The 72089-nt window shown below is 37.1% G+C and overlaps 3 protein-coding genes and 1 pseudogene across 19 annotated transcripts; 3 read left to right on the top strand and 1 right to left on the bottom strand.

Moving 5' to 3' along the window:
* Nucleotides 1-8359: 8359 nt before the first annotated feature.
* Nucleotides 8360-11394, top strand: LOC143303211 (uncharacterized). Of its 3 annotated transcripts, XM_076621931.1 has the most exons (6): nucleotides 8360-8442; nucleotides 8713-8858; nucleotides 9498-9620; nucleotides 10137-10219; nucleotides 10454-10543; nucleotides 10644-11394. In XM_076621931.1, the coding sequence occupies exons 1-4, from the start codon at nucleotides 8429-8431 to the stop codon at nucleotides 10160-10162; spliced, it is 309 nt and encodes a 102-aa protein (XP_076478046.1). In that variant the 5' UTR covers nucleotides 8360-8428; the 3' UTR covers nucleotides 10163-10219; nucleotides 10454-10543; nucleotides 10644-11394. The 3 variants fall into 3 exon arrangements, 2 of the variants coding, with proteins under 2 accessions (XP_076478046.1, XP_076478045.1); XM_076621930.1 differs by lacking the exon at nucleotides 8360-8442 and having other exon boundaries at nucleotides 8510-8858; XR_013059296.1 differs by lacking the exons at nucleotides 8360-8442; nucleotides 8713-8858; nucleotides 10454-10543; nucleotides 10644-11394 and adding an exon at nucleotides 9163-9320 and having other exon boundaries at nucleotides 10137-10154.
* A 24554-nt stretch (nucleotides 11395-35948) lies between these two features.
* LOC117165067 (uncharacterized) lies at nucleotides 35949-55349 on the top strand. 5 transcript variants are annotated; one of them, XM_076622424.1, is made up of 8 exons: nucleotides 35949-36094; nucleotides 36346-36443; nucleotides 36701-36854; nucleotides 37736-37881; nucleotides 38008-38233; nucleotides 38305-38529; nucleotides 38610-38717; nucleotides 40819-41824. In XM_076622424.1, exons 3-5 carry the CDS (start codon nucleotides 36755-36757, stop codon nucleotides 38065-38067), a joined length of 306 nt encoding a protein of 101 aa, XP_076478539.1. In that variant the 5' UTR covers nucleotides 35949-36094; nucleotides 36346-36443; nucleotides 36701-36754; the 3' UTR covers nucleotides 38068-38233; nucleotides 38305-38529; nucleotides 38610-38717; nucleotides 40819-41824. The 5 variants fall into 5 exon arrangements, with proteins under 5 accessions (XP_076478539.1, XP_076478538.1, XP_076478537.1 ...); XM_076622423.1 differs by having other exon boundaries at nucleotides 38849-41824; XM_076622422.1 differs by having other exon boundaries at nucleotides 38610-41265; nucleotides 41394-41824.
* Nucleotides 55350-58210: 2861 nt separating this feature from the next.
* Nucleotides 58211-67061, bottom strand: LOC117165054 (katanin p60 ATPase-containing subunit A-like 2). 10 transcript variants are annotated; one of them, XM_076622413.1, is made up of 13 exons: nucleotides 66935-67061; nucleotides 66535-66605; nucleotides 65921-66118; nucleotides 65524-65812; nucleotides 65179-65347; nucleotides 65008-65120; nucleotides 64595-64794; nucleotides 59879-64444; nucleotides 59735-59781; nucleotides 59414-59604; nucleotides 59208-59319; nucleotides 58808-59043; nucleotides 58211-58543 (listed from the first exon to the last, which is right to left on the bottom strand). In XM_076622413.1, the coding sequence occupies exons 3-8, from the start codon at nucleotides 66001-66003 to the stop codon at nucleotides 64171-64173; spliced, it is 1128 nt and encodes a 375-aa protein (XP_076478528.1). In that variant the 5' UTR covers nucleotides 66004-66118; nucleotides 66535-66605; nucleotides 66935-67061; the 3' UTR covers nucleotides 58211-58543; nucleotides 58808-59043; nucleotides 59208-59319; nucleotides 59414-59604; nucleotides 59735-59781; nucleotides 59879-64170. The 10 variants fall into 10 exon arrangements, with proteins under 10 accessions (XP_076478528.1, XP_076478530.1, XP_076478526.1 ...); XM_076622415.1 differs by having other exon boundaries at nucleotides 58911-59043; XM_076622411.1 differs by having other exon boundaries at nucleotides 58211-59043.
* LOC143303291 (survival motor neuron protein-like) lies at nucleotides 59572-62858 on the top strand (annotated as a pseudogene). Its single transcript, XR_013059440.1, has 6 exons — nucleotides 59572-59674; nucleotides 61249-61431; nucleotides 61557-61671; nucleotides 62071-62368; nucleotides 62489-62559; nucleotides 62628-62858. The product of XR_013059440.1 is annotated as a survival motor neuron protein-like (transcript).
* Nucleotides 67062-72089: the final 5028 nt, after the last annotated feature.

The following is a 72089-nucleotide window of genomic DNA, read 5'->3' as shown; positions in this document are numbered from 1 at the left end:
TTAAAAATGGTATATCTGACGTACGATGCATTTGCTCATGTTAAACTATTTAAATAAGTATAAAAATCACGCGAAAAAAAATCTACTGAAAATAATGTTGAACTAGTTAATAATAATAAATCATATAGTGAAACACAAACCTTAAATCAAGATTTTAAGTTCAAAAAAAAAAAAGAAGAAAGAAGTTGATAAAATGACAGCAACATGTAGCAGCAGGCGAGAGAAAATAAGCCAAATTTCTAAAAGAAGAAACGATGCTCAAGAACTCGGAATTTCTCGAGTGGATATGCTAAACAACGAATTTAATGAACAGTTGAAAGAACGTGAAACAGCAATAGAAGACTTACATCAAATGTTAAAGCATCAATCGGAAATTCATAAAGTTACCTTAAATGAAGCAAGTTTGAAAATAGGAGAACTGCAGAGTGCAGTGTATCAATGTGCACTAAAAATGCAAGCGACGTGACGATTACTTTTAGAACACCACAAGCACCACGAAAACACAATCAAGACCAAACAAGATCAAGTTCAAAAGTGAAGTTACGTGAGCTTATTACTGCTAACGACCAAAAATTGAATTACGATCCCGAGCATCAACTCGCTGATCTTCAAGTAGAATGTTCCGACAAAGACAGGACGACACAAGAGTTCGAGAAGCACATAGAGGACATGAAGGAGGAAGTGCAAAAATTAGAATTGCAACTCGACGAGTTACAAAAAAAAGAAAAACACACACGCACGTAAAAAGAGTTCAATCTTTTGGAATACAAATTGAAGAACTAACAATAAAATTAGAAGAAATAACACAGAAGAAATAAGTCACAAATATGAAATTGCCTGATGGCTGATGTTGATCGTTGACGTTTATAATGAAAGAATTTCGTCAACGGCGCCATCTGGATCCTTGTTGAAAAATTAAAATAGCCGCAACAGCACCATTAAGCTCATTACCCAGAGTAGCTCTTGTTGCTGAGTCGTGGAGGAATTCTTATCATCAACGACATAAACTATACCAGTTCCGGTAACGTTCTTCAGATGGTCCAGGCACTCGAACTCGCAACATCGCTCTCCAACACGGTATTTCTTGCATGTCTGTAGTAAAAAGAAATCGATCAATTGTACAGATCAATCGTCACTCGACTGCTCGAGAATTCAGATCATCCAGAGAATAGAATAGAGACGTGGAAAAATGTAGTGCGATCATCGCAGTGGGAGGAAATAGGGGGATAGGGACCAAATGAATGAACGAGATGTTAAGGACAACTGACGATAAGTTCTTCTTTTGTCGAGAATTGCATGTTTGTGAATGGTTTGTGGGTGGTTAGGTGGAGAGAATTGAAGAGTTTGGAGGTGACTGGGAGAGTGTTTTGGGCAAGGTAGATTGCAGAATGGTTGCGGTAGCATTGTGTTAATTATGGGTTTGTACATGTAATCTTTGTATGTATCACTACATACAACCTAACGTATATTTTTAATAATACATCAGAGTTTTAGTTATTTCATAGCTATGAATTTTATACTCTATAATCTTGACGTTTTATTTCACAGAAGCGTTTGAATATCCATAAAAATTAAATGAACCAATGTATTCATTATCTTATAGAGAAGATATATTATTTTTAATTATGTTCCAATTATTTATCATGATCCTGATTTCCTTATTCTGAAAATTTGAAAGAAAGTTTTGTAGTTTGATACTTTCAGCGACAAAGGGTCAATATTGCTTTAGTATATTTCGTCACATATACATGTATATCTATATGTCGGAGATGAAAGGACACCGGAACCTTTGGATAGCCCCGCAACATTGCAATCTAAAGTCTACTATAACTGTAACTAAACTATTGTAGTTATTCAATCCGATTGTAATTGTTCGAGATTAGTGACGGTGAGCTTTGGCTCGAGGTGACAGTCTGTCGCCCAACGTAGCCGCGGTCAAGGGATGAACGCTTTGCCTAACAAAGGTATGGAGTAATTCTATAGCTCTCCTTAAAAGAAATATTCGTGGCGACACGCGACAGTAAACATTCCAACGGTTTCTGTCCCGTGGCTCGCCACACGCAGACCCTATTCTTCGAGTAAGATGATTGCCAGATGTCGATGCGTTTCCGCAGTACATGTTCGGCTAGCCCGAGGGCCCGTTATAAATCTTAAGGTTTAGTTAACTAAAGTCCTTCAAACAGACAAACAGTCTTTGTCCCAACTACGGGAAGATAGGGGAGACATATTTTTCAACGAGCGGCGTCTCCCACTAGCAACTTTCCCTCGAGGGCGGCTAACATCTTTTTCTAACCACCGATATGGAGATTGACCAATTAGCAGCAACGCCAATTTCCCTTACTTTCTGAACGAAGGCTTTTCTCGACGAATCCGATGATCTCGTGTCCTTAGACACACCCCATTCTAGTTTTCCTCTGTGGCATCATCGGGACGGGAAAGGCATTCTCGCTCGCGATCTCATTGATGAAAGGAGTAACTCTTTACGACCAGTGAATATTACGCGTCCGACTTAGATTTTGTGAGTACGTTCATCTATCATCCCGTCGACCGCGGATTCGTTATTGAACCTAGGATCATTGTCATTAGTTTCTCGAGTACCTAACTACCACGGTTACTTGTCCGGTTCTATAATAATCGTATTTGCACTAGTCAATGTCTTCTCTATTGCATAACGACAACGTGTAACCCAAACGCAGATTCGTTTCACGCCCCTAACCCTAATTCTAATGTAAACCCTACATATATGATATGTAATTTATAAACAGAATTCATTGTAATGATATAGATAGATTTCTTAGATAGTTAAAGAAGGTAGTTGTTCGCAATCATGCACTTGACAACATATTCAAAAGTCATTGAAATCGGAAAAGACGTTACGGTTCTATAGTTTCACCCAATCAATATTCATTAATCATAAACGAAGTAGCTATAAATCTTGACAATTCCCAGTTAAACTTAAAATAATTATTGCAGTTTTAAAAATAATGAAAATTTATTATTTGCATAAGCGATCTAATGATCATTCTTGCGTTCTTCATTGTAAATTAAAATAAATAAATTATACACTTTACTTTGTACCGCTTAGGACTGAATTATAACTTTACCGAAACAGTGCAAAGCATTCTTTAAAATTCTCTAAAATTCATTTGCATTCATTTCATTTATATACATATATTTATACATATGTTGAGTTGATAGTAAAAAGTACTTCAATGGAAATTATTTAATAATAATAATTATCTACTGTACCCTGTTCTTTAAGGATTAAGTATGTAGTAGATCCTGTGCTCACAGTTAGAAAATAAACTATCTATCTTGTCTTGTGCGTTCGGTTCCTCATTGTGTCTTTTGATGCCGTTGATGACACATATCACTTCATAGTGAAAAAAGCAACATTCAATCACGGACCAGCAACATACTCGAAATCTTATAAGGAAATTCAAGAAATTCAAAATAAAATAGAGTCGAACTCAATCCTAAAATCAAATGGAGTTATTATTACTCGACTGAACTATTTTCAATCAACTCTCATTGAGAATTATAGGTAAATTCTTTTGGCGTGGTACTGTAACAAGCAAAATTTAACATAATTTTGAGACGAAACGCGAAAGTAAATCGATAAAAAGGAGGGAGGGTTATATTTCCCCTTTCCTTCTTGAAAATAGGCCGAAATCACATTGAAGCGGATCAAATAGTACATATATACAATTACATAGTCAAATAAATACTAACAAAAGGGAAGCCAGCACCAATACCTTGGGCCTTGATATATGTTGACAAAGACACACTTCTGATTAACTTCCAGAAGATTTTAGCCATCACTCGTTAGTCCTTAAAAATTTATTAACAGAAGCATATTGCTACTACTATGTACAGCGTGTTAAAAAATTTATTTGTCAAAAAAGTGGAACGCTAAATTTCCTGAATGTTGAAATGGTTACCACTTCTAAGAAAATTCTACATCTGGTCTTTTTAATTTTCTCAAGCACTGAAGCCATTGACAGCGCGTAGACAAAAGACTGCGACGAAGTCAGGCCATAAACAGTAGACAGGCGATTGGCTTCGGGGTTTTCAGTTATTGGGTAACACAGCTAGCGTGCGGATCTGGACCAGCTCAAATTGTATTCTTACTTATAATTACACTTCTATTTAAATATATTTTCTGTCTTACAATTTATCCACGTGTTTTCTCTGTTTACACATCGAATAACCTCAACACTGAACATGATTAACAAGGCCAAATTTTTTGCTGTTGCAAAAATCTGTTCTCTTAGGAACAGGTATTTAAAGTGTCCTGAATTTTTAAACTGATTTTGTTCATATTTTAAAGTCAGATATGTAGTATCGTGGACAGATTGCCTAAGAAATATCGGTTTTTTTTTATTTACCGTACCGTATAATCTACCGTACAAAGTTCTTGCATTATATGAACCATATAAAAACATAGACCTTCTTTACGTATTATTCTTCTTACTGCTTCTTGTGAAATTCCTACTCGATAAGCTATTGTTCGCAAATACACCAATAGATTTATACGTACACTGCACAAACGACACTTGCTCTTTCTTACGTCAATGTACACAATGAGCGTCGAGTGGAAATCCACCTAACCCCAATAGACGATCTGAAACTTCTACTTCACGCTGTGATCTTCCATCAGGTCTTGAACAAAGAACAATTCCCAGCACGCTTTCTAAACTTTATTACTTATTATTATGTTCATAATATTATTAATTTTGTATTAATACAATAATAATATCGTATCATTATTATATTATTTCTTTATTTTTCTGCTTGTATTGTCTTTTATTCGTAATATATTATCGCAATATAATAACCAAATTAGTTTAAGGGATAATGGAACCTTAAAGATTTTTTTCAAATGAACGGGTCATTTGCAAACCATGATTTTTTTTAGACATTTGTTCTTCGTGATAAGTACTATATGACGCGGTAAAAAAATTTGATTTTGAATATCATGTTCAAAATCAGTTTTGCGAATCATTTTTTCAACAGATCTCCGCAGATTTAAAGATGTAGCATCACCCCCCCCCCCCAAAGCAATTACAAATAATTTTTTTAATACCTTGTACATTATATTCTGCCTATATGTAAATATATGTGACTGTGAATTGCAAATACGGACGTACGTGTTTATTTCCTAGTTTTTATTTGAAAGGAACATCACATATGTTGGTCGTTCCACTCGGTCCGCGAACTCTGTGAGTTCATAAAAATCTATTCCAACCCAATGTTCCATATGCGAGCGAAGCGGCTTCTCTAACTTTCGGCCAAAGAAACATTTCTAAAAATTTCTTGTTCGCTCGCATATGAAACTGGTATTAGGTTGGACTACCCTTTTTACGAGCGAGTAGAGCGAGCAACGAGAACAGTGTTTCTCTACTATATGTAAATGAATACTATACATTGTTTTTTATAAATATTTTTTATTGATAATTTCTTAGGGAATAACAGGCGATCGCTAAAATCTTCTAGAAATTGCTCAGGAAAATGTCCTTGACAACATATATCGAAGCGAACATCATTAGCAAAAACTCTGACGGATCATATATTTTTTAACAAGAACTTTAAGATAAAATATGCAAGAGAGCATTATTTAAAGAATTGAAAGAAGGATAAGTATGAGAGAGAAAGCAGGTTGTGACTTTTATTGATATAACTGTTTTACTATACTAGCAATAAGAGGAAAATTGAACAAAACAAAAGCTAATTAATTACATATATATGTCGGGTTCACATTATGATTAGGGTTAGGGGCGTGAAACAAATCTTTATTTGGATTAGACATTATTGTTATGCAATAGAGGAGATATGTACTAGTGTAAATATGATTATTACAGAATATGGCAAGTAACTGTGGTAATCAGATACTCGAGAAGCTAATGACAATGATCCTAGGTTCAATAACGAATCCGCGATTAACGGGATAACAGAATGCGCCTTCTTCCAAGGTCCACGTTGTACCCAACTTCCTTGTTTACGGTTCAAGTATTACTGAACTAACTCTTTGTTAAAACATAGAATATCCACCGAGCGTAAGGACGCTATGTAACTAGCTAATGTGACCTCACGAGGGAATAAGTCTCCGTCGCGTTGGGGTGTGTCTAAGGACACGAGATCATCGGATTCGTGGAGAGATGCCTTCGTTCGGAAAGTGAGGGAAACTGACGTTGCTGTTAATTGGTCAATTTCCATGTTGGTGGTTAGAGGAGGATGCTAGCCGCCCTTGAGGGAAAATTGCTAGCGGGAAGCGTCGTTCGTGAGAAAAATAGATTTCCCCTATCTTCTTGTAGTTGGTACAATGACTGTTTGTCGGTTTGAAGGACTTTAGTTAATTAAATCTTAAGATTTATAAGGGGTCCTCAGGCTAGCTGAACATGTACTGTGGAGATGCGTCGACGTCTGTTAATCATCTTACCCGAAGAATAGAACTTGTGTGTGGCGAGCCATGGCACAGAAATCGTTGGAATGTTTACTGTCGCGTGCCGCTACAACTATTTCTTTTAAGGAGAGCTATAGAATCACTCCATACCTCTGTTAGGTAAAAACGTTCATCCCTTGACCGCGGCTACGTTCGGCGACTGGTTGTCGCCTCGAGCCCAAGCTCACTATCATAAATCTGGAACAAATACAATCGGATTGAGTGGCGGCAATCGCTTAATTACGGCTATGGTAGAATCTAGATTAAAGTGTTAAGGGACTTTCCCAAATATATATATATATATATATATGCTCAGATTTCAGAGCTTAGTTTTAGGAGTAATGTAATATCGTAAGGTAGTTCGAATTAGAAATCAGTTGAAAATAGATAAAACCGAGTACGTCGTCTTTCTGTGGTTCGTTTACATTTAAGAGTGCCTGCGTGACTAAAGGCACGTAGTTGGTAGTTCTTACATAGGTATGAGGGAAACAATAGACAACGTTAGAAGAAGGACGGTTTCGCTATCCAAGGCGGGACGACCGAAAGATCAGAGTGTGCGAGTCGAAAAGTGTGCGTGTTGCGAGAATCAGAGCTAATTGAGTCGTCGAAGAGTAGAGTCGTGAGAATTGATAGAGTTGTTAGAGAGAGAGAGAGTGTGTGTGTTAGATTCGTTGTGACGAGTGTGGTTAAATAACTGTAAAGTTATTTGATATAGATACGAGTATTGCATTTAGTTTCCGTTAAATAAATATCGTTCTCTGTCCAATTTATATCCTTATATTCAGTTTAATATTAATAAATTGTAAGTAATCGAAAAAAAAATTTCTATCCTTATTTTTCGATATTACGGTATATATGTATGTCGGAGATGAAAGAACACCGGAGCCTTTGGAATTTTGGATAATCCCGCAACATTGTAACCTAGAGTCTACTATAGCTGTAATTGAACAATTGTAGTTATTCAATCCGATTGTAATTGTTCGAGAGTTGTGATAATAAGCTTGGGCTCGAGGCGACAGTCAGTCGGGATGAACGCTTTGTCTAACAAAGGCATGGAATAATTCTATAGCTCCCCTTAAAAAGGAAATAGTTGTAACACTCGACAGTAAACATTCCAACGGTCTCTGTCCCGTAGCTCGCCACACGCAGACCCTATTCTTCGAGTAAGATGATTGCCAGATGTCGATGCGTCTCCGCAGTACATGTACAGCTAGCCCGAGGGCCCGTTATAAATCTTAAGATTTAGTCAACTAAAGTCCTTCAAACAGACAAACAGTCTTTGTCCCAACTAGGGGAAAATAGGGGAGACCTATTTTTCAACGAGCGGCGTCTCCCACTAGCAACTTTCCCTCGAGGGCGGCTAGCATCTTTTTCTAACCACCGATATGGAGGTTGACCAATTAGCAGCAACGCCAATTTCCCTTACTTTCTGAACGAAGGCTTTTCTCGACGAATCCGATGATCTCGTGTCCTTAGACACACCCCAATATAGTTTTCCTCTGTGGCATCATCGGGACGGGAAAGTCACTCTCGCTCGCGATCTCATCGATGAAAAGAGTAACATCTTCGCGATCAGTGGTTATTTCACGTTTTAACCAGACTTAGACTTTGTGAGTACGTTCATCTATCATCTCGTCGACCGCGGATTCGTTATTGAACCTAGGATCATTGTCATTAGTTTCTCGAGTACCTAACTACCACGGTTACTTGTCCGGTTCTATAATAATCGTATTTGCACTAGTCAATGTCTTCTCTATTGCATAACGACAACGTGTAACCCAAAGGATGATTTGTTTCACGCCCCTAACCCTAATTCTAATGTAAACCCGACATATATATATATATAGAAAGAAAATTTTTATATTTATATGTATTATTATTATTTTTTTTTATTGTTAAAACCTTGTTTTATTTTAGGTTTTATGTACGTGTTATCGGTAAAAATAAATATCATGAATGCTACTTGAGTTATAATTATATAGATATATGCATACGTACTGGTATGTAGTATGATTGAGATTTGTTTTATTGTTATAAATATATAAATATATATTATCGATAGGAATAAATATTACAAGTGTACCTTGTCTTCGAGTATATATATATGTGCGTGCAATGGTAAATACGACGACTCAATTTTATGAGTCACTTGCATTATCAATGAAAGTGAATGTCATAAATATCGCCTATTTTACAACATACGTGTATATATATATTGGGGAACATAAGTGAAAATTATATGCATAGTTATGAATGTTGTTTGTTTACAGGTGGATAGCATCAGTACTTGGTTTCGTGGGTGGCGTACCAATACTTTACAGTTCCTCTGTGCGGATTGCTATTCGTGTTCTTCCGTCCGTCGTTCAGAGAATGGTTGATGAGTTCGCCATCAGTTCTGTACACACATATAAAAATAGTTAATATATATATATATATCATTTATATAATTTTCTTTTGGATCTGTTCCCTTGTATGAATACCGTATCTTTGTATATAATATAATATATATAATATGTTATAATTATGTTAGTTGTTATTTATTCCTTAACTCTCTCCCTTTTTCTTGTGTTTTTTTTTCTTTTTTTTTTATTAGTACCTAACATTGCTATTATGATGCCGTATTATATTGCATTAGCTGTTATTTGTATGTGCGCGCGACAAATTTTTCAACATGGTCGCTCGCGTGTCTCTTTGGTATGGCGTTGGTTTAATGTCAACAGTGACGTGTTGTTGAAATAACTAATTAATTGTTAATCACTATAATTTTATTTGGTAGTGTTCTGTAATATTGTTTTGTGTATTGCATTACCAGTTATTTCGTGTGGCATAACTTTATTCCTTTGCACTGAGTTCAATCATGTCTTGTCGCCAATATTCAGTTAGTCCATCTTGGTTAATTTCTAACCCATTTATGTGTTTATTGACCTTTCCTTATTTTCCCTATTAATTTATTATTGCATGTACTTGCTATTTGTTAATATTTTATGTAATGGAACAGTTCCTTATTAGTGATTAAAATTTATTTGTTAGATTAACATTGTCTGTAATTCTTTAGATTCTACTTATTTGATGCTGCGTCACTTACCTGGATCATTCCCACAACGTCGTCCAATTCTTCGATATGCCTTGGATACTTACTACGGTTGCCTTCAATCGTCTTATATCTGTGGCTATAAAGGTACTGTTTAATTCATTTAATTTAATATGTGTATAGTGCATTGTGTGTGCGACCGCTATTGTGCATTACAAAATCCACTTCTACATGTTAGATATAATAATATAACAATACTACGTAGATTAATACATAATAAAATATCCTTTTACTCCGGTTATATTTATTACTAACTCTCAATTAATCTATGTTAATTATTTTCTAACCACTTTCTATATTTATCAGCTATTTTATTTCTTCTTGTTAATCTGCGAAATCCATGCATGTACACTTCCTTGTATGGTGATTGATTGTTCACGAGGTAAGTTGCATTTTCACTGTTTTTGTTATTCGTTGAACTAACACGTTTTACATTTAAAAAGTAATTGGAGCACTCGTAATAAACTTCTTTACTTTTTCCAAGTTTCCGCTATCTGTGTCATTCGACGAACAGTGCCACGCCTCCACAGCACCGTTATAACATTTAGCGATGCTGCTCTTTGCATTACGGCAATTGGAGTTAATTCGTTCGTTTATTTTCAGCTGGTGCATGGTGTTCCGCAAGCTAGGAGCCATAACCTATTTTGCACGTAGACCTTCTTGTATAATGATTACTTGTTTACAAGGTAACTTTCACTTTCCCTCTTTTAATTATTTACTGAATCGACACGTTGTATATTCAAACAATAATTGGAGTACACATAATAATTTTCCTTTTTTCTTTTTAAGTTTTCGCTATCTGTATTGTTCGACGAACGGTGTCACACCTCCTTTTGATTTATCCATAATATAGTTATAACATTTAGTAACCTTGTATTTTGCACTGAGACAATTGAAACTAATTTATTCACTTATTTCAGGTAGCTGTCATACATTGCATTCCACGAACAACAATCCATAACTTATACCTGCACATACACTTTCTTGTGTGCTGATCACTTGTTCACAAGGTAACTTTCACTTTCGCTAGTTAATTGTTCATTGAGTTAACACGTTTTATATTTAAGCAATAATTGAAACACGTATAATAATTTTCCTTTTTCCTTTTAGGTGTTCGATATCTGCATTATTCGACGAACAGCACTATAACATATACTACCGCACTACGTTGTCCAATGAAATCGCTTTATTCATTGCTTATTTCGATTATGCGCCAGTTTCAACTTGTTTAAATGCACCGTTCGCGGAATCCCTTTTACTTCAATCTTGACGTTTTGGTTCTGCAAGATTTCTAGCACTTTGTGTGGTCCAGTATATTGATCGGAGAATTTTCCTTTACTGGGTTCTTTTAGTAGATATATCGAATCTCCTATTTTAAAATCTTGAGGGTTGATTCGTCGATCGTAATATTCTTTTGGTCTTAGTTTGAATTTTATCAAATTTTCTCTTGCCATTCGTTGTACAGTGTTAATTTTATTGAACAGATCTTCGAGATATTCTGCGCATGTTGGTTCCATGTTCTCTTCGATTGTTACTTCACCGACAGGTTCTCTGGCTAGATGTCCAAAACTAATTTGTGCGGGGAGAATTTCGTTCCTTTCCTTCATTTTAGTTTTTATTTTGCGCCAAGACGCAAGTTTACTGACATCGATCCAATTATCCAATTGCTTGCTAATAGCATTCAAAATACAAATTTTTGAAAGTGCCGCAGCCATATTAACCCAAAAATATTTTGTATATAGTATAGTTTGATACCATTTATATTTTCTTGGGGCAATTATAAGATCGACACTACCTACTATGTTACCTACGTCAAATATTAGATGTAGTAACCAATAAAGTATTTTTAATCCAATTATAATCCAATGGCTAGCGTATTTATTCAAGTTTTTATATATATCTTCGACTGGTGATTCCTTATTTTCTCCCTTTTGATTTCTTTGAGCTCGTTGAACTTGCGTTTCTTCAGCTCGAAAATGTTTAGAATCCTTTTCCTTAGTTACCCTTTTTTCTTCTTCATTTACTTTATTCACAACACCTTTATTTTTCTCTACCTTTTCAGGATGAATAGTTTCACTGGAAGTGCTTATTTTAATTAAATTATTATTTATTTGTATGGAACGTTTAAGAATATTTTCGGTAGATTTAGAATTATTCTTTGAATTTTTATTACAAACCTTTTTGCTTATAGATTCTGTTTTGGATTTAGGGATAGCTATATTTTTATTTTCTATAGTGTGATCTTCCTTGCAATTTAATGATTTGGCTTTGAGTTCGATAAAGTTTCCTTCTGATGGTTTTATAGAAGTTTTTGAGTGAGATACACTCGCTATCTCTTTTCCTATTATGGTTGAAACATTCACGAATTTCGTGGAGTCTTGCTTTTGTATCTTTGCCAAGTCGAACGTGGAGAGGCAATTCGCACTTTCCGGCGGGTCCAATATCTCTGTGATATTAGGCAGTGGATAAGCGTTGCCTGTCGTCTAGTCGTTCAATTTCCTAGTTTCTGCTTCGTCTGAAGGTTCTTTGGCACTAATATTATTTATCTTGTTTGCTAATTCAGAAAATTTCTCACCCATGATCCTATCTATGGCACCGTGCGTCCTCTTATTATTTAACGTGACATTATCCCTCATCACAGCAACGGAGTGGTGTTTGCTTTGAAAAGTTGGTTGGTTGAAATGATCAGCATCTCTCTTTTGATTTAGATCTCTATCGAGGTATTTATTTGTGCGTTTTTCTTCCCAAGTTATTGCTCTTGTTTCTCTCCTGACATTTTCTTTTATTCCCGGGTTGTTTAGGTGTTTCCGCGACGACGGTACAAATCTCCAGTCCTGGCGGTTGTTTCGGTTATAATTATTCGAAGGTGTCGGATGTTGATATCGAAATCTATCGTTCGCTTGTTTTAATTCTCGCGTTGCTTTCACGGCTTGGCGGTACGCATCGTCCAAGGATTGGTATCCTGCTATTTTTACTCGTAAATACACCTCGTTTGGGAGCCCCTTAACGAAAGCTTCCCTCGTGTCTCGATCTATCCTATCTTGAAATACGGTGCCGTACTCGTACCTTTCCCCGTTCATTATTGCCAGTCTGAGATCTTTGACGCGCTCTATGTAGTCCAAAATATCTTCTCCCGGTCGTTGAAATATTGTAGCTAATTGCCCTTTATATTCGTTAACCGTTTTTCCCGGATCGAACATATCTTTTAATTTATTCCCGAAATCGTTTAAACTTATTATTTCTGTGTCTTCTATGGCGAGAAACGCGTGCCCGCGAAGCTTATTTGTTAATAATTTTACTAACTGAGATTCTTGATGCCTAGGAACCATGTTTCGCGTGCGCTCGCATGCTCTTAAAAATCGAAATACCGAGGGTCGATGTCCGTCGAACACTGGTACTGTCTCTATTGCATCTTTTAACTTAATTGATTGGGGATTAACTTCTATCGGTATTGTCGCTTGTGAAATTATCGGCGATGATACGGGTGTCTTGATTTCCTTTTTTATTTTCAGTGAACGCACATCGTCTTGTAATTTATTCATTGTTGTACTCATGTCGCGAAAATTCGCATCCCATGCTTTAAGTTTTTCCGATAACATCAAGATCATGTCTTTGTCCAACGATTTTAATTTAGTCGCCATTGTTTCTCAAGTATATATTTTATTGACAAACGTGACAACCTTAGTCCTCTGTGGAGCGTATCGAACCGTTTAAACCAACTTTAATCCTCCGTGAAGCGTATCCCACCGCTCTTACCAAAATATTTACTATATATATATATTAAATGTTACGTATTAGTTTATCGACATCGATCAAATTTTAAATTTAGAGTTTACTGAAAATTTTTTTTTGTTGTTGAGTTTGAATTTAGTCTGAAGGAAATTAATTTGAAATGATATTATTATGTATGTAATACTAGTTTAGATTTCTAATTAATTACGGTAGTTGCTGCCACCAGAAATAGTCTAAGGACTATTTCAAAATATTTTATTTCTATTAATTTCCGTTTAATAGGTAGCGTTAACTGATGCTGAATGCAACTGGTAAACGAATTTCACTTTTCGGCTAACCTGCGATGTGCAGGAATACTGGCACGGGAGAGGATTTAAGCTGGGATTAATAATTATTTGTCCTCGTTGAACGGATTTTATTTGAATGTGGAATCGCCTAGATTATTACCTTTATATATATATTTTATTAACCGGATATATGTATTTTTAGCGTTACTGGATCGGATAGGAATGTGAGATTTTTCGTCGTTTATATATATATATAAATTTATTTTTACGTTCGACTTCTTCTTCTTTTTTAGTTTCACTGTAACAGGTTGCCGTTAGAACCGAAACTCAATTCATTTCCTACGATGGATTTTGTTACCACGATCTTCTTGCCTTTAGAGTTTAATAATCGAGGATGATTCTAACGATCCTCTCTGTGTGGGACTCGTGTGATTTCGCAAGCCTTGCCCAAAGACGAGTAGTATTTTACCAACAGTGGGAGAAGGAATGCGAAGATCGACGGGTGTTTTGATAATCGGAAACACCGTTTGCACAAGCCAACACAGCGAACGATCCTTTGGTTAAATTTCCGAAGGGAAATTGTTCTCCTATTTCTCTCTTACGATCGCATGCGACGGTGGCAAGAATATCGGTTATTAGCAATGCCGGTATCTCTCTTAATTTTCGATTGACCCCGACGATGTATTTAATAGTCCTCTCTGTGCGGGATTTGTGTGATTTCGCAAGCCTTGTCCAAAGACGGGCAATATTCTGCCAACAATGGGAGGAGGAATGCGAAGATCAGTGGGTGGTTCAGTAGCTGAAAACACCGATCGCACAAGCCGACACAGCGGACAACTCCTTTTTATTTAAAGGTTAAACGATGATTCTATCTTCGAAACCGTTCGCGAAAATAAAACGGGATCGATGATAGGAAGTTCTAATTCGATTCTCGAGGGCAACGAAATTATCAGAGAAGAAGGAAATTCTCAGAATTAATTCTCTTACCTTGAGGAGTCTGGCGCCATTTACCTCAGCTGTTCCGTTGGTCGTCGAAGTTTTTACTGGGTTTATTACTTGAACTCGAATACAATTTACTATCAACGTTTACTTTATTTTTCTATTTCGATACGGACAGAACAATTTACTGACTGGATTAATACCGTAATTACAATGCGCGTTCAAAGATAAAATTTTCTTTTTACTTAGTCGCGGCTCTCCTTTCTTGACGGAAAACTATAGACTCCGAAGCGCAAAATACTATACAAAATTTCTAAAGTTGAGCGCAATAACGAACGTAATAACGAAATAATTAACAAAAGTGAACAAAATAATTATAAACCGTAATAACGAAGATCGCAATAACAATGAACAAAGAATAATGTAATAAGAATATTCACCAGGGTGTTAATGATGATCGATAGTTGGTGAGTATAATAACGATAATGTTAAATGAGTGAGCAACGTAATAAGAATATTCACCGGAATAATAAATGATAATTGAGCGTAACAATGTTCACCAGAATAATAATGTTAATCGCTAAATGATAGTTATCGAGTCTTTTCTGCTCTACGTTGCTTGCTTATTTATAATGCCATCCCCCACGGGGTGGTAGTTTGCTGGGGGTACTTTAATGATTGTTTTTGCGATTTTGATGTTTCCCCTTTCTTGTTGTTTCCCTAGGTTTCGGTGATCGACGTTCGAACAATGTTTGCGGAGGCATTTCCATCGGAAGTTCCTTATTATTTTTCTTTTAAACGGCTTTTGTTTTTATGTATGATAAATATATATATATATATATATATATATATATTTTAAATATGATATCTATTTTATGTTTGTTAAATATATGTATTTTAATTCTATATTTCCTCCTTTTTAATTGATTATATATATATATGTCGGAGATGAAAGGAAAGCCGAAGCCCTTCCTTGGAAATTTTGGGAACATCCTCTAGTACCTTAGCCTAGATTTTATTATAGTTGTAATTGCTTAAGATTTGTAATAAGCGAGATTGGGTTCGAGGTGACAATCGGTCGCTGAACGTAGCCACGGTCACGGGATGGATGTTTTATCTAACGGAGGTCTGGAGTGGTTGTATGTGTTTTCCGAGAAATGTGGTTGTGGCGGCATGCGGCCTCGAGAGCGGGCCGAGCCACGTGTGATGTTGCCTCGGAGGTGCCGATGCAATGGGACATACATTGTATTTAGTAATCAAAACTCCAGGCGGAAACTGCCTAGCAACGGCGTTTGGAACTTTCTCGATGCTTCCAACGAGTGTGCCTAGCAACGGCGTTTGGAACCTTCTCGATGCTTCCAAACGGGTATAGAAAACAAAATGCAATCGTACAGGGAGAAAAATCTCCACGAGGCTGGCATTCTTGCGATTGCCTTGGAGAGTGATACATCGAGCGTTTTCGAGGATCGCATTTGCGTCTAAGTTAGTTTCGCTTAGTAAGGAGTTATCCCGGTGACCGTGGATTCGTTTGAACTCAAACATTGCTAATAGTATTATTTAATTTAATTATTCGTAGATCGTATTATTCATTAGGCTTAGTGTTTGTTAGACTTATTATTAGTTGTACTTATTATTTGTTAAGCTTAGTGATAGACCTGTATATACGTGTAAATAAAATCTCGGCTTTGTGAAACGATGGCTAGTCCACATGAAGAGTCGTCGCGCGCCCAAAATTCGAATCCTGATCCGACATATATATATATTTTTACATTTGTAGTTGCGCACATATTTTATTAAAGAAAAGTGTTAACAATATGTTTTCATGATTTATTTCTCGCGCCTGACTTCCATTAATCCTTAATATTCCTGTCGCCGTGACGCGTGTAAATCTAACATGGCTGCTCATAAATGTCATCAGCAAAGTTATAGTAACGGGTCTTTAAATTTTGTTTAATATCGAAGTAATTGTCTGCCGCTCGTTTTCCTTATTCTACCGCAATTAAACATTTACTTACTAATACTGCTTTAAAGTATTGTTCGTGTGAATATACGCATATATATATATTTTATGTTGTGTGTTTGTAATTCTTCGATTGCGTTATTTATTGTTTTGAGTAGTTTATTTTATAGAGTATTCGATAATATAAAACATACGCGCACACATGCATATATATATATATATATATACGTATTCATATGCATATTTTCTTGGCGGTGTAGTATTCATACGAAATGAAGTGTCGATTATTTATTTATCCTTTACCGGAATGTAGGCTAGTTTTAAGTATGTATCTTAGATTATCGGTTTGATAGAATTCGCACACATATATATATTTCTGACAACGTAACCTTCATTTCTCTAATAATACGATATTGTATGTTTTATGTATTCGTTAAACTATTAGTTTTCGACATCATGTATACTTATATTTTATAATTTGATAATTTTGTATTTATTGCATAGTGTTGGACGCACTGCCTCTAATATTCACTAGGTTATTACACGTTCGGCGTATGTTTTATACTTATATGTAACTCTCCAAATTGATTGATTGAAATATATTTATATATATATATATTCCTGGCGTTTCAATTATTTCACCCTTTTGTAGTTATTCTTATTTTCTGTTTTATTTAGAATTGTTTGTATTATGTATTTTATTTATTGGTTGGATCTGTTAATCGCCCTCGTTTGTTAATCCTTCCTTTCGTTTCGTGATGCCGCGTGTTCGTTTGTGCATTCAAATCCTTACTCGCGTGTTTTGTATAGAATGGTTTCTTGTTCTTGTTACGTCGCGTGCGGAGCGCGGGACGTGACACCCCCGCCCTTGGAGTTCAAATTTCCATAGGAAATTTGACTGATGGTATCTCTGAGTTTGCTCAAGGCGAACGCAGGTGTCGTTGGTACTTGAATGACTACCGGTGCTATCGATATCCCTTGAGGTTGTGCTGTTTGATCATCGATATTTCGTCTTCTTTTGAGGTATAGTAGCGGGTGGGTGACTGGGCCGTATATTGCTCCACATCCGTAAGTTTCACGTAGCTGGTATCCGTGTACGGCTATATCTATTATTGTCTTGATTAATTTAAATATTGTGAGTATTCCAGATATTGCTGCACTGACAGTTCCAAATTCCATAAAACCTGTCCATAAACCTGATACGGCATTTTTCGCTATTGTCGTTAATGTGTTTTTGTCCATCATTCCCAGGATGTTTATTGTTCCAGGGACGATTGTTTTTCCCGTTGCTCTTCTGGCCAATGTGTTCAAGATTGCAGATTTTTCTGCCGGGAACATGACGTGGTCCAGTAGTGCATCGAAGTCTTTTGGGTATATATTCTGCTCGTGGCCAATGACGATGGTGCTGAGTATCGCCACGTTTGGCGCACGTCCGGGTGGAGTTCCTTTACTTGTACTGGAATGCATTTGACTATATGGACCGCTTCTCCTACGATCAAAGCCATGTGTTTTTGGTTGTGGTGTATGCAAATTCATCGGGCGGTAAGTTTGCCAAGCTTAAAGTGTTCTCTATTAGTTTCTTCTGTGTGGTATATCATGGTATAATGTTGTCGTTTGTCGTTTCGCTTTCGAGTTTATCAGAAATAAGAATAACCTTTTATCATCATTAATATATGTATATGTCGGAGATGAAAGAACACCGGAGCCTTTGGAATTTTGGATAATCCCGCAACATTGTAACCTAGAGTCTACTATAGCTGTAATTGAACAATTGTAGTTATTCAACCCGATTGTAATTGTTCGAGAGTCGTGATAATGAGCTTGGGCTCGAGGCGACAGTCAGTCGCCGAACGTAGCCGCGGTTACGGGATGAACGCTTAGTCTAACAAAGGTATGGAGTAATTCTATAGCTCTCCTTAAAAGAAATATTCGTGGCGACACGCGACAGTAAACATTCCAACGGTTTCTGTCCCGTGGCTCGCCACACGCAGACCGTATTCTTCGAGTAAAATGATTGCCAGATGTCGATGCGTCTCCGCAGTACATGTTCGGCTAGCTCGAGGGCCCGTTATAAATCTTAAGGTTTAGTTAACTAAAGTCCTTCAAACAGACAAACAGTCTTTGTCCCAACTACGGGAAGATAGGGGAGACATATTTTTCAACGAGCGGCGTCTTCCACTAGCAACTTTCCCTCGAGGGCGGCTAGCATCTTTTTCTAACCACCGATATGGAGATTGACCAATTAGCAACGCCAATTTCCCTTACTTTCTGAACGAAGGCTTTTCTCGACGAATCCGATGATCTCGTGTCCTTAGACACACCCCATTATAGTTTTCCTCTGTGGCATGATCGGGACGGGAAAGACATTCTTTCTCGCGATCTCATTGATGAAAGGAGTAACTCTTTACGACCAGTGAATATTACGCGTCCGACTTAGATTTTGTGAGTACGTTCATCTATCATCCCGTCGACCGCGGATTCGTTATTGAACCTAGGATCATTGTCATTAGTTTCTCGAGCACCTAACTACCGCGGTTACTTGTCCGGTTCTATAATAATCGTATGTGCACTAGTCAATGTCTTCTCCATTGCATAACGACAACGTGTAACCCAAACGAAGATTCGTTTCACGCCCCTAACCCTAATTCTAATGTAAACCCGACATCAGAAGTGGGATCAGTGCCGGTTATAACAGTGCAAGAGCTTACGACCATCGTGCGCGAGTCAATTCCGTCGCTAGTGCAAAAATCGAGTGTGGAACCTAACAATTTTTCGACTCCGCTGCCTGGTGCGCAGCTACCAATCTGATTATGGAGAAAGATCCTTTACAAAGCAGTGCCCTGAATATAATATCAATGCCGAGTGTCGAATTGACTTCTACTTAGTGGAGGCGCTAACTGGTACATCAAGCAATCCGGGTGAGTCGTTTCCATTTTACCCCGATTTCGGAGCCGAGTGTTCGCTAATTAAAGAATCCGTAGTCTTGAGAATTTCTGGCAAAAGAACGATTGATATAGTAGTAATGCGAGGAATAAGAAATATTGGTACTAAACGTATCGCTCAAATCTTGTCCGTTGCAGGTGTCGGTGGTTAGAGATAAACCTTTCATGTTCTCGCTGATAGTTATTTAACAATACGATATCGCGATTACTCGTTAAATTTTAAGCCAAGATTTTGACGTAATATTACACAAAATAGCCTCGCTATGTGTAAAACAAAAATAATTAATGCCTGTAATAAAACCGCTGAAAACGAGATCGATGTTAATGAAGTTGACAATGAGGTACGTGGTAGCGATAAAAGTCGATTAATCTTTCTTTTCGAAAATTCAGAGATTCATCCGTTACGGGTTCCCTACGTACTCGTACACAAAAAAATACAGGCCAGTTAGAAGTACAATTAATTGATCCTAACATCGCCGTACAAGGAGTCCTAATAGACTTCGCGAGCGCAGAATAGTACGTGATAGAACAAGCGATTTAATTACAGCCAAAAATCATAAAGCCTAGTAATTCACCGTTCGCGAGCCCTGTGTTACTCGTAAAGACGAACAATGGTTCAGATAGATGATAGGTAGATTTTCGAGAACTAAATAAATATACGGTCGCGGATCGGTATCCTTTACCCCTCATTGCGGGTCAAGTCGCGAGATTGCAAAAGCGAGATATTTTATTATTCTGGACATGGCCGGTGGGTTTCTCCAAATCCCTATTCATCCTAATTCTAGGAAGTATACAGCATTGATTATCCTCGATGAACAATTTGGATAATAAGTTGTTGTTTTCTTCGAATTCTTTTGTGCCTTTGTTCGATCCATTCGATGTCCTTTATTTGCATAACATAAGTTCGTGCGCGTTTAATGTTTCTTCCGGAAGTCATTTTCGGGACGGCGATACTATGCTGACTCCGTCGAAAATGGGGATTCTTATATTTTCGGACAACCCTAATAATTTTGCAACTCATACTTGTCTAAATATTCTAATATTTATGTTCTTCCTTGCTACAATTTTGTAAACCATCAAAGCGTTTACTACGGAAACCCCCAGGAGTAGTCGCGTGCCAAGTCTTCTGTAGCATTTGACCCTTTTTAATTGCGGTGACATAAGAAATCATTTGGTCGGAGTGATCTGTACTACACTTTCCTTCGTTCCATTCAGCAGCGGCTGCTGATTTCGAGGTTGCGAACAAACGAAACGAGAGATCGTTCTTGAGATTCCTTTGAAAACACGTACAACAGCCAACGTGCCATTCTTACGTTGTCGTCTATTTGGATGATCCCCTAATTATTGCCGACTCGATAGATCAAGCTCTAAAAGTATTGCACACCGTACTAGATACCCTTGTAAAAGCCGGATTCTCCTTTAACTTTTCAAAATGTTCTTTTCTAAAGGCATCGGTACTCTATTTGGAATATGTAATTTACGACGGAGAAGTTCGTCCCAATCCGGGTAAAATGCACGCCTTGAGTTCTTTACCTGCGTCAACGACCGTCACACAGCTCAGGCAGTTCATAGGTTTAGCCCTTTATTTCCGAAAATTCGTCCCTAAATTTTCACGGGTAATGAAACCCTTGTATGCGCTTACTTCCGATAATAAAAACATGACTTGGACAGATAGGCATGGAAAAATAAGGCAAAAGGTAATTTCCGCCTTGACCGACGCGCCGGTGTTAATGGTATTTGACCCGAACTACCCGATAGAACTTCGTATCGACGCTAGTTCGGATGGATATGAGGTTATTTTAATGCACAAGATTGAAGGTAAAAATAGAGTATAGAATATTACAGTATAAGAAGTAGCCCTGCGGAATCTAGGTATCATTCTTACGAACTAGAAACGTTAGCAGTTGTGAACGCCGTCAAGCATTTCCGTCATTATCTCCACGGACGAGAATTTCTTGTCGTCTCCGATTGTAATCCTTTGAAGGCATCCAGTAGTAAGGTAAATTTAAATGACAGGGTTTACAGGTGGTGGGCTTACTTACAAACTTTTACTTTTGACATTCTGTACCGGGAAGGTAAATGAATGGCCCACGTAAATTTTGTCTCGCGAAATCCCGTAGACTTGGATCACCTTACGATCAACGAAGTCATAGAGAAGGAAATCAATCTGACCGAAATCTCCGAAGACTAGCTATTAGTGGAATAACGTCGCGACTCCCAAATTTCTGGGATCGTCAATAAATTACAGAATGAAGAGCTCGCGGAAGACGTCGCGAATACGTATGAGTTACGGTCCGGTACCCTTCATCGTAAAATACAGAGAAAAGGCAGAACTCTCTGCTTGTCCATTGTCCCCAGAGGTTTTAGATGATCTGTTATTAACCATGTGCAACAGTCAATTATGCACTTAGGTTCGGATAAAACGCTTGAGAAACTGTGCGAGTGTTACTGGTTCGAAGGAATGGCGGAGTATGTTCGCCAATTCGTAGAGAACTGTCACGCTTGTCAAGTTTCGAAGGCCAGTTCAGGTAAAATACAAGCTGAATTACATCCTATACCTAAGACCAGCATACCTTGGCATACAGTTCACGTGGACATAACGGGCAAACTAAGCGGTAAAAGTGGTTCGAAAGAGTATGTCATTGTTTTGGTCGACGTCTTCACTAAATTCGCATATCTGCATCATACTCGTAAAGTAGATTTCCTTAGTACCGTTAAAGCACTTAAGTACTATATTTTTATTCGGCAGTCCCTGCCGGATAATAGCGGATCAGGGAAGATGTTTTACGGGCAAAGAATTTCCAGACTTTTGTCAAGATAAATACATTAAATTCCATTTAATTGCGACCGGAGCTAGTAGGGCCAACGGACAGGTAGGGCGTATTATGAGTACGCTAAAAAAAAAAACATGTTCACAACAATAGAAACCAACTGGCGGTCCTGGCAAGACGCGATCGGGGAAATACAACTGGCCTTAAATTGTACCACCAACCGCGTGACTAAGTCAAGCCCGTTGGAACTACTAATCGGTAAAACAGCGAGACCCTACGGCTTATCCCTACCCGACAATATCGAAGAAAGAGAAGTAAATATCTCCCATATAAGACAGCAGGCGATAAAGAATATAGAAGCAAGCGCCAAATACGATAAGGATAGGTTCCACGAAAACAAAGCTAAAATAGTTAGGTTCAACCTTGGCGATTTCGTATTACGCAAAAACGAGGAAAGAAACCAGACGAAGTTAGATCCGAAATTCAGGGGTCCATTCGTAATAGCAGAGACTTTGGAAGGAGATAGATATACCCTAAAAACCTTAGACGGCAAACGATCATATAAGGACAGACACGACAGACTGAGAAAAATGCCAGAAGGTTGTGTCCCTGCTGAGTTAGACGTCTGCGGTGATGACAACGGCGGTGATAATAACGATGCAAGTACACTGACCTCAGAGGATCATTAACACTGCGTTGTGGTCATAGTAATACACCGAGTGGTTTTATATGCTTTTTGTTGTAAACCGTTGAGTGGGTTTACGTGCTTTTTGTTGTAAACCGTTGAGTGGGTTTACGTGCTTTTTGTTGTAAACCGTTGAGTGGGTTTACGTGCTTTTTGTTGTAAACCGTTGAGTGGGTTTACGTGCTTTTTGTTGTAACCCGTTGAGTGGGTTGATGTGCTTTCTGTTGTAACCCGTTGAGTGGGTTGATGTGCTTTTTGTTGTAACCCGTTGAGTGGGTTGATGTGCTTTTTGTTGTAACCCGTTGAGTGGGTTGATGTGCTTTTTGTTGTAACCCGTTGAGTGGGTTGATGTGCTTTTGGTTGTAACCCGCTGAGTGGGTTGATGTGCTTTTGGTTGTAACCCGTTGAGTGGGTTTATGTGCTTTCTGGGTGTAATGCACCCAACGTGGCAATATGATCCAACAAACTGAGGTTCACCAGTGTACGAAATCGAAAATGATCTGTTGTGTCATTACGGTCTGACTGGCGACTCACAGAACGCACCTAACACTTTGAATACAAATTATAACATTACAAATTCCTATTCTCTTTTATTTTTCTGTTGTCAAACCTCCGAACGAAACTTTGTTATTGCACTGGACCCTTGACTTGCTTGGACATTTAGTTAAATCGTAAATAATGTCAGTTGAATCTAATGTAAGAAAACACGATATTTTAGTTACACACGAGGACGTGTGATAGTCAGGAAGGCCGTGTCGGAGATGAAAGAACACCGGAGCCTTTGGAATTTTGGATAATCCCGCAACAATGTAACCTAGAGTCTACTATAGCTGTAATTGAACAATTGTAGTTATTCAACCCGATTGTAATTGTTCGAGAGTCGTGATAATGAGCTTGGGCTCGAGGCGATAGTCAGTCGCCGAACGTAGCCGCGGTCACGGGATGAACGCTTTGCCTAACAAAGGTATGGAGTAATTCTATAGCTCTCCTTAAAAGAAATATTCGTGGCGACACGCGACAGTAAACATTCCAACGGTTTCTGTCCCGTGGCTCGCCACACGCAGACCCTATTCTTCGAGTAAGATGATTGCCAGATGTCGATGCGTCTCCGCAGTACATGTTCGGCTAGCCCGAGGGCCCGTTATAAATCTTAAGGTTTAGTTAACTAAAGTCCTTCAAACAGACAAACAGTCTTTGTCCCAACTACGGGACGATAGGGGAGACATATTTTTCAACGAGCGGCGTCTCCCACTAGTAACTTTCCCTCGAGGGCGGCTAGCATCTTTTTCTAACCACCGATATGGAGATTGACCAATTAGCAGCAACGTCAATTTCCCTTACTTTCTGAACGAAGGCTTTTCTCGACGAATCCGATGATCTCGTGTCCGTAGACACACCCCATTATAGTTTTCCTCTGTGGCATCATCGGGACGGGAAAGGCATTCTCGCTCGCGATCTCATTGATGAAAGGAGTAACTCTTTACGACCAGTGAATATTACGCGTCCGACTTAGATTTTGTGAGTACGTTCATCTATCATCCCGTCGACCGCGGATTCGTTATTGAACCTAGGATCATTGTCATTAGTTTCTCGAGTACCTAACTACCACGGTTACTTGTCCGGTTCTATAATAATCGTATTTGCACTAGTCAATGTCTTCTCTATTGCATAACGACAACGTGTAACCCAAACGCAGATTCGTTTCACGCCCCTAACCCTAATTCTAATGTAAACCCTACATATATGATATGTAATTTATAAACAGAATTCATTGTAATGATATAGATAGATTTCTTAGATAGTTAAAGAAGGTAGTTGTTCGCAATCATGCACTTGACAACATATTCAAAAGTCATTGAAATCGGAAAAGACGTTACGGTTCTATAGTTTCACCCAATCAATATTTATTAATCATAAACGAAGTAGCTATAAATCTTGACAATTCCCAGTTAAACTTAAAATAATTATTGCAGTTTTAAAAATAATGAAAATTTATTATTTGCATAAGCGATCTAATGATCATTCTTGCGTTCTTCATTGTAAATTAAAATAAATAAATTATACACTTTACTTTGTACCGCTTAGGACTGAATTATAACTTTACCGAAACAGTGCAAAGCATTCTTTAAAATTCTCTAAAATTCATTTGCATTCATTTCATTTATATACATATGTCGGGTTTACATTAGAATTAGGGTTAGGGGCGTGAAACGAATCTTCGTTTGGGTTACACGTTGTCGTTATGCAATGGAGAAGACATTGACTAGTGCAAATACGATTACTATAGAACCGGACAAGTAACCGCGGTAGTTAGGTGCTCGACTAATGACAATGATCCTAGGTTCAATAACGAATCCGCGGTCGACGGGATGATAGATGAACGTACTCACAAAATCTAAGTCGGACGCGTAATATTCACTGGTCGTAAAGAGTTACTCCTTTCATCAATGAGATCGCGAGAAAGAATGCCTTTCCCGTCCCGATGATGCCACAGAGGAAAACTATAATGGGGTGTGTCTAAGGACACGAGATCATCGGATTCGTCGAGAAAAGCCTTCGTTCAGAAAGTAAGGGAAATTGGCGTTGCTGCTAATTGGTCAATCTCCATATCGGTGGTTAGAAAAAGATGCTAGCCGCCCTCGAGGGAAAGTTGCTAGTGGGAGACGCCGCTCGTTGAAAAATATGTCTCCCCTATCTTCCCGTAGTTGGGACAAAGACTGTTTGTCTGTTTGAAGGACTTTAGTTAACTAAACCTTAAGATTTATAACGGGCCCTCGGGCTAGCCGAACATGTACTGCGGAGACGCATCGACATCTGGCAATCAACTTACTCGAAGAATAGGGTCTGCGTGTGGCGAGCCACGGGACAGAAACCGTTGGAATGTTTACAGTCGCGTGTCGCCACGAATATTTCTTTTAAGGAGAGCTATAGAATTACTCCATACCTTTGTTAGGCAAAGCGTTCATCCCGTGACCGCGGCTACGTTCGGCGACTGACTGTCGCCTCGAGCCCAAGCTCATTATCACGACTCTCGAACAATTACAATCGGGTTGAATAACTACAATTGTTCAATTACAGCTATAGTAGACTCTAGGTTACAATGTTGCGGGATTATCCAAAATTCCAAAGGCTCCGGTGTTCTTTCATCTCCGACACGGCCTTCCTGACTATCACACGTCCTCGTGTGTAACTAAAATATCGTGTTTTCTTACATTAGATTCAACTGACATTATTTACGATTTAACTAAATGTCCAAGCAAGTCAAGGATCCAGTGCAATAACAAAGTTTCGTTCGGAGGTTTGACAACAGAAAAATAAAAGAGAATAGGAATTTGTAATGTTATAATTTGTATTCAAAGTGTTAGGTGCGTTCTGTGAGTCGCCAGTCAGACCGTAATGACACAACAGATCATTTTCGATTTCGTACACTGGTGAACCTCAGTTTGTTGGATCATATTGCCACGTTGGGTGCATTACACCCAGAAAGCACATAAACCCACTCAACGGGTTACAACCAAAAGCACATCAACCCACTCAACGGGTTACAACAAAAAGCACATCAACCCACTCAACGGGTTACAACAAAAAGCACATCAACCCACTCAACGGGTTACAACAAAAAGCACATCAACCCACTCAACGGGTTACAACAGAAAGCACATCAACCCACTCAACGGGTTACAACAAAAAGCACGTAAACCCACTCAACGGTTTACAACAAAAAGCACGTAAACCCACTCAACGGTTTACAACAAAAAGCACGTAAACCCACTCAACGGTTTACAACAAAAAGCATATAAAACCACTCGGTGTATTACTATGACCACAACGCAGTGTTAATGATCCTCTGAGGTCAGTGTACTTGCATCGTTATTATCACCGCCGTTGTCATCACCGCAGACGTCTAACTCAGCAGGGACGCAACCTTCTGGCATTTTTCTCAGTCTGTCGTGTCTGTCCTTATATGATCGTTTGCCGTCTAAGGTTTTTAGGGTATATCTATCTCCTTCCAAAGTCTCTGCTATTACGAATGGACCCCTGAATTTCGGATCTAACTTCGTCTGGTTTCTTTCCTCGTTTTTGCGTAATACGAAATCGCCAAGGTTGAACCTAACTATTTTAGCTTTGTTTTCGTGGAACCTATCCTTATCGTATTTGGCGCTTGCTTCTATATTCTTTATCGCCTGCTGTCTTATATGGGAGATATTTACTTCTCTTTCTTCGATATTGTCGGGTAGGGATAAGCCGTAGGGTCTCGCTGTTTTACCGATTAGTAGTTCCAACGGGCTTGACTTAGTCACGCGGTTGGTGGTACAATTTAAGGCCAGTTGTATTTCCCCGATCGCGTCTTGCCAGGACCGCCAGTTGGTTTCTATTGTTGTGAACATGTTTTTTTTTTTAGCGTACTCATAATACGCCCTACCTGTCCGTTGGCCCTACTAGCTCCGGTCGCAATTAAATGGAATTTAATGTATTTATCTTGACAAAAGTCTGGAAATTCTTTGCCCGTAAAACATCTTCCCTGATCCGCTATTATCCGGCAGGGACTGCCGAATAAAAATATAGTACTTAAGTGCTTTAACGGTACTAAGGAAATCTACTTTACGAGTATGATGCAGATATGCGAATTTAGTGAAGACGTCGACCAAAACAATGACATACTCTTTCGAACCACTTTTACCGCTTAGTTTGCCCGTTATGTCCACGTGAACTGTATGCCAAGGTATGCTGGTCTTAGGTATAGGATGTAATTCAGCTTGTATTTTACCTGAACTGGCCTTCGAAACTTGACAAGCGTGACAGTTCTCTACGAATTGGCGAACATACTCCGCCATTCCTTCGAACCAGTAACACTCGCACAGTTTCTCAAGCGTTTTATCCGAACCTAAGTGCATAATTGACTGTTGCACATGGTTAATAACAGATCATCTAAAACCTCTGGGGACAATGGACAAGCAGAGAGTTCTGCCTTTTCTCTGTATTTTACGATGAAGGGTACCGGACCGTAACTCATACGTATTCGCGACGTCTTCCGCGAGCTCTTCATTCTGTAATTTATTGACGATCCCAGAAATTTGGGAGTCGCGACGTTATTCCACTAATAGCTAGTCTTCGGAGATTTCGGTCAGATTGATTTCCTTCTCTATGACTTCGTTGATCGTAAGGTGATCCAAGTCTACGGGATTTCGCGAGACAAAATTTACGTGGGCCATTCATTTACCTTCCCGGTACAGAATGTCAAAAGTAAAAGTTTGTAAGTAAGCCCACCACCTGTAAACCCTGTCATTTAAATTTACCTTACTACTGGATGCCTTCAAAGGATTACAATCGGAGACGACAAGAAATTCTCGTCCGTGGAGATAATGACGGAAATGCTTGACGGCGTTCACAACTGCTAACGTTTCTAGTTCGTAAGAATGATACCTAGATTCCGCAGGGCTACTTCTTATACTGTAATATTCTATACTCTATTTTTACCTTCAATCTTGTGCATTAAAATAACCTCATATCCATCCGAACTAGCGTCGATACGAAGTTCTATCGGGTAGTTCGGGTCAAATACCATTAACACCGGCGCGTCGGTCAAGGCGGAAATTACCTTTTGCCTTATTTTTCCATGCCTATCTGTCCAAGTCATGTTTTTATTATCGGAAGTAAGCGCATACAAGGGTTTCATTACCCGTGAAAATTTAGGGACGAATTTTCGGAAATAAAGGGCTAAACCTATGAACTGCCTGAGCTGTGTGACGGTCGTTGACGCAGGTAAAGAACTCAAGGCGTGCATTTTACCCGGATTGGGACGAACTTCTCCGTCGTAAATTACATATTCCAAATAGAGTACCGATGCCTTTAGAAAAGAACATTTTGAAAAGTTAAAGGAGAATCCGGCTTTTACAAGGGTATCTAGTACGGTGTGCAATACTTTTAGAGCTTGATCTATCGAGTCGGCAATAATTAGGGGATCATCCAAATAGACGACAACGTAAGAATGGCACGTTGGCTGTTGTACGTGTTTTCAAAGGAATCTCAAGAACGATCTCTCGTTTCGTTTGTTCGCAACCTCGAAATCAGCAGCCGCTGCTGAATGGAACGAAGGAAAGTGTAGTACAGATCACTCCGACCAAATGATTTCTTATGTCACCGCAATTAAAAAGGGTCAAATGCTACAGAAGACTTGGCACGCGACTACTCCTGGGGGTTTCCGTAGTAAACGCTTTGATGGTTTACAAAATTGTAGCAAGGAAGAACATAAATATTAGAATATTTAGACAAGTATGAGTTGCAAAATTATTAGGGTTGTCCGAAAATATAAGAATCCCCATTTTCGACGGAGTCAGCATAGTATCGCCGTCCCGAAAATGACTTCCGGAAGAAACATTAAACGCGCACGAACTTATGTTATGCAAATAAAGGACATCGAATGGATCGAACAAAGGCACAAAAGAATTCGAAGAAAACAACAACTTATTATCCAAATTGTTCATCGAGGATAATCAATGCTGTATACTTCCTAGAATTAGGATGAATAGGGATTTGGAGAAACCCACCGGCCATGTCCAGAATAATAAAATATCTCGCTTTTGCAATCTCGCGACTTGACCCGCAATGAGGGGTAAAGGATACCGATCCGCGACCGTATATTTATTTAGTTCTCGAAAATCTACCTATCATCTATCTGAACCATTGTTCGTCTTTACGAGTAACACAGGGCTCGCGAACGGTGAATTACTAGGCTTTATGATTTTTGGCTGTAATTAAATCGCTTGTTCTATCACGTACTATTCTGCGCTCGCGAAGTCTATTAGGACTCCTTGTACGGCGATGTTAGGATCAATTAATTGTACTTCTAACTGGCCTGTATTTTTTTGTGTACGAGTACGTAGGGAACCCGTAACGGATGAATCTCTGAATTTTCGAAAAGAAAGATTAATCGACTTTTATCGCTACCACGTACCTCATTGTCAACTTCATTAACATCGATCTCGTTTTCAGCGGTTTTATTACAGGCATTAATTATTTTTGTTTTACACATAGCGAGGCTATTTTGTGTAATATTACGTCAAAATCTTGGCTTAAAATTTAACGAGTAATCGCGATATCGTATTGTTAAATAACTATCAGCGAGAACATGAAAGGTTTATCTCTAACCACCGACACCTGCAACGGACAAGATTTGAGCGATACGTTTAGTACCAATATTTCTTATTCCTCGCATTACTACTATATCAATCGTTCTTTTGCCAGAAATTCTCAAGACTACGGATTCTTTAATTAGCGAACACTCGGCTCCGAAATCGGGGTAAAATGGAAACGACTCACCCGGATTGCTTGATGTACCAGTTAGCGCCTCCACTAAGTAGAAGTCAATTCGACACTCGGCATTGATATTATATTCAGGGCACTGCTTTGTAAAGGATCTTTCTCCATAATCAGATTGGTAGCTGCGCACCAGGCAGCGGAGTCGAAAAATTGTTAGGTTCCACACTCGATTTTTGCACTAGCGACGGAATTGACTCGCGCACGATGGTCGTAAGCTCTTGCACTGTTATAACCGGCACTGATCCCACTTCTGATGTCGGGTTTACATTAGAATTAGGGTTAGGGGCGTGAAACGAATCTTCGTTTGGGTTACACGTTGTCGTTATGCAATGGAGAAGACATTGACTAGTGCAAATACGATTATTATAGAACCGGACAAGTAACCGCGGTAGTTAGGTGCTCGACTAATGACAATGATCCTAGGTTCAATAACGAATCCGCGGTCGACGGGATGATAGATGAACGTACTCACAAAATCTAAGTCGGACGCGTAATATTCACTGGTCGTAAAGAGTTACTCCTTTCATCAATGAGATCGCGAGAAAGAATGCCTTTCCCGTCCCGATGATGCCACAGAGGAAAACTATAATGGGGTGTGTCTAAGGACACGAGATCATCGGATTCGTCGAGAAAAGCCTTCGTTCAGAAAGTAAGGGAAATTGGCGTTGCTGCTAATTGGTCAATCTCCATATCGGTGGTTAGAAAAAGATGCTAGCCGCCCTCGAGGGAAAGTTGCTAGTGGGAGACGCCGCTCGTTGAAAAATATGTCTCCCCTATCTTCCCGTAGTTGGGACAAAGACTGTTTGTCTGTTTGAAGGACTTTAGTTAACTAAACCTTAAGATTTATAACGGGCCCTCGGGCTAGCCGAACATGTACTGCGGAGACGCATCGACATCTGGCAATCATCTTACTCGAAGAATAGGGTCTGCGTGTGGCGAGCCACGGGACAGAAACCGTTGGAATGTTTACAGTCGCGTGTCGCCACGAATATTTCTTTTAAGGAGAGCTATAGAATTACTCCATACCTTTGTTAGGCAAAGCGTTCATCCCGTGACCGCGGCTACGTTCGGCGACTGACTGTCGCCTCGAGCCCAAGCTCATTATCACGACTCTCGAACAATTACAATCGGGTTGAATAACTACAATTGTTCAATTACAGCTATAGTAGACTCTAGGTTACAATGTTGCGGGATTATCCAAAATTCCAAAGGCTCCGGTGTTCTTTCATCTCCGACACATATATTTATACATATGTTGAGTTGATAGTAAAAAGTACTTCAATGGAAATTATTTAATAATAATAATTATCTACTGTACCCTGTTCTTTAAGGATTAAGTATGTAGTAGTTCCTGTGCTCACAGTTAGAAAATAAACTATCTATCTTGTCTTGTGCGTTCGGTTCCTCATTGTGTCTTTTGATGCCGTTGATGACACATATCACTTCATAGTGAAAAAAGCAACATTCAATCACGGACCAGCAACATACTCGAAATCTTATAAGGAAATTCAAGAAATTCAAAATAAAATAGAGTCGAACTCAATCCTAAAATCAAATGGAGTTATTATTACTCGACTGAACTATTTTCAATCAACTCTCATTGAGAATTATAGGTAAATTCTTTTGGCGTGGTACTGTAACAAGCAAAATTTAACATAATTTTGAGACGAAACGCGAAAGTAAATCGATAAAAAGGAGGGAGGGTTATATTTCCCCTTTCCTTCTTGAAAATAGGCCGAAATCACATTGAAGCGGATCAAATAGTACATATATACAATTACATAGTCAAATAAATACTAACAAAAGGGAAGCCAGCACCAATACCTTGGGCCTTGATATATGTTGACAAAGACACACTTCTGATTAACTTCCAGAAGATTTTAGCCATCACTCGTTAGTCCTTAAAAATTTATTAACAGAAGCATATTGCTACTACTATGTACAGCGTGTTAAAAAATTTATTTGTCAAAAAAGTGGAACGCTAAATTTCCTGAATGTTGAAATGGTTACCACTTCTAAGAAAATTCTACATCTGGTCTTTTTAATTTTCTCAAGCACTGAAGCCATTGACAGCGCGTAGACAAAAGACTGCGACGAAGTCAGGCCATAAACAGTAGACAGGCGATTGGCTTCGGGGTTTTCAGTTATTGGGTAACACAGCTAGCGTGCGGATCTGGACCAGCTCAAATTGTACTCTTACTTATAATTACACTTCTATTTAAATATATTTTCTGTCTTACAATTTATCCACGTGTTTTCTCTGTTTACACATCGAATAACCTCAACACTGAACATGATTAACAAGGCCAAATTTTTTGCTGTTGCAAAAATCTGTTCTCTTAGGAACAGGTATTTAAAGTGTCCTGAATTTTTAAACTGATTTTGTTCATATTTTAAAGTCAGATATGTAGTATCGTGGACAGATTGCCTAAGAAATATCGGTTTTTTTTTATTTACCGTACCGTATAATCTACCGTACAAAGTTCTTGCATTATATGAACCATATAAAAACATAGACCTTCTTTACGTATTATTCTTCTTACTGCTTCTTGTGAAATTCCTACTCGATAAGCTATTGTTCGCAAATACACCAATAGATTTATACGTACACTGCACAAACGACACTTGCTCTTTCTTACGTCAATGTACACAATGAGCGTCGAGTGGAAATCCACCTAACCCCAATAGACGATCTGAAACTTCTACTTCACGCTGTGATCTTCCATCAGGTCTTGAACAAAGAACAATTCCCAGCACGCTTTCTAAACTTTATTACTTATTATTATGTTCATAATATTATTAATTTTGTATTAATACAATAATAATATCGTATCATTATTATATTATTTCTTTATTTTTCTGCTTGTATTGTCTTTTATTCGTAATATATTATCGCAATATAATAACCAAATTAGTTTAAGGGATAATGGAACCTTAAAGATTTTTTTCAAATGAACGGGTCATTTGCAAACCATGATTTTTTTTAGACATTTGTTCTTCGTGATAAGTACTATATGACGCGGTAAAAAAATTTGATTTTGAATATCATGTTCAAAATCAGTTTTGCGAATCATTTTTTCAACAGATCTCCGCAGATTTAAAGATGTAGCATCACCCCCCCCCCCAAAGCAATTACAAATAATTTTTTTAATACCTTGTACATTATATTCTGCCTATATGTAAATATATGTGACTGTGAATTGCAAATACGGACGTACGTGTTTATTTCCTAGTTTTTATTTGAAAGGAACATCACATATGTTGGTCGTTCCACTCGGTCCGCGAACTCTGTGAGTTCATAAAAATCTATTCCAACCCAATGTTCCATATGCGAGCGAAGCGGCTTCTCTAACTTTCGGCCAAAGAAACATTTCTAAAAATTTCTTGTTCGCTCGCATATGAAACTGGTATTAGGTTGGACTACCCTTTTTACGAGCGAGTAGAGCGAGCAACGAGAACAGTGTTTCTCTACTATATGTAAATGAATACTATACATTGTTTTTTATAAATATTTTTTATTGATAATTTCTTAGGGAATAACAGGCGATCGCTAAAATCTTCTAGAAATTGCTCAGGAAAATGTCCTTGACAACATATATCGAAGCGAACATCATTAGCAAAAACTCTGACGGATCATATATTTTTTAACAAGAACTTTAAGATAAAATATGCAAGAGAGCATTATTTAAAGAATTGAAAGAAGGATAAGTATGAGAGAGAAAGCAGGTTGTGACTTTTATTGATATAACTGTTTTACTATACTAGCAATAAGAGGAAAATTGAACAAAACAAAAGCTAATTAATTACATATATATGTCGGGTTCACATTATGATTAGGGTTAGGGGCGTGAAACAAATCTTTATTTGGATTAGACATTATTGTTATGCAATAGAGGAGATATGTACTAGTGTAAATATGATTATTACAGAATATGGCAAGTAACTGTGGTAATCAGATACTCGAGAAGCTAATGACAATGATCCTAGGTTCAATAACGAATCCGCGATTAACGGGATAACAGAATGCGCCTTCTTCCAAGGTCCACGTTGTACCCAACTTCCTTGTTTACGGTTCAAGTATTACTGAACTAACTCTTTGTTAAAACATAGAATATCCACCGAGCGTAAGGACGCTATGTAACTAGCTAATGTGACCTCACGAGGGAATAAGTCTCCGTCGCGTTGGGGTGTGTCTAAGGACACGAGATCATCGGATTCGTGGAGAGATGCCTTCGTTCGGAAAGTGAGGGAAACTGACGTTGCTGTTAATTGGTCAATTTCCATGTTGGTGGTTAGAGGAGGATGCTAGCCGCCCTTGAGGGAAAATTGCTAGCGGGAAGCGTCGTTCGTGAGAAAAATAGATTTCCCCTATCTTCTTGTAGTTGGTACAATGACTGTTTGTCGGTTTGAAGGACTTTAGTTAATTAAATCTTAAGATTTATAAGGGGTCCTCAGGCTAGCTGAACATGTACTGTGGAGATGCGTCGACGTCTGTTAATCATCTTACCCGAAGAATAGAACTTGTGTGTGGCGAGCCATGGCACAGAAATCGTTGGAATGTTTACTGTCGCGTGCCGCTACAACTATTTCTTTTAAGGAGAGCTATAGAATCACTCCATACCTCTGTTAGGTAAAAACGTTCATCCCTTGACCGCGGCTACGTTCGGCGACTGGTTGTCGCCTCGAGCCCAAGCTCACTATCATAAATCTGGAACAAATACAATCGGATTGAGTGGCGGCAATCGCTTAATTACGGCTATGGTAGAATCTAGATTAAAGTGTTAAGGGACTTTCCCAAATATATATATATATATATATATATGCTCAGATTTCAGAGCTTAGTTTTAGGAGTAATGTAATATCGTAAGGTAGTTCGAATTAGAAATCAGTTGAAAATAGATAAAACCGAGTACGTCGTCTTTCTGTGGTTCGTTTACATTTAAGAGTGCCTGCGTGACTAAAGGCACGTAGTTGGTAGTTCTTACATAGGTATGAGGGAAACAATAGACAACGTTAGAAGAAGGACGGTTTCGCTATCCAAGGCGGGACGACCGAAAGATCAGAGTGTGCGAGTCGAAAAGTGTGCGTGTTGCGAGAATCAGAGCTAATTGAGTCGTCGAAGAGTAGAGTCGTGAGAATTGATAGAGTTGTTAGAGAGAGAGAGAGTGTGTGTGTTAGATTCGTTGTGACGAGGGTGGTCAAATAACTGTAAAGTTATTTGATATAGATACGAGTATTGCATTTAGTTTCCGTTAAATAAATATCGTTCTCTGTCCAATTTATATCCTTATATTCAGTTTAATATTAATAAATTGTAAGTAATCGGAAAAAAAATGCTATCCTTATTTCCACGATATTACAGTAATATATTGTATTTCCCAGATTACTTTCATTAATATTCGTCTTAAGACATTAATAACACTCAATTTTAATTTTATCAAGGCAAAATAAATATTTTTGTTTAATTAAAACTCTACTCCTAAAAAAATAAAACTTTTCTATTTATGCAAAATTGCATGCAATAAAAGTTTCAATGAATACACTTCGTTTTGTAACTGTTTTCTTCAATCAGAAAAGATAACGGCCAAAAAATTATTGTTATTCCACAACTAATTGGAAATTTTGACAGTTTAATTCGATCATTGGATCGATTACACGTACGGTGATTTTTCAAATTCGGAATCAGTTACAGACCTGACGGAATCAGTTACTGTCCCTGACAGGGACAGTGTAGCAAATCTATTCGTTCAACGCTGATTGGTTCCGCCATTTATAAAAGCGCTTCCTGCAGCAGTTATGTATAGATTGGTATAAATATAAATGTATAAAGTATACGTTTACAAAGTTGTCTGTAAACAAAGTGTAATAATATTTACCGTGTATTGGAGTGTATATAACGACGGAAATAAAGAATAATAAGAAAAAGTAAGATATTATTAAAAGTCGCTCTTATTAATAGATATAAATAATAGTTGAATAACCTTTTCATAAGATTGCTAAAGATAACCTCAAAAGAAAATACAACTTTTTTGCAAAGTTTAACAATAAATTATATTACAATTTTAAATTAACATCAAATTTTGAGCTACACACATCTTAGTAATTAAATCTGTATGGTGTTATCCGTTTTTACTTTAAGGTGATTTATACTTCGTGTTTATTACAAATTTTTGCAGTCATCATAGAGAACATACAGAATTAACATTTAAGTTTGGAACGTTAGTTCAAATGCCTGATTACTCAGCCAAGGGATGCAGAAACAAGTCAAAGAGTGGTAAGAAAATGTATTATCTTCCAAACGATCCCAAACGAAGAGAGTAATTGCGAATTAATTGCGTAACTCTTGGTGGAAAATAGAATGTAATTGAATATAAATCCAATTTTTAATATATTATGTTTAACAAAATATTTGCATTACATTATTCCAGTCATACAGTATTTAAAAAAAATATATAATAGGCATAAAAAATGTATTTAAGTTTTCATTAATAAAATTAGACACTAATGACTTTACGCTGTTAATTTCCCTAGGCCATAGTTGTACACACAGGTCTGTTAACTGCTGTAAAGAAGATAAGGTTCTTAATGTCGCAAGATGTACTTTACCAATTGGTCACCATTGAACACTGCGATCGAGTAGCTAGGATTTTGTGTTTGGCGCCATTCTTCGGTGAAAGCACTAAAAGTAAAGAATATAAACTAAAGCAGTAAACTTATTCAATAACTAATACTATATTATGTATTTATTATAATTTCTCACCATTTATTTCAAGCAGATACAGATGTACAGATACAGATAAATGGAGTATTGTAGATACAATTGTAGATACAATACTCCATTTATTACAGAAAGCATTGTTTAAATGAATATTAATTATGAACCATTATTAAACATGCATTATTATTACTAACAAACAAGTTTAACAAGACCACAATTTTCAAATTAAATATGTACACATATCTTTAATGCTTTTATATTTGACGCATATATTGGAAAGTAAGTTTGTTTTTAGTTTTTTCTTAATTTATTAAAAAATTGTGTAACTATTAACATTACGTGTAACATACGTAAATAGTGTCATACTTAAAATATTACCCATGATTAAAAATTTTCAATGTTATTAAATTCTTTATTGAGGAAGCTAAATTATAATATAATTATAGAGTTTACAAAGGATTTTAATAATGAAAAAATATTTATTTTATATAACATTTATTAGACATTAGTTAGATATAAAATAAGAATAATATAATCATAATAATCATATATCTAAGATAAAAGTTGATCTCTATGATCATTAACATGGTGTTGCTTTTTCCTCACACCCTCCTGCTACACGCTTCGAAGCAGAACATACAGCGAGTAGATATTACGGAATCAGATCCAACAGCAAACAATACAATATGTATAGAACTCTAATCATGGAAACACCAACACCTTTGGTAGCCGAAGTTATGCACAAGTAACTAACCAATCGCCACCCTTAACACCAACATAGCCAAATCCATCAGTAATACGCTCAAGCAACCACCGTTACAATACTAACTAACGGCAATTACTTCCAGATGTAGCAGTATATGCACCACTGCGAACAGGCAGTACATTGACAGAGATTATAGAAGTAGCATTGGCAACTACTACTTATGAACCAAATAACAGGCAAACAAAAATAATTCCGCAAGACTTTCTTGACAAAATCAGAGGGAAAAAGGTAAGCGAAAGCAAAATGACAAAAACATAGAGCACGTGAAAGCAAAAAAACATCTAAACAAACTTGCAAAGGAAATAGAAAGTAAAATAAAAGATCATAATAATAACGAATTCTCAAAATTCATAGATTCACTTTCTGCGTACGAGAATTCCAACTATTTCCTATGGAAAGCCACGAACAAAATAAAGGAGCCAATTAAACTAATCCCAGCAATCAGATTAACGGACAACACATGAGCCAGAAGCACCAAAGAGCAAGCTGAAGAATTTTCCAACCACCTTTGTTGAAGTTATCTCTTCGAGCAACGCGTGATGAATGTGTAACAGAAATATATTTAAGTATAAGTGTAACTGTAAGTATAAGTATAAATATAAGCATAAGTATAAGTACAGTGTATACTAATCCAGAACCACACTGTGGCAGCGTTACATTACAACAGAGCTTCGAAGCCATGAGTCTATGGGTATTTATATAATTACGAAAACTGGCCCGTCTATATATACCCTGCTGCACCATCTGTGCATGGCATATTCCTAAAAAAGGCTATGAGACTGAGAGGCCCTTCAAATTGATTTAGAGCTAAACAATACTCAATAACATCAGGGACTAAGAGAACTAAATGCTAGAGAAGATGTAGTTTTCCTAGAAGTGAGTATTACTTCAACACCCTCCCTAACACTCGAAATCTTTACAAACGATTACTTTTTAACATCATTGTTATTTTTCAGACCTAATTTTTGTCGTAAATATTGAAATCTTGGTTTCGGTAACGCCTTCGTAAATATATCTACTTGTTACGTCCGGCGACTCTCTACACAAAGCAGACTCCACGCCACGTGAGTTCTATTAGAAACAGTGACAATGACTGTTTTGTATCGTATCTGGTTATATTATTTATTGTTCTTACTTGGTGCCCGATTTTTGTTAGTTCCTTGCATATATTTTTGGTGTTTGTTCTTGGGTATAGGTCTCTAATTACTACTTTGTGGTTCTTTTCTGTTTTGAGCTGGTATGTATGATGTATAGTATGTTTAATACTTGCGCCACTTTTCGAAAGATTTTTGGAGTATTTGTTTGCACTTTGACTTGTTCCAGTTTTAATTCCTTTATACTGTAGTTTTCTCTTCCGACAGTGTTGTTTAATAGTTCAATAAGGGTATCTGTTATTTGAGCATGAATGTAGATCGGTGGTGGTTTAACGATATGTGTTGTCATTTCTTCCTCTGAACTCGTATCTCCGTCTTTTATCAGTGAGCTGAAAGAATTTCGGAGTGGGATGTCCTGTAGCCACTGGTGCATTTCTGTATCGGGAACTTTTATAGCGCTTGTATTTAGGATTATTTTACGCCTTTTGTGAGCTGTTGCTACCTTCCAGTTTTCATCTTGATAGGATAGTTCGTTATTGTAGCTGTTTTCTTCCTGCTTTTGCAACGTTTCCATTTCTTTTATAGGCTTTCCTGTTCTTTGTTAATTGGTTGTTTTCTGCTTAACGTATTTGTAGCTTCATTTATGAAACATGTCACCCTTTTTTGTTTGGCGGCGGTATTGGTTGTTGCATTTTGAAACTTTTACCATGTGACAGTGTTCGTTAACGTTTTAACCTCCTAAATTCACTATTTATCGCACTAACACTGGAGCACATTTACTCGCACCTGTTTACCTCGACTGCTCGGGCAGAATTGTCATTACAATGCAATTATCTATATTGTTACATCGAGGCCTTTCTTCTATTTTGTCCGGCAATTTTCATTTTTAACGTGATGAACATTTTCTTCTACATCATATTTTAAAATTTGTTAACAATCACTGTTTACAAATTGACGGCAAGTACCTGATTTGGGGTTATACGTTCTATATACATCGAACGTAACAATAAGGAACACAGAAAGCAACTGAGATATAACACGATATTGAAATTAGAAATTAATTACACCCTCGTAGCGGTGCCTGCATCAACTTGGACTAATTCGCAAACGATGGAAGTTGTATATGTTAGAGCGAAAAGAAGCCTCGCGTATTCAATCTCAGAATGTCATGTCCGAAGGAAGTCCATCTCCAACGTAGCTAATCGAACTATGCGTCTAATCGAACTTTTCGGGGTTACTTTCATGTTCGGTATCATTTTGATCAAAAGAACCTCAACAATTCAATTAAAACAACGTTTTGTCGATGAAATAAAAGATGTAGAAGCTTCATTTTTTCTATCGAAGAGATCTTAACAAAAGAACGATAACAGGTTGTACCTTAATGCCTCGATGAAAGAAATTTTATATTTTAACGTTTCAACATTTTAATGATACAATAGTATAATATATTAATAAGAAGGGAGAAATGGTACGTTCGTGTACGATTTTATACTTTCAATCGGCAAAAATGATGTTGGAGGGGTAGAAAAGCTATTGAAAAACATTTGGATAATTTCTCATCGAAGCATCTGCAAATAGATCTTAATTCGATCTGAGGCGTCTATGTTGTCTGTAATAATTGTAGCTGCTGGCTGTAGATGTCGCTGCTGGGGTACTGCTATATTTTTCTAATTTAGATGCGTGGAAGAAAAATCGGACTACGGGCGCCGGGATCCGAATCCGAGTCCCGAACGTTCGTAACCTAAGGCGCTAACCACTGCGCTACCGTTGTCCGGTATTAGTTAGTGGCGGTATTTGTTGTCGAGTGCCGCGACAGATCTATCGAACGATGGCCCGCGGCCGGTTCGATCGTAACGTCGATTAACATGTATCAACGGCTGGACCCGCTAGTAACATCAAAATACAATTTCTTTTGTCAAGGGGAAACATTGAATTATAGGCTCGCCCTATCAACTCAAAATCAACTTCAAATGACGACTAATTAGACACTTTGGAAAGTTTCACATACATCACGATCACGATAGACATTACGCAGGACGATTAATTCGTTTCTAAGTTTCTCTTTGTACAGAACCATACCGTCGACCGATGGGTCCGCGGTAGAAAACGGTAACAAGGAAGGATGGCGGCAGGAAATCCCTGACTCCTAAAGCCGCGAGCAAGGAGGTTGGAGCGGAGGAAGCGGCGATTGAAGCCATGAACTTAGGTGATTAAGATTAAGGGTGCGCACCCTCCAGAACAATCTGGGACAGTCAAGACCTGCTTTTCCAAACCATTCTGGAGAGCACGGTTGCCCTAGGGGTGGTGGCCGAGCCATACAGAGTCCTGGACGCTCCGGACTGCGCCGGAGATACAGACGGCTGTCACCTGGACATCAGCGCCGGCATCGTCCGCCCACAGGGATCCGCTGGAGCGCGGCAAAGGATACGCAGCGGTCGAATGGTCAGGAATGGTGGTAGTGGCCGTATATGTGTCGCCCAACAGCGAATGGACAGCGTTCGAGGAGTTCTTGGACGGGGTAGGCGACTGCCATTACGATTACGAGATATAGTATTACGTTATAATACATTACATTATAACGTATTCCGTTAAATTGAATTACGTTATATCATATTACGTTTTGCCGTTCCTTCACATGCTGAGCAGAAGGCGAACGTTACCATGATCGCGGACGGATATTAAGACAGGTAGAGTGGGGATATGGTAAGAATAGAAAGGAGGCAAGTGGGTCAACACAGCAGTTGCCCGTAACCAGTCGTCAGTAGGAATCGCAACCAGAGAGTTCTGAAGAAGTCGCTGGTCAAGAAAGTAAACGAACTGCGGAACGAAGCGCCGCGTATTAAGTTGGCAGCCTTCACGTAATAGAGTACATTCAGTAATATAGTATTACGTTATACAGTATAACGCTATAACGCATTACGTTATATAGTATAAGTAAAATCCAATGCAACCACAGCTATCAATATTGAAGATTAAATATGTAATTGAACGAATCTCCGCTTCTATTGAGGATATGTAGACAATTCGATGCGCGTTATACTCCACGTTTGATGTCAAATACAACGCACATCATCTGGTTTGCGCTATGTTCACTCTTTTCCTGTCAAATCCGATGCAATTATAATTTTTAATGCTCAAGGCTAAATATTCAATTCTACGAATCTCCGCTGCTATTGGACAAATTTCGACAATTCGATACGCGTTGTACTCCACATTTGCTGCTTTACACAGCGCACATCAGTCGGTTTGCACTCTGTCATCTCTTTTGCCTGTCAAATCCGATGCAGTTAGAATTTTTAATGCTCAAGGCTAAATATTGAATTCTACGAATCTCCGCTGCTACTCAGGATACATAGGCAGCTCGATGCGCGTTGTACTCCACATTGGCTGCTTTATACAGCGCACTTCAGTCGGTTTGCACTATGTCATCTCTTTTTCCTGTCTAATCCAATGCAATTAGAATTTGTAATGCTCCAGGCTAAATATTCAATTCAACGAATCTCCGCTGCTATTCGGGATACAGAGGCAGTTCGATGCGCATTGTACTCCATATTGGCTGCTTTATACAGCGCACATCAGCTGATTTGCATTGTGTTAATCCTGGACCCTGTCAAATCCAATGGAGTTAGAACTTTTAATGCTCGAGGTTAAATATTGAATTCCACGAATCTCCGCTGTTATTAGGGATACCTAGGCATGTTGGGTCCCAAAGGTGCTAGTGGTATCATTGCACTGTTCACGCCCAGTAGTGCCAAGTGCCAACTCCTCCTCCAAGTCGGTGGGGCTGGTAAATTCTGACTTGTCAGTGGCTACGTAGATGGCGACGTGGCTTAAGAACTCATCCTGCCCGAGGAAGAGAACATGCATCATGGCGTAAACAATCACACGTCGCAGACCCGATCGGGTGTCGTGGCGGGTTAAGCCTTTCGTTACTGGCGGCTTCTCCTGCGTGACAAGCGCTCTGCGCCAAAAAGAAAAAACTTTCCTCGAAACAGGGTATTTATAACTTCTTAACACACTCACTTTTAATTGAAATTTGGGTAGGCCTACTTTGGGGGGGGGGGGAGGACAATCGTCTCCCCTAACGCCACATTTAGTTAGTTAGTTCATAGGATAGGCCTAACGAGAAGACGCGGGGAGTGTACCGGCAGTAATTTCCAAGAGGTCTCGGGCACTGCTGCCAAACGTGTAGGTTGGCCACCGTGGAGTTTTTGTCAGTAGGAGTCTGGAACTACTCCACTAATTCTCCAGAATGCAGCGGAGTGTCCATGAGGATTTCTCCACGTAGAAGAAAAAAAGAAAGAAGGTGTTGAAGCATATAAATAGGTGATATATCGTATTTCAATTCTTTGAATTTTGTTTGAATTATTGTTAATTACAATCACAATTTCTGATAATATCATGCACACGATTAAGTGTAACCACGTTCTTAATCGTCATCGTTGTCAATTACAATTATAATTCCAAGGTTACTTACATTCATTTTAACGAAACCAATGTTTACTGCTAGAACACGCACATATTCGTACAACGATGTTAAAAATCTGAGCATAATGGAAATGTACGTACAGCAGATACTCACAGGAAAAACCAACGAGACTACTAATAAAATCAATGAATTAGAAAAAAGGAGCTATAGACAAATATCTTATAATATACCGTGGCATAATCTGCAATTTATTATAAAATAATTGATCCGAGCAGTATCAATTATAAAAGAAGATGGCTGAATATGATAGACACTGTCGAATACTAATCAAATATAATCATTTAGTTAATCTTTAAGATTTAAGTTAAGATACATCTTTGAGGAATCAATAAGTGTTTCGCTAATAGCCTAATAGATCTCTTGATAGATCAGACGAAGAAATACCTAACCGCGATTACAGCCAATTGGTACATATTATTCGATACATAATTAATATTTGTATCACGTACAGCGATGCAAGTGGTATTGAAGAAAATAGCCATTTTATGTTACAATTATAACGAGTAAATTTACTCGTTTAACTTGAGAGGAATTAAAAAGGTACCTGACTTTTAAATAAGCATTAAATAAGAAATTTAAATATCGCAGACGGTGATGTAGGTGTTATTCAAGAAAAGAGAACATTTTATTTTGTAATTAGCACGAGTAAATGAACGAATATCGATAATATAATATAATGATTAATATGAATTTTATCTGGCTGATTATTTAAATACCATAACATATTTCACAGTAACGTCATCGACTGCCGTTAGGCTCTTTTCCCTTTTTGTTCAAACTAATTGATAGTCGAAAACTAGTATCAAGGAGGTGTGAATTTAGTCTTAGTTTGTAGAAACTATTAAAATGATAAAAATGGATACCGTATTAAATCGTCGAAGGCGCCAATTTACGATAAAAATTAAAAATTACGATTAAAATTGTTCAATTTGATTTTGTTATAATGGAAAACCCGTCCTTTCCTATGTCAAGAGATCGTTAACGTTTGATTGACATCTCGACACCTTGTCAAGATATATAAGGAACGCGGAAGTCGCGCGCGAGCTCTTTCGTGCCTGAAATTCCGGACAGTGAACATCCAAGAAGAATTTAAATATAAGGTAAATAAAAAAAAATATCAAATAACAACATTGTAACTAGTAATTTATAACGTCTAAGCCATTAATTTACAATACTTGAGAAATTAATTTACAATATTTAAGCTATTAATTTATAACATTTAAGCCATTAATATATAACATATAAGCAATTAATTTATAACGTCTAAACTATTAATTTATAACATTTGTTGAGATATGTATAATTTTCTGTGTTGGACTGGGTTAAATGTGTAGTAGAGATACTTGTAAGTGAATATCAGCGTGTGGATGTATGTGTGTGCGCGGCGTCTCGAAAACAGATGAATGTAAACTGTTCAGTCGGTTAACAGAAATATAATACGTTATATGGTATGCCGTTATAACGTATTACGTTATATGGTATGCCGTTATAACGTATTAGGTTATATGGTATGAAGTTATAACGTATTACGTTATATGGTATGACGTTATAACGTATTACGTTATATGGTGTGACGTTAGAACGTATTACGTTATATTTTATAACGTTATAACGTAATACGTTGTATGCTATGACGTTATAACGTATAACGTTATATGCTATAACTTTATAACGTAATACGTTATATGGTATGACGTTATAACGTATTACGTTATATGGTATGACGTTAGAACGTATTACGTTATATGGTATGACGTTAGAACGTATTACGTTATATGGTATGACGTTAGAACGTATTACGTTATATGGTATGCCTTTATAACGTAATACGAAATCGCCAAGGTTGAACCTAACTATTTTAGCGTTGTTTTCGTCGAACCTATCCTTATCGTATTTGACGCTTGCTTCTATATTCTTTATCGCCTGCTGTCTTACATTTTTTTTTTATTTATTTGTTGAAATTACAATCAATTCTTGCGTTGAGAATTTTCAGTAATTTTTCTGGCGTGGCGCAGTGACATGGCTGTTTATTTACAATAAGTTAATACTTATTATAGATAGGTATAATTTATAAGTATTATAAGTAAGTGCATATGCTTAATTTGGTTAATTAAATGAATCTAACGTTTAGGTCTAGCGGGTAGTGCCTCTTCAGCCTGCGAATCTGGTCCGTCGTATCGAGTAGTCCAGTGATTAGGGGGTTTCGGTGTTTGTTGATTCTTTTGCTATATCTGTCGCTATATTTTGCTATTTCCTCTTTGACGGTGGGTATCTTGAGGTCGCGGTGTATTGTTTCATTGGTTACATACCAAGGTGCGTCAATTAGGGATCTTAGCGTTTTCGATTGAAAGCGTTGGAGTATTTCAATGTTGGAGTTACTTGCTGTTCCCCATAGTTGGATTCCGTAGGTCCAGACAGGTTTTATTACGGTCTTGTAGAGGGTAATTTTATTGTGTATGTTTAGTTTGGAGCGTCGGCCCATGTGCCAATAGAGTTTTTTTAGTTTGTCCTTTAGTTGCTTCGTTTTATCTGAGATGTGTGTCTTCCACGTTAGTCTCCTGTCCAGGGTCATGCCCAGGTATCGGACTGTGTCCCTGCTAGGAACTGTTGCATTGTTGATGGTGACCTGGGGGCAGGTTTGTTTTCGGAGCGTGAAGGTTACATGTGAGGATTTCTTTTCGTTGACTTTGAAGCCCCATTTGTGAAACCACTTTTCCATGGAGTCGGGACTTCGCTGGAGAGTGGATGAGGCTATTACCGGGTCTGCGTGGGTAGCTAATAGCGCTGTGTCGTCTGCAAATGTCGCTATTGTTATATCGTTTGATATAGGTAGGTCGGCAGTGTAGATGGAGTACAGTAGGGGTCCGAGGACACTACCTTGGGGTATGCCGGCTTCTATTGGAAATGTTGCGGAAGTGGCGTCTAGGCATTTAACCATGAATTGTCTATTGATTAGGTAGGATTTTAGGATGGAGTAGTAGGGGTGAGGTAGGATCTTTTTAAGCTTGTATAGTAGCCCTTCATGCCATACTTTGTCGAATGCCTGTTGGATGTCTAGGAAAACCGCTGAGCAATATTTTTTCTTTTCGAGTGTTTGGCTGATCGTATGAGTTAAGCGGTGGATTTGCTCTACTGTAGAATGATGTTTTCGGAAGCCGAATTGGTGATCTGGGAGTGTTTTCAAGTTCTCTAGGATTGGAAGGAGTCGGTTCGTGAGCATCTTCTCGAATAGTTTGGACAGGGTAGGTAAAAGACTGATTGGGCGATAGGAGCAGGTTTCGTATATCGGTTTACCGGGTTTAGGGATGAGGGTAATCAATGAGATTTTCCAGGCCTTAGGATAGTGTTCCAGGCGAAGGATAGCATTAAAAATCGATGTGATGAGTGCTATCCCTTTTGTGGGAAGTTCCTTGATTGCTTTATTGCTTATTAGGTCGTGCCCTGCTGCTTTCTTGGGGTTTAGGCGACTGATTGTTTCTATAGTCTCTGCAGAGGAGAAGGGTTCGATAGGAGGGGACATTTGGAAGGGGGTGTGCAGGTATTCAGTAACGTCCGCGGCGGCTTTGGGGGAATGGGGTTTGAATACTTTTGACAAGTGTTTAGCAAACAGGTCGGCTTTTTCTATAGGGCTTCGCGCCCATCCACCTTGCGGACGGCGGATAGGTGGGATTATTTGTGGGGGGCGTGTGAGTTTCCTGGAGACCTTCCATAGTGAGTAGTTGGCGTCGGCTGTGGGGGATAAGCTGGCGAGGTATTTATGGAAACAGTCGTTTTTATAGTTTTTTAAGGTTCTGGATAGCTTTCTAGTTGCGTTGTTAAGTTTGCGTTTGTCCTCCGGTGTTCTATGGGTCTGCCATACTCTTCTTAGTCTACGTTTTTCTGCTATTTTTTTTAGTATGTATTGGGGATATTCTTGTTTGCTGTTAGATGGCTTTGTCGGTGTGGAGAGGCGGATTGCGTTTATTATGCTCGTGTTTAAGTATTCCGTGGCTGCTTCGATATCTTCCTTTGTTTTTAGTGGGGTGAAGGCTGAGGTTGAGTGTGTAAAGACTTCTCTGAAGAGCTGCCAGTTGGTGTGTTGGTTGTGAATGGAGCCATTAGGTGTATTCTCGATGATTGCTGTCTTACATGGGAGATATTTACTTCTCTTTCTTCGATACTGTCGGGTAGGGATAAGCCGTAGGGTCTCGCTGTTTTACCGATTAGTAGTTCCAACGGGCTTGACTTAGTCACGCGGTTGGTGGTACAATTCAAGGCCAGTTGTATTTCCCCGATCGCGTCTTGCCAGGACCGCCCGGTGGTTTCTATTGTTGTGAACATGTTTTTTAGCGTACTCATAATACGCTCTACCTGTCCGTTGGCCCTACTAGCTCCGGTCGCAATTAAATGGAGTTTTATGTATTTATCTTGACAAAAGTCTCGAAATTCTTTGCCCGTAAAACATCTTCCCTGATCCGCTATTATCCGGCAGGGACTGCCGAATAAAAATATAGTACTTAAGTGCTTTAACGGTACTAAGGAAATCTACTTTACGAGTATGATGCAGATATGCGAATTTAGTGAAGACGTCGACCAAAACAATGACATACTCTTTCGAACCACTTTTACCGCTTAGTTTGCCCGTTATGTCCACGTGAACTGTATGCCAAGGTATGCTGGTCTTAGGTATAGGATGTAATTCAGCTTGTATTTTACCTGGACTGGCCTTCGAAACTTGACAAGCGTGACAGTTCTCTACGAATTGGCGAACATACTCCGCCATTCCTTCGAACCAGTAACACTCGTACAGTTTCTCAAGCGTTTTATTCCAACCTAAGTGCATAATTGACTGTTGCACATGGTTAATAACAGACCACCTAAACCCTCTCGGAACGACGGGCAGGCAGAGAGTTCTATCTTTTCTCTGTATTTTACGATGAAGGGTGCCGGACCGTAACTCATATTCTCATATGAGCTTCCGCGAGCTCTTCGTTCTGTAATTTATCGACGATCTCGGAAATTTGTGGGTCGCGACGTTGTTCCGCTAGTAGCCAATCGTCGGAGATTTCGGTTAGGTTAATTTCTTTCTCTACAATTTTGCTGAACGTACTGCGATCCAAGTCTACGGGATTTCGCGAAAAGAAATCTACGTGGGCCATTCGTTTACCTTCCCGGTACATAATGTCAAAGGTAACAGTTTGCAGGTAAGCCCACCATCTGTAAACCCTGTCGTTCAAGTGTACCTTACTACTGGATGCTTTCAGGGAGTTGCAATCGGTGACAACGAGAAATTCTCGTCCGTGTAAGTAATGACGGAAGTGCTTGACGGCGTTTACAACTGCTAACGTTTCCAATTCGTAGGAATGATACCTAGATTCCGCAGGGCTAGTTCTTTTGCTGTAATACTCCACTATTCGATTTTTACCTTCGACCCTGTGCATTAAAATGGCTCCATATCCTTCCGAGCTAGCGTCCGTATGTAGTTCTATGGGGTAATTAGGGGTCAAATATCATTAGCACCGGCGCGTCAGTCAGGACGGAAATTACCTTTTATCTGATCTGTTCGTGCCTATCCGTCCAAGGTATATTCTTGTTACTCGAGGTAAGTGCGTACAGGGGTTTCATTACTTGTGAAAATTTGGGAATGAAGTTTCGGAAATAAGAGGCCAAACCTATGAATTGCCTAAGTTGTGTGACGGTCGACGGTGCAGGTAAAGAACTCAAGGCTTGTATTTTACCCGGGTTTGGACGGACTTCTCCGTTACGAATTACATATCCCAAGTAGAGTACCGATGTCTTTAAAAAGGAGCATTTTGAAAAGTTAAAGGAGAATCCGGCTTTCACGAGGGTATCTAATACGATGCTCAACCTTTCTAGGGCTTGATCTACTGAGTCGGCAATAATTAGGACGTCGTCCAAGTAAACAACAACGAACGAATACGCGAGGTCGCCTAAGGCGTTGAGAATGGCCCTCTGGAAAACGGATGGTGCATTTTTCAATCCGAAGGGCATAGTCACGTACTCGTATTGCCCGTCGGGTGTAACGAACGCCGTATATTCCGTCGAATTGGGATGAATGGGGATTTGGTGGAATCCGCTGGCCATGTCCAGGCTAATGAAGTATCTCGCCTTCTGCAATCTCGCGATTTGATCCGCGATGAGGGGTAGGGGATACCGGTCCGCGACCGTATTTTTATTTAATGCCCGCAAATCTACGCACAGTCTATCTGAGCCGTCTTTCTTCTTTACAAGTAAGATAGGGCTCGCGAACGGTGAGTTGCTCGGCCTCACAATTTTTGCTCTAATTAACTCGTCTATTCTCTCACGCACTATCCTACGCTCTTCTTCGCTAAGTCGGTAGGGACTTCTTTGCACGGTAACATTAGGATCGATTAACCGTATTTCTAACTGGCCCGTGCTTACGCGAGTACGTGGGAAGCCCGTAATGAATGAATCTTTGAATTTCTTGAGGACAGAAATTAACCGACTTTTATCATTACCAACCACGTCAGTGTCAACCGCATTGATATTGATCTCGTCCTCGGAGGTTTTACTACTGGCATTAATAGTCTTCGTTTTACAAATATCGACGCTATTCCGTGTAATAGTTACATCAAAACCCTGGCTTAAGATCTCGCGGCCAATCATGATATCATAATGCAAGTGACTATCGGCCAGAACGTGGAAGGTTATCTCCAATGTAAAACAGTTAATGCGTACCGTAGATAAGATCTGGGATGTACTCTTAACGCAGGTGTTTCCTATTCCTCGCATAACTACTATATCTGTCGTTCTCCTACCGGAGAATTTCGGAGCGACAGATTCTCTAATTAATGAGCACTCGGCTCCGGAATCGAAGTAAAATGGGAACGACTCACCCAGATGACAAACTACCGGCTGGGGACTCCACCACGCAGGTGTAACGTCAATTCATATCAGAGACCAGGCCATACACCACGGACAGGATGGCACCCAGATACCTGCATATCCCTGGCGCGCACCCTCAATAGTCTTAAGTGCCTACCAGGGGCACTTGGCATTTTTATAGTTAAGGTCGTGCGGACCAAGCGAGTATTTCCTGTCGTAAATTCCGTCCCTTGTCCTTAGATACCCCCACCCCTAGCTTTCCTCAGACACAGTATCGTCAGTAAGACTTCACTTATTCTGTATCCTTAGAATAGTCAACATATCTATGTCGGTCTCTACTCTTATAAGTCGCGTACTTAATGTATCGTTGTAACTAAGTCTGACATAACGTGGTTGGAGTGAATTGTGATTTATGTTAATTCAGTGCGTGTTACATTGTGATTGCTGAATTCATAATAAAGGTTGATTAAAACCAAGTTAATAGTTGTGTTACGACTCAACTATATTTTATTTTCACCAACCAACCCAAAAATTACGTGACACAGGAGTTGACTTTACGCTCATCCTTGGGGCCTGGTCTACCGTCCCGTCGTGCCGGGCAGTTAGATGCGATATGGCCTTCCGCATGACACCTGTAGCAAACCGCTTTGGACGGTGCGGCCGGTCGGCTTCCTTCCTGGCGTCGTGCATCCCTCTGCTGTTCATTCTGCATCCTCTTGCGGCAGTCCTTTATTCTGTGTCCGAGGGTACCAGTAATGACACCTCGTCTGGTGGCCCGATAACTTGCGTCGCTTAGCTTCGGGTTCCGCCGGTGCATCTCTCGGCGAAAATGTCGACTCTTCTTCGTAACAAAAGGATCGCATTTCGCTCAGAAATTGGTCCTCCGTTCTGATATCGCTCGTGAGGGCCAATCGTTTAAGACGTTGGTCGTGTGGAATTAATATGTAGAGAGTGACAGCGTTAAGTATTTCGTCTAGCGTAGAATGTTGTCACCGCGTCTGCAGGAGGGAACGGACACGGCCGGCAAACGCCCCCGTGGATTCGCCCGTTCCCCGCGATTCCCTGGATACCTTGATTAACGATGAGGACGTCGTCTCTCGGCCACCGAACTGTATAAGGAATCGTTCCTTAACTTTAGACCAAGTAACTTCTCCGTCTCCCGTCATTCGTGCCAGCCAATGTGCTGCAGAACCCTGTAGAGAGTCACTTAAGGCAGAGTATAGCGCGTCATCTCGCAGGGGGTTGTTCTGCATGGCCCTACTAACAGCCGCGCACCACGCGGCTGGGTCGGCGCCTGCGACTTCTGGGTTAAAATGTGGTAATTTGGTGATTCCCGTATTTGGTCGTTGCATTAGCGTATGAATTAGGTTGTTCATGACAGCGACCTGCCCTTCCAGCGCTCGCAACCGTTCTGATCCCACTTCTGATGTCGGATCGTCACTGGGAATGGGGTTGTGGGCGTCAAATGAATCTTCTCGAGGATTAGCCATTGATACGGTACACACAGGCGTAGTTTATTGCAATGATAGAATTATTACAGTCTTGACAATTGATCACGGCAGTTCGGCACTCGCGACACTAGTGACGATGCTCTCGGGCTCAATAACGAATCCGCGGCCAACGGGATGACAACAGAACGTACTCACAAAGTCTAAGTTTGAAAATAATCACTGATCGCGAAGGCGTTACTCTTTAATCGATGAGATCGCGAGCGAGAATGCCTTTCCCGTCCCGATGATGCCACAGAGGAAAACTATAACGGGGTGTGTCTAAGGATACGAGATCATCGGATTCGTCGAGAAAAGCCTTCGTTCAGAAAGTAAGGGAAATTGACGTTGCTGCTAATTGGTCAATCTCCATATCAGTGGTTAGAAAAAGATGCTAGCCGCCCTCGAGGGAAAGTTGCTAGTGGGAGACGCCGCTCTTTGAAAAATATGTCTCCCCTATCTTCCCGTAGTTGGGACAGAGACTGTTTGTCTGTTTGAAGGACTTTAGTTAACTAAACCTTAAGATTTATAACGGGCCCTCGGGCTAGCCGAACATGTACTGCGGAGACGCATCGACATCTGGCAATCATCTTACTCGAAGAATAGGGTCTGCGCGTGGCGAGCCACGGGACAGAAACCGTTGGAATGTTTACTGTCGCGTGTCGCCACGAATATTTCTTTTAAGGAGAGCTATAGAATTACTCCATACCTTTGTTAGACAAAGCGTTCATCCCGTGACCGCGGCTACGTTCGGCGACTGACTGTCGCCTCGAGCCCAAGCTCATTATCACGACTCTCGAACAATTACAATCGGGTTGAATAACTACAATTGTTCAATTACAGCTATAGTAGATTCTAGGTTACAATGTTGCGGAATTATCCAAAATTCCAAAGGCTCCGGTGTTCTTTCATCTCCGAAATATATATATAAATTATATTTAAGAAGTTTGGGATAGTTTAAAGATGAAATAAATTGCTTTTTAAGTTTAATCTCTTACTTTCGACGAAATCAAGTTTCTCTGGAATTTGGTGGAGTTTAAGATTTGATATCGGTGTCGTAGGAGTTATGTGACACTTTAAGGTGGAATAAATCTAGCGAGGAGTTTAAGGTGCGGCAAAGGAGCGTGGAATGTTGCAATAGAAATTTATTGCAGTGTTAGTGCATTGGTAGATTGATCAAATTTACGTGTAGCGTGGGTAACCAATGGTAAATATTTTGCAATGTGTATAATTTCTCAGTAATCTGAGGTTTATAAAATCTATTGACAACTAATGGAAATTGTTGATTTAACAGATCAATTTTAAATTCCTCGTTAATCTAAATTTTTTTAATCCTATTTACAGCTAAACCTTACGACGAAAAATTAACGAAGTGGAATAAAAATGGCATTGTGATTCTTCTCGTCGTGTATCGGTGTCACATCAAATTTAAGAGACAGTTTTACTTGCGGATGCTGCGTGTTACGTTGGTGAAGTCGACGAAAGCGTAAAATAGGAGCTCGTCCGAAATACACTAACGCGGAAGGTTAAATTTAACGCAAAAGGCTGAGAAATTAGTCTAAAACTCGAAGTTTCATTGGTACGACGCACTTGAAACGCATTCAAAGAGGTCGGCGACCTCGAAAGGGGATGAACGCAACTGTTTCGTGGGAATTTCTTATTGTGGCTTATTTGGATGAAGCTGCTTTAAAATCAGCGCTGGATTCGTCTGTTTTTTGCCCGGAAATCATAAAATGTTTAGGCCAGGCGACTCCATGTACAGAAAATGTTATGTCCACTTTTTACGTCCGTAGAATTCAACTCTTTACTACTACTATGCACTTCTTCTCCAAAAAAATATCGCGTTTCAATATTAAAAAAAGTTTCAATAATATACTATCCATTAGAAGAATGATAACATGATAACCTTACAAATTATTAGTATTAACAAATTCTTATTGTCGTATAGAAATGCCAACTATTGCTTCGGTAAAACAAACAAAGGAATTTTACAGGTAAATTTTACAAATTACAAGTCATCTTATAACGCAAAATACGACGTGTAAAATTGTCTCAATTTATTAATAGTATTAATAAATTATTATGATAAAAGATGCAGGAATCTTAGCCTCATGAGAAATTAGAGATGAAAATGAGTGGGAAAAGATTAATCACTGGTCCTCCTAAAAAGATGCAGTCCCATGGATGGATGGTTGTGCGAGTATTAAAGCAGCGCAAAACCGTTCCCCGAATTCTCATCCCGGACGTCGTACGACCAAAGACAAAAGCAACTCACTCGAGGGCATTGCGGAGAGACATTCATCGAGGACACAATAGTATTATTCCAGGAAGTGCTAGTTCTTCCTAGATTCCGGTTACAATGTTCTTAACGCGTGGAAATTAGTCTTGAACAGGAAACATCTATAACGGCATGTATTTTCTGCCGTGATTGTAAATCTGTTTGGAACATGCGGTTTGTCCGTTAATCTAGGCGCTGTTGTTCAATTGAGTCAATATTATTTGTTGGTAGATTAGTGTGTGCAAGAGCGCTCTATCCATTATTGACCAATTCGAGCACGTATTGGTAAATTTCACACCGGCAATTACGGTGAAATCGTTCGTGGTCGCTGGAAATTAGCAGTATCGTTTGCGGTCGTGAGCTGATTGACACTGCGTGAGCGGGGAATTATGTGAAGCAGCTTTGCTTTGTCGTTTCATGCATTTAATAGGTTTACGGCGGTGGACAGAGTTTGTAAAAAATGAAGACAAGGTAGAAAAAGATTATTTTTCATTTTTTACTATTAGATTATTTTCAAAGTGATCTTTTCAGTGAAATATGATTGACAAAAAATAAGATCTATAATTGAATCATTATAGAAAATAGAATAATATTGATAATAAAGAAATAAAAATCAATTATAGAATAACATATAATAATAATAATAATAATAATAATAATAACAATAATGTGGATAGACTTTATGTTTACTTTTATATGTATAATGATACTGTTTGATCCTTGAATTAAAGTTAAGATTAACGTTGCGATTATGATTATCCTTTGTCTGACTAAATATATTTGAAGTATCAATTACAGTAGAATTTTTGAAAGATTCTTGGCTGTTAAACAAAAAACTGATTCCTTTATATTTCGCTCAATTATCATAGAATCGTGAAACTGACTTTCACTTCAAATTTTGTCTGTTTCAGGAGTAACAAGTACCTGCAAAAATCATCCATCAGCCGGATATGTGCTGTCGGAGGGTTTTTCATTAGCATTCCCGTCTTTCTAACTGGTAAGAACCAATTCCTTCAATTCTGTCAACTTTAACCTTTTGAAAGATACTAGTACATAAGTTATACGTTTAATTTTTCTTGAATTCAGGCATGAATCTAAAAGATACTGTGAACTATCTCTGAGTGTATGAAATCAGTTTAGAAATCCAATGGAAATAAAGTTAATTTTAACGCCGAATAGTCATTATTTTTCTTAGAAAAATAAAAAATGATCGTCCTTTAGGGAAGTTTTAACAGATTAATTTATAAAGAGCTGAAACAGAATATTCATGTCATGCATGAATACGGCTGGTGGATGGATCGAGATCTAATCTAAAGTTTACGTTGTGTCATGCTAGTTTACACAGCTATCATTCGCTCGATCGATCGTTAAGCTGTTGAACTCGATTCAAGACGGACATTTTGACTCTGTTCAGAAGAAAACTGCGTTTTAATAAATTTGACGGAATAGAAATTATGATAGACTACAATGTTTTTTTAATTATATCATAAAATTTATTTATTTTTTTTTAATGTCATGTTAGAAACTTCAAATACTGTCCAAAACTTCGAACGTAATCGTTTTAGAAATTTGTAAATTACTTAACGACCAAAAATATTGAATTCTCTATTGTCTGAAGATAGATTCTCTATAATTTAAGTAATTTATTCGTCGAGAATTGATATATAAAGACTTAAATAATAAATTAATTGAAAAATAATTTGCGACTAGTATTGAAAATTTCAATGAAAAGCATATGTATATAGTTTACGCTTCGAGAATTATATGTATTGAGAATATGTATTTGCGCTGATTCTTTGTCCCGCTTGTTATCGCATACGTGTTATAATGATCCTCTAACAATGCTTTCAGGTATGATATTGTATACATTCATCCAGTTTCATTCGACGCCGGTGTCACGTAAAATGGATACTTGGGTTGCGAGAGAAAAGAAAGCTGAGTCGTAGCCCAACTATTAATTCTCTTTTATCGAACTTTATTATAATTTTGGCACTTACAGTAGAATAACGTTGAACAGAGAAAGGGGTGTTGTACAAGAACAGCAACTAGAACGAGAACTCCCCGGGCTGGGTGAAGTCTCGGCTTATATACACCCTGGCTTGGGGATGTTGGGGAGTTTGGTGTGGATTCCAAGGAGTCCGAAAGTCGGGGTTGGGGCCTTATCTCTGATGGGGACTAAGATGCGTCGCGGCGTTGGCGTCCGACAGTCGGGAGTCGATGTCTCTCTGAGAGGTAATTGGTGTCACACCGGCAATCGTTACGTCGGTTTTCATAGGCCTTGGCATCGTGTTTTGTGGATGCGCAATGGTCCATAACGTCTTCGTGTGGCAGAGGGTAAGAACAGATCGCTATTAAAAAAGAAAACAAACACGTTCAAACACGTCTAAATCATCTTTTTTCGTATTCGCTTTGGTAAATATTAGTTTTATTTAAAATTGAACAAAGCATTTTATGTTTTTCAAATACGGTACATAATCGTAATATCGAATTTTGTAAACTGATAGTAAGAAACTCTATAATTCGAGACTGGAACTTTGATCAAGTTCACATTGAACGTAAACTGACTTAATTTTGTTATTTAAGCGTGTATACTATACGTGTTTGTTCCTTCTTCTCTTGTGCGCAGGCTATAACTTAATTACTTCCAATAAACGCAGTTATATCGAATCAATGACCGATACAAATTTAGATATTAGGATTATTTAAACAAGAGATTAAAAACTAAAAAGTATTGTTTTTATACTGCATATGTACATGTGCAATATGAACGACAGTTTGTGTAATAATATGTACCCCTCTTCTTAGTTTACTTTTGTATATTTTGCGACATTTGATATTAATTTTATGAGGAACGTACTTACACTTTATCTTTGTAATTAAATGTGAAATGAAAGAAAAGAAATGACATGAGAAAAGGAAATTCGATGTATGAGTATATACGAATTGACGGAATTAAAATTTAACACTATATTTAAATAGAAAACGTGAAATATCTTGTCATCTTAAAATAACTTGATCATTCCTATTCTTTTACGTAAAAACACTTTTCGACTGTAACTTAAGAAAAATGTCTGCTAACGTGAAACGTGCCAGAAAAAATTAACAACTTCCATTAAATTGGCAAATTTCTCATTAATATCGTAAAACTCGCGTTTACAAAGATCAGAACAGTGTACATAATATACAAAACAAATGCAGAATATATAAATATAGCACATACGTTCTGAATTATATTCGAATTGTGCAGGGTAACCAAGTGAAAATATGTAAATTTCACGATGTGTAATGTACACTTTATCGAACTTGTAAGTAGTGTAGAAATAGAATATTTTACACGTAACAAAATATACAAACGACAATACACAAGTTAAATTATTTGTTAGATCCATGTATAACAAGCATAGTATAAAAGTGTTTTAGCTTTATGTACTGGTAATTATGAGAAATACCAACTTAATAGATGTATTTGGTATGTACCTAGTTAAGAAAACAATAAATTATTCTGAACAGATAAAGCGTTTAGTAGCTTGTGAAGTATGAATTTTCGAAAACGTAAGTATTTTATATCTAAGTAGTTAAGAAACACGAGCAAGGGAAATCAAACAAAGGAACAAAGTTTTTTTGTTTAAAAATATTTAATTTGTTGTTCTATTATCCGAGGTTAGAAGCGATAATGTACAAAATCTGAATAAATAAGATTCCTCAATATTATTGAATTTTAATTCTAGGGTAAAGTAATATATCCGCATATTTTATTTATATACAATATGTATAAATAATGATGTGATTTGACTAATTTTGTTGAAAGAATATTTGTACTTTTTACGTAAAGCTTCAGTCTTTTACAAACTTTCTTGTAATTAATAAACCAGTAAACACAATATTAATAAAATCTATTAAAATTATAAACCAACTCATAAGTTTTAATTTTAGTCCTTAAAGGTTGAAATATTTTGCCCCAATGTCGAGACATTTGTTTTAATCCAAAACATTACTATACTGAATCGATAATGTTGCATGTGCCACGAAAATGATGATAGTGTCAGATAACTTGTTGTGAAACGAAAAAGCATTGCATGTACATTTCTGTTGTTTTGTTGACCATGAGTTTGATGATCTTTTAAACTTGCCCACAGCTAAGAAATCAAACAGTATATCTAAACGAAATTAATTTCAAATTATTTTTTAGGTTCTAAGCTTTTATCTAATCTTTCAGAAGTTGCAAAATTTATTCCACAAGAGTCTTTTTTATCATAACCAAGTACACATCTTAAAACCATTTAAGTCTTCCTTAGTAATTTCTTCTTATCTTTAATAGTAACGAAAATAATTTAGATGAACGTTTTAAAATTGACACCCTGTATATTAAAAATAAAAGATATATTTTCTTCATAATTGGATAGGCTTTTTACAATGGCAATGTACAAATATCAAAATTGCAATTATACTATAACATATGTATATATATATAAGCTTCACATTTAAACACAAGATTCTTTATTATATTTTTTTAATACCAATATTTTAATAATTATAACAGGGGTTTTTTAACAAGAGATGTATAACATTGTATACAAATTTTCAAAAACCTATAGATAATTTCAGTTATGCTCTTGCATCATTAATTGTTGATGTAACTCTTACCTCAATTCCATCTAGTTCCTTAGACATTACTATTTGACAGCCTAGCCGTGACCTGAAATTAAATATTATATAACTGAATATGTCAATAAATATATTTATTGCTATACAAATTAATACTAATACACAATAAGATTTCTATTTATCCATTTGAAAATCAACATTGTAAATATGCTAATTCCAACATAGATTTGTAATGATTATAGGGTCATAAATAAAAAACTATGAAAATTTATTATAATTTCAGTTTCGTAGTATTCAGAGATAGCGATTTGAAATTCTACATTGAGATGCAGATTTCGAAATACCCAATACTAACCTGTTTTTACATAAATTTAAATAGAAAAATTCACTTTATAAAATATTAAAAGGTAATAGAATTAATAATGTGAATGATTTGATACTGATTATTATGAACTAACGTATCTGTTAATTCATATGCTCAATCCAACATGTCTAATTCTTCATCTGTTGGTTTGTCAGGAAGTGCATCATAAACTTCTTTCGAAAATATTAAATGGCACGTACTACAAGTTAATGTTCCTTCACAAGCACCTATATCAATTATATTTTAATATTACAACATACTTATATAATAAAGTATCAAAAGTTAAAAATAATAAGAATATTAAACTTGATAAAAATGAAAATTTTCAAATATTTTCTACCTCAAAATTATTTATTTTAAATTAAGTAAATTATGCTTCTTTAAAACATACCATATCCATCTAAATCAATTTCATTATTTACTACTATGCCTAATATAGTATCTCCAACTTTCCCTTTGCTTTGATTCTCTCTCCACTTGCTTTAACAAACGTTATATTTACTCTGAAAATAATATTTATGAAAGATAAAAATTATCTCAATATAATTATTTTCTTTATTTTTTGTGTTTCTTCAATTAATCTTCTCTTAATTATACCTTAATTATATGTATCACTTATGATAATAGAAATAATTTAAAAATAAGATATACTTGTCTTAATAATACATAAATAAAATTCGTATATCATATATTTATAACAGTGTTATATTTTTAGTTGTTCACTGTCAATGTTGTTCTTATTAATACTATTCTATTAATACTATGTTATTTTTCTAGATGTTGTACTCCTACAAAGAGAAAAATTTCTTAGACATTATTATTAGCATTATTATTTTGACACCAATTTTATATTGGAAGGTAAGTACTGAAATTCTATTAAAAAAAGAAGGAAAGCACAAGAAAATTTGTATCACTTACTCTTGTTTTTCTGAAAGTGGTTGCGTGGTCGATATTCCTCTTGTTGCCTGCAAAAAGGGCAACGTTGTGTTGCTTGTATATTTTGAATAATTTGATGCAATACCGAGAATTGATCTCGAAAATTTTTGTAATTGATTTACTAACGCCATTCCACTGTCATAAATATCATGAGTATGGGACACCCTGACCGAACACCAGATATTGCGGAAAGTATCAATTGTAGATCAATTGTACTTTGTACAGAAACTTTCGCGGCATTCTTCGGCTGCTATACTGGGACGTTCCTTTACTGTGATAGGTTATAAAACGATTCCTAACACAAGTGACGTATCTCTACCGGACACGTGCTCTTCGGGCCACACGTTTTATGATACAAGACCAGCAAAATGATCAATGTGTAATTTTACATATCTTACATTTTTTCCAAATGAAATATTGTTTTTATTAAACGTTTAAAACCTCAGGCAACATTTATTTCATCTGATTTCAGTTTTACAAATATATATCTATAATACATATCTGTATAAATTACGGTCTGGTTATATCAAACAGGGACCGACACTCGCTAGGGAAAACTGCCCAAAAATTGAATCGTAAAAACCAATATGAAAGACAACAAATTTCTCGTTCTGCGGAACAAATAGAAATGAGCAGAGTATCTTTATCTTTATCTGAGACATTCAAAGCGTATCACGCATACGCTAAACCTGAAGAAAACTTTCTTGTCTTCCATGTTCATTTTTCCCTTTCCATTTCCGAACGGTTTCTTCTATATTTATTTATATGTTCGTGATTGATGCTATTGACAACATACAACTAAGGGGAAATACGAATAGTAATAGATAGATGTATAATTCATTATGCAATTTTATAGAATTAAATCTTATTTATCTTCAGATATAAAAACTATATTTACCAGCTGAAACACTAACGCATATGCAGTATAATATAATCTACTTAACAATCTCGTTTTAGTTATAATATGTGATTAATTCTTTTGCTATTTCGCTATAAACAGTTTCTTGTGCATACAATATTTTTTTATAGTATTCTAATATATTGTTAGATATTGTAAAGAAAGTAAAATACAGTTATTGAAGTTTGGGAACATTCAATGTTAACCTTGCTTCAAAAAATAATCTTTCGAATGAATGGGGAATAGATTTTTAGTATTATAGTTGGTATAATGTCATCATTGTTTACAATGTGTTAGAGTTAAAGAAATGAGACAAATTAATATTTCAGAAGCAAATTCAATATTTAAATGATGTTATTTTAAAATGGCAGATGATATGAATGTTCTTTTTATACGAGGAAATAGAAACGTATGTATGGTAATGGAAACGTAATGGTTTTAACATTATTTTAGTACAAGATCTTAGCATAATAATAATTAACAGTATCCATTACCTTTTAGTCAATTTTTGAAAAATGACATATATGATAATTTGCAATAGTTTGATAATAAAATACTTGTATCAATATTAATAACATATAATTTGCTATCTCAAAAGGATACAGACACAGCCAATGATAATGTTTGGGATGATAGTGCATTAATAGAAGCATATGATAAAGCAATAAATTTAGCAAAAGAAGAAGTTATCAAGCGAATGGGAATGGATGTTGGAAATTCTCAACCGAAAGAAAACCTACAAAATCTTAAGCAGCCTAAACACGCAAGTAAATTACACAAGGTTGTGATTTTGATAGAATATTACAAATTTGATACAGAATATTATTAAATATATTGATTAAGAAGCAAATTATTTTATTTTGCTATTTACTTATATTTATTTGTATACACATCTTTTCTCTATAGAAATGGATCATAGGAGCACCTTGTCGTGCAATATACTCAGAGGATGGAGAAATTTATGAAGCTATAATATAAAAAATTTACGAAAACAATGGCACGTGTGTTGTAAAATTTGTAGGTAATACCTTTAGCATGATGGTTATGTCAATTAAGAAATGTACTAAAAATACATATATATATGAAGTAAAGGCTTTCGCATAGTCTATCACAGTGTCATTCAGCAGGTCCTTAACTGGGCAGGAGTACCTGTCAATGTCTATGGGGAGACCCATAGATGATATAGTGGAATATAGGGTCATGAACCATAAACATGCATGTTACTTATTGTTCATTATTAGCTGCTTGGAATATAATTCTCCTCATTAGACGAGTGATTATTACTACATATATCAAGGCAAACATTTATACATATACATTTATGCACGGGAAATTCTAATACATTGCCTGTAAGGACGGTAACTGAATGGCACTCAGTCATTCTATTAAATGACAAAAATTTCTTTTACTCTGTGTTTAGGCTATGGTAATACAGAGAAAGTCGAGTTGAGTTCTCTTTTAGAATCAGAAGGTTTGCAAAGTCAAATAGCACAACAAAAGAAAGCTTTGGAAGAGAAATTCAATGAAGAGAACGATGAGACTTGTGAGACTAATTTTTCTACAAATGTAAATTCGAAAAAATATAATGTAGAAAAAATGGATTGTGACTCTGAAGAAGCAAATGCGTATAAACATCGCTTCATACCGGGACCATCTTTCAATTCGATGACTGATATAATGCCACCTGCACCTCCTTTACCACCACAATTAATGGCCAAGTAAGTACAATTTAAAAATTCTAATGGAATGCTGAATACTTCTAATATTAATAAGCAATTTGGAATAAGTTTAACATTTTATTTGGAAAAAAAATACGAAATTTTAATAAAATGTACTAGATTACCAGATAATGATACAGACGCACTTTCAAGTATGTTGATGTCATGGTATATTAGTGGTTTTCACACAGGTAATTATTTCACATAAGTATTTTATTGTATATTAAATTTTCAATGGACTATGTTATTTCTTTTGTAGGTTATCATGGTTTGAAACAAGCAAGAAACAATCAAGAGAACAGGAAGAACTGTTGATTATATCAATTTTTTCAATAACAATATAACGATAATATAAGATATTAAAATAAGATATTATAATAAGATATAAGATAAATATAAGATATTAATATAAGATAATATAAAATATAAAACTCATTGTATTTATTTACTTCAATTATTTGAAATAAAGAACAGCTTTATTTTCATATAAGACTTTATTTTTTTAAAAATAATTACTAAGATAAGAAAAACTAAAAAACATATTTTTGATAAAATACACTCACATATATATGTCGGGTTATAATTAGGATTTAAGGCGCGTAATGATCCTTTGTTTGAATTATCCATTGTTTTTCGAAACAGAGAATATATTTACGCGAATAAACAAGATTTTACAAAATATTATGAATAATGAGTTTAATAAATAATAAGATTAACAAACGATAAGTTTAACTAATAATTAGATTAAAGATTAATAAGTTTAACGAACAATAAGAGGAACGAATAATATGTCTTACGAATAATGAATTTAACGTATAATGAGATTAACGATTGATAGGTTTCACGAATAATGAATTTAATTAACGCTATTAACAATGTTCCGGGGTTCAAACGAATCCACGGTCAACGGGATAACTCTTTACTATGTGTAGAATAATTTTAAACACAAAATACAATTGCTGAGACACTCGGTAAATTGCTCGATGTATCACTTTCCAAGGCGATCACACGAATGAATATCTGATGAAAATCTTTTTCGCTATACGACTGCATTTGTTTGTTATATGCTCGCTGGAAACATCGAGAAGGTTCCAATCGTTGTTGCTAGGCAATTTCTGTCAAAAGTTTGTTGTATACTCTTTGGAAACATCGAGAAAGATTCAAACGCCGATACTAGGCAGTTTCTGTCTGGAGATTGATTCCTAATACAACGTGTGTCCCATTATATCGACATCTCTAAAGTACAATTCTATGTGATTTCTAGGGAGAACAATACAACCGATCCACACCTTCGTCAGGCAAAACGTTTATCCCGTGACCGTGGCTACGTTCGGCGACCAGTTGTCACCTCGAACCCACTTTCGCTTTCACAAATATCAAACAATTACAAATGACAATTGCTTAATTACAGTTATGATAAAATCTAGGCTAAAGCATTAGAAGGCTTCCTCAAAATTGCAAAGGGAAGGCTCCGGTTTTCCTTTCATCTCCGACATATATAATACAATGATATAATACAACCGAACATTTTAAACTTAGCCTATAGCGCGTGCGCGCACACACACGCACACACATGACACACATGACACACATGCGCGCACACCCATGCGCGCATACACACGCGCGCATACACACATGCACACACATGCGAATGATTTCTCGAACGATAATCCATTTATTTATATTTTTCAATATCTGTCCTTACGATTGCGTATTTATTTGTTCCACGTATCATATTTATCTATTTGCATAACTGTAGGTGACATTTTTTTTAACAATTTTGCTAATATTTCATAACTTTTTCATTCATATTTCAAAGTGGTAACAGGTGTTTCTTTCTTTTCAAGTCTCCTCCATATCGGGCTTATTTCTAGTAGCCACGCTTGCTTACAAAACAATTTTATATCTGCACAAGAATATCTTTCAGTACATTTTACTATGTGGTTTACAATATCTGTATTTTCTAATAAGTGGTTGCTAAGGTATAATTTGAATATACCAAGTCGAGCAACTTCATTGGGTAATGATACGTATATTTGCTTTTCGAGACGCCTGAGTAAAGCTGCATCAATGCCCCTAATAACATATTTACAATAAATATTATCGTTCTATTATACTAATAATAATGAAGGAATACTTCAAACAACACAATAACATATTTGGAATTTGGAGAAATATTACGATATTTTCTACTTAGAAAACATTGAAATAACGTGATATACGTACCAAGGGGAATTAGTTGTAGCCAGAAGAACTACATTAGAATTCTCATTAGACACTAATCCATCCAATCTAGAAAGAAGTTCTGATCTGAATCTCTTTGCAGGTTCAGACAATATACAGTCTCCTTTATTTGTGGCGATCCAGTCAATCTCGTCGATAAAAATAATTGTAGGCGAATGACTATAGGCAAGTTCAAATAAAACCTGTTCAGTTTAACAAATGTATTATTCATTAAATATTATATTCGAAATTCCTTAAATTCATTGCCTCATCACGAATATGATATCATTTCGTTTTCCAAACAACTATTCTATTTATATATAAATGACGAAAAATAAAATCAAATCTTTTTATACCTAGAATCTCTCCTTCATAGACAAAGGAACAAAGAAACTTACATAGACAAAGCAACTTACACGTATATACTTCTCGGAATCGCCTCTCCATTTGCTGACCAATGAGCTGGCAGTTATGTTAAAAAAGGTGCAATGGCATTCTGTCGCGACTGCCTTCGCTAACATCGTTTTCCCTGTTTTGTATATTTCTTGTAAACACGTACAGAAATGAAAAGAATGCGAGTATCTTACCTGTACCAGGTGGGCCGTACAGCAAAATACCTTTCCAGGGGGAAAACGGGCCATCAAAAAAGATAGGATACTCAAGGGGATACACAATGGCCTCCTTAACAGCGGTTTTACATTCTTCTAGGCCTATAACGTCATCCCAATGTACATTTAATTTGTTTACTATGATCTCCTGTGACGATACAAAGATAAAATGGCGTCTTCTCTATATTAAGTAAACGTTACGTAATTTGATATTTGAAGCGTTACTGAAATCACGTCATCGTCGATATACGTTGGACGGTTTATCGACAGGAATTTTATCGTTTAAAAGCTTTACGATACGTATATTAATCGAAAATAACTTACGCATGAGATGTCCTCAGCAATCTTTCGTAATTCCGGATTATCTGAATAAAGCTTTTCAATGCATTTCAATATCTTCGATTGCATGGATTGTTCCATTGGGACGTTAAATAGCTCTTCTGATGAACGTCCATCACTCTCATTGGGGAATATTGACGTCACTGTCATTGCGAGATTAATATGATTCGTATTGTCATCAGTTATCTTCTGCTGTAGATTCGTCTCTTTCACAGGCTCACTTCTCGCTTCTTTACTAACAGATTTGGCTTTTGTCTCAATACTTCTACAAACACTGGATCATATTGTAATACGATACGTTGAATACGATACGTTGAATACGATACGTTGAATACGATACGTTGAATACCGTTTAATATCGTTAAATAATTTAAATTCTTACGTTTTGCTTGCATTTGTCACTTCCCTCGTCATTTCCCTTCCAGTTATTTTCTTACACAATATGGGATATTTTTGAAATTTCATCTTGTAATAATTTTCATACTCTGCAACGATAATTTCCAAATCGATGTTGTCGCAGACCCGATGTTCGGGAGATAGACGAGCTTCCCGGAATAATACATCGCTAATGTCTATATACCTAAAGCAATGTAGTTTTTAATTAATTATAGTTTTTAACTGATTAAAAATATTTTTCGCAATGACTGAACACTATAAGATAACCATCAAACAACTGTTTTATCTCTAGGTAAGACAGGCAAAAGAATGTATTTACTATATAAATCCTCGAAGATAATTTCTTGTCTTCTGCTCTTTAATTTCCAATTTTTAGATGGATAAGAATAATTTGAATTTATATTTCATATATTTGTTTATAACTAGTTAATCTACATTATCGATTGAGTTATTCTTAACTACTGAATTACCGATGTCGAATTTTCAAATTTGGTTTTGCCTTCTCTTTCCAGGATGTCCACTGATTTCTATTTCGATTGGTCACTGACACTATTCAAGAGAATTGGAACTAGGAATATATTTTAATTATAATATACTCACCCATTGTGTTCCAAATAATCACATACAAGGTATAATATGTTCCGATGACGTTCCGAAATACGACTCTCCTCCTAATATAATTATTTTTTCATTACAATAATAAGTTTTTTCATGTAATTTTTTATTACATTTGCGAATTCAACGAGTTACACATGATTTTTCATGAAACACGAACGTTAAAAATATTTGATACAGCCTAATTATAAAAATTGTTAGAAGCAAAAGTCATAGATACTATGTGCGAGTATCGCATGAAACGAACAGCTATTAAGAGAACTGCATCAATATTACAAATCAAATAACAAAACACACTCGTCTGTGACGTGGAAATTCTAAAATCTAAAATCTAGAATATTCCTTACCTTTTTTCGCAGATTATAAAATATCTTATTCATACTACCTTGCATCGATAAATCACCGTTCATAGTGACACTTTCAAATCGCCTATCGTTTCTCAATGGATACGAGAATTTCCGTTTATTACTTTAAAAACAACCCGTCCATTACGTTTCTCTTAAAAAATTCTTTCAACTCCGTTGAAAACCGAGCATCAAACAAGAGACAAACGATTTGTTGCCATGGAAATGTTTGGTTCACACATAAGCAACGCACAAATATAATGATAGAATAGCTGAGTGTGTGTACTGTATAGTAAGATGGATGCAACATGGAAATAGAAAGAGAACACCATGTATAGATACTTCCTGTCCTTGTTTAATCAGGCATGCACACTAGTGGACACTGACGCTGCTCGTATACCCCTGTTACATATTTCCTGTACAAGTGTGCGTCATTAGACAAGGACGGAACATCCTCTCTCTACTTCTCTATCGCGTTTTTAGTTCGCTCACGCGCTCTGTACTTATATCTATTACATTTCCACCATAAGCAGCGGCCGTGCAGTGACTTACAAAAGTTCCGAACGGTTCCATCCTGGGCGGACGGTTAATTGCGTTCGGTACTTCGAGGCAGGAAGGTGAGTACAGAATCGCTCCTCTTAGTACTCTTATTAGAAGTGTTATCATCGAATATAAGTTTTTTCAATAAATTCTTATCGTTTTACAATCTTTCTAGAATACAATGACGTCAGCAATCGATCATTTTCGCGAATTTATTGTAAATTAATTGGGGGAATATCTGGAGTTCTTTATCGGTTTCGACTGTAAAATCAGCAACTATTCGAATTTTTCATTCATAATTGTGACGTTTTCGACTCTTCCGTTGCCAAGACCCTCTTGAGAGATTTTTGGCACGTTCCATCACCCTTGTTAAACGAGTGCACATTGGTGGATATATTGATTTCAAAAACCAATACGTGAACGAGGTTTATTATCTCACTGGGACAAAGAAATCCGTTTTATTCGCGAATTTTCCGTGTTTCTTCTTAATTTTCGTGAGTGTCTGGCGCGGAGCATTATTTGAATGAACTTTTCATCGTTCAGATTATATTTCGTTTAAAAAGATTGAAATTGATGTCGAGAGGAAATGAAACAAGGTGCTCGGGCATTCCATCGTTTCCCGGGGAAAGAGAAATATGAAAAAAACGGTCGTTCTTCCTTCTGCCATTTTCGTCCATTACCAAAATGGTATGACCCAAATGTCCCGGGCCGTGAATCAATCAAGCGAATTTTGAATAATTTTTGAATAATATCCAGTTAATAATTTGTGAAACAAATTAATTTCATTTTATCGTTGGAAACAAATTAGTTGGATTTTTCTTTCTTTAGCAGTTTTCGCCGGAGTTGACCTGACGTGCTACTTCAGTTTCCATCATCGCTTCTTGAAACTTCCAACGTCCTTGGTGTTGGAGTCTCCTAGCCCAGGTGAGTACATAGCTTCTAGATACTCGTCGCTGTTCATCCTTACGAGCCTCTCGAGCTTTAGTTGTCAATTGTTATCGTTAAAGGAAGAGAAGCTCGCGACAGATGTTATCGAACAAATCGTTTGTTCTCGAAAAGTTCGAACTTGTTCGTTGCGTTTGAATATATATGGACGGACGCCATTTTTCATGACATCTTCATGATTTGTCATGTCGTGAGTATAGCTTCTGACTACCATATGTTTGTGATTTATGTGAAATTTGACCACTATACCGTGATAGAAAAATATTTCCAATGAATTATAAATATTTTACATTGTGAATTATAAACATTTGTTAGAAATTATATCGTACTTGAGGTGAAAATGAACCATATATCTGCTTATGGAATACGAGGTAGTAAATCATTCGAAACATAATAACGATTAATTAAGTACATATACAATAACGTTTACGAATGAATATTGCGAATTATTGTATGGCTTTAATGCGGTATTTAATGTTTTGATTGCGGTCTTTGAAATGGTATCATAGGTGCTGATATAATATCGCGCGAAAAAGGAAAGACCAGTGGTTAATATTGCATGTGCACCAGTGCGTTGCGCTCGTCGGGGGTGGTTTTGACGCCGGTGCCGAGGAGAGACGCAGAACGTGTTCGATCGACCCGCGAACGTAGCCCGTGCTCATACTGCGACAGAGTTCGTTTCAGTTAGGCTCAGTCGCTGTTTGTCCGTCGACAGCGTATAATCGCGTCGGCCTACGATTCCTTTTTTCTTCTTGTTTCTTGCGAACTCTCTCGCAACAGCCGTTCTATACGTACGCCGCCAGTATATCGCGTGATCATCGTTCCCGTTGCTTCCCTTACCCTCTCACGTCCTTCGAAGAAGACCTCCCTTTGGTTTTTCCTTGTTTGGAGGGAATTCATCGCTCGGACACATGGACTGCGAAGCACGAGGGTTGATCGAGGCATCAGCGTGATGTACTTTTCAGGTTTCATATTTTCTCTATGATACTTTCTAAGGAGAATTTGGAAGATATACATTTTTAGGAAATAAAGGTTTTTATGGAGTCATCGATAGGTTAGAATTTAATTAACTCTCTTATAACAGGTATTCCAATTTTTTAATATATAAATTTAGCTTCCTCTATGGTGTTAGAGAACATAATGCGGGCATTTTACGATATAACGAATATATTCGTATATATTTTAGTTTATTCATTCGTCAAATTTCCCTAGTAGGCCGGCCTGCAGCTCACATGCAGCACTTAGTAAAAATTTGTTTTGTTAGAGGTTGGCCATTCTTCTTGCTATAAAAATATCGTGAAGTCATATCATATGATAAAGCACCTTCTGAAAGCTAGATGCTCGATAACGAGCCTAATGATTCTCGGTAGTTTGTAATGTCAAGCTTTGAATTGGCGAGATCGCTCTGCTGTCAAACCGCCGTCCAGCGGCGACCACATTCTTTAACCACGTTCAAGGGGTATATCACGCTACAGAAACCATCAAAGGGTTTGCAAGTTAGTTGCCTTTTAGAAGTGGGGCAGTTGGTTGTTACATGTAATCCGTAGTTGCTGGCTGTTCTCCTTAGTCGCCATACATCATAGAGACGACAGTTATAGTCGCCAGTTGTCCTTGCTAATGGTTGCTTGTTGTCGCTAGTTAGTTCTCGTTATCGTTATGTATTCCATCAATCACGCGAAATTTAACGTATGGGAATTTATTCTTCTTTATTCTTTCTGTAGGGAGATTTTTTAAGACGAGGAAAATATAGAATATTTTAAGACGACTGTTTTATGATACAACAAAGTGGAAAGACGATTTAATTTTATAAAGTTTAAGGTAATTTTTTAAAAAACTTCGAATTTAAAAGATTCAAATAGATATCTTAAACGTAATTAAACCCTCCATATCGTAAGAAATTAAATGAAACTGCGCAACAAAGTTAATACATTTAATGTATTATTTTAAACATTTATTTAAAAACATTTATTTAAAATTTAGCATTTGTCAGTTCGTTACATCTGCGGTAAAAGTTGTAACTACGAAGAAGCTTAACATATGGTGCGTCTCAAGACGACAGTAAAAAGTATTAAGAGATTTTTCGAGATTTTTTCTTTTAAGTTTCCAAGTACTTTTTCTATTTAACTTCTTTTTTTTTGCATTTTCTAACAATATTCGATAAATAGAGACGAAATATGACAGTTCTTAGTTCGGGGATTTATTGGTTCGAAAGTTACTTCAAAAGTGTTTCTGGAGTTCGTGCGGTTAATACTTTTAAACTACTGAGTACGACTTATTCCGTATGGCTGGACAAATCTTTGTTGATACTGTAAGCGTAACTGGTCCGGATATTGTCTTGTGGAGATAGAAAAATACACGAAGTATTGATTGAACTACATATTTTTTTAATTCTTTTTTAATTCTTTTAGTTCTTCATATATTGATAATAAAACGATATTCCGCTACTTTGAGCACAATATAGTAATGTTTAAATAAATAATAAAATTTACGCATTTCGTCTTCATGCGTCGATAAGAAAATGCAAAAAAAGTTAAAGAAAGATGATGCGCAGACGCGAAGTTTAGTCAGCAGTAATATTTAAAACCTCTAAAATATATTGTACACATTTATTTGCAAATAAGCTCAATGAAATTGAACTGTAACTGTGTTTCCAATAATGTCTTCGATGTATTGCTCGCCATTATGTCGGATTAACAGCTCTAAGTGATCGACCTTAATCACTAAATGGCGGCCGTGATTCAGTGGTATAGCTTTACATATGACGGACATCGCAGGCGCTTGTAAGACGTCCATTGTGAAACGTTTCCAATAGCACCGTTTATGTGATGGTGAAATCTGAATATATATATCGCTGAAATATATATCGCTTATCACTTGAGTCTGACACGATCGTTTTTAAATAGAATCACAATTTTTTATTCTTTACAAAATCAGTCTTTAAAGATTATGTGCAAATAAAATAGATAAATAGATAAATGGTTGTACAAACTTATAAAACAGATATTACAAGTATATCTAAATAAATGATATATTTATAAATTGTAATATTTGATCTAAAGTTTAAATAAATAAAAGAGATACTCGTGACTTACAATAAACGTATTTTTTTTCAATTTTTAAACAAAGCAAAAGTGGATAACAATTTTTCAAAGTGTAAAAATCAACACAATGGTTGGTTTCTTTAATTAATCAATAACGTTTAAAGTTAATTAATGTCCAGAGTGGTTTGTACATTTTGTATTTCGCCGTATTTCAACGTTCGATGTGTAAATAGAACTTGATGCCTGAAATATCGAAAAAATAATTAAATCCGATCGTTCCGTCGAATTTGCAAATTGTATACTCGTGTAAAATCGAGTGCGCTTGTGTATGCTGATACGAAAAGTGGTAGTATACTTTTCCTTTTTCGATTATCGTTATCACTTTTTGTGTGGAAAAATTAATTCCGTGAAATGGAAGTGCAATCAATACGGCTTATCACGAAATAATAGCACAACGACGGTACATATTGGTATTGACGTCAGCTTCGCAAAATTTCTCGAGTATCGCGGTCGACTATTTGGGTTAAGAATTCATTTTCAAGGTTCTACAAGCACGAGTATCTTATGGATATGAAATTTTCAGTGTACATTTTAATAACCATATTCCATATTGCATGCTGCGGTCCAAGAAAAATCCGCAGTTAATATTCTGCTAATCCCTGCTGCTTTT

This window comes from Bombus vancouverensis, chromosome 10, assembly GCF_051014615.1.
Source record: "Bombus vancouverensis nearcticus chromosome 10, iyBomVanc1_principal, whole genome shotgun sequence".
Taxonomy (NCBI): domain Eukaryota; kingdom Metazoa; phylum Arthropoda; class Insecta; order Hymenoptera; family Apidae; genus Bombus; species Bombus vancouverensis.
This window is presented reverse-complemented; position numbering and strand designations above follow the sequence as displayed.

Excerpts from the sequence above, each read along its gene's own strand:
- LOC117165067 (XM_076622425.1), top strand. The coding sequence starts at position 36,755 with ATGTCGCAAGATGTACTTTACCAATTGGTCACCATTGAACACTGCGAT. Across the intron at positions 36,855-37,735 it reads CTTCGGTGAAAGCACTAAAA|ATGTAGCAGTATATGCACCA; the intron begins GTAAAGAATATA and ends AATTACTTCCAG. Across the intron at positions 37,882-38,007 it reads ACAAAATCAGAGGGAAAAAG|ATTCACTTTCTGCGTACGAG; the intron begins GTAAGCGAAAGC and ends CAAAATTCATAG.
- LOC143303211 (XM_076621930.1), top strand. The coding sequence starts at position 8,696 with ATGTTGTTTGTTTACAGGTGGATAGCATCAGTACTTGGTTTCGTGGGT. Across the intron at positions 8,859-9,497 it reads TGTACACACATATAAAAATA|ATTCTACTTATTTGATGCTG; the intron begins GTTAATATATAT and ends GTAATTCTTTAG. Across the intron at positions 9,621-10,136 it reads TTATATCTGTGGCTATAAAG|CTGGTGCATGGTGTTCCGCA; the intron begins GTACTGTTTAAT and ends GTTTATTTTCAG.
- LOC117165054 (XM_076622411.1), bottom strand. The coding sequence starts at position 66,003 with ATGAAATTTCAAAAATATCCCATATTGTGTAAGAAAATAACTGGAAGG. Across the intron at positions 64,795-65,007 it reads ATTCCGAGAAGTATATACGT|GTTTTATTTGAACTTGCCTA; the intron begins GTAAGTTGCTTT and ends TAAACTGAACAG. Across the intron at positions 64,445-64,594 it reads GCTACAACTAATTCCCCTTG|GGGCATTGATGCAGCTTTAC; the intron begins GTACGTATATCA and ends ATATGTTATTAG.